The following is a 60,948-nucleotide window of genomic DNA, read 5'->3' as shown; positions in this document are numbered from 1 at the left end:
GGGACGCCATGACTTCTTCCTGTCTTTTCATTTTTGAAATTCCCATACAACATTTTCTATTTTTTTTTTCATTTTTCTATGAATAAAAATTTCGGCAGTTAATTAGGATCATCATGACAAAATCATTTAGATATGATATTCCTTTGGGTATTACATTTTCCGAAAAAAATTATTATTATTTTAGAAAATTATTATTTAATATTAAATAAAAAATAGACAAAACAATGATTTTCAAAAATTCTAAAAAAATAGTACATTTTTTTTCAAAAAAAAAATGTAAAATTTGGAGATCATGTTGGAAGGATTGGATCGATTAATTGACTTTGAAAATGAAGATATATACGCAAAATAAAACAACATTTTTATTTGCCAAAACACAGTAGCATAATTTGTTGTTAAAGATAGCATTGTTCCGAAAATAACTACTATTTTTCTGCTAATCCGTTGTTCCTTATAATGGATGGAATAACGGTTATTCTAGTGTGTCAAGAGAGAGAAAAAGTGCTTATTTGTCGGATTTCGATCAACATAGTTCAGATCTGATGAACTCGACGTTATTTATGTCATTTTCATGTCAGGACAATTCGTTTAAGATTCCATATACCCATCTTTCCTTCTCCTTAGCCCTCTGCTATCTATTCTCACTGTACAATTCAAACAATATTTTCATTAATCCGAATATCACCACATTAAACTATTTTCAAGTTAATCCGAAAAATAATTATTTTCTCTCTATATTTATCTGCTAATTCCAATTGCTCTATTCTTATACTAATCACAATTCAAATGTAAAAATATCTGCAATCCGAATTCAAAAATCATATTTTTACATGTTTATAAACGTTGTCATGAATTTCCAGTATCTAATAAAATTGTGGAGATTGTCAATTATTAGAGTTCTCCTCAAGTCTCAAAATCTCTTCTCTCTAGCTAGCTAGCTTGCTTTTCTAAATCAGCAAATATAAAGAAAAAAATAAAAACCCAGAAGAAAGGAGCAAATCAGAGTTTATAAAGCACCTATTGATGATATATGGAGTTATAGTACCTATTAATAAAATAAAATTAAAAAACCTCAAATTACTCTTGTTCTTCAGAGCCTTTGTATTTTACTTTGGTTACAAATTTGTAGTAATTTCACTTTTTTCACCTTCACAAAATTGTGAAAATACCCTACAATCCATGGTAATTAGTAATTACCCCTCTTATGCCGAATCGACAGGGTGTTTCTCAATCAAGTCGAATAGCTCGTCACCTAAACCGAACCCTAGCATTCGAGCCATGTCACAAGTCTTTAACTTAGGCTTGGGATGATTTTGTTGCTTTAGCCATGAATATACTGTAAATGCCTTCTTCAGTACAAACAATTCAAGCGCCTCCGGGTTAAAAACCACTCCTAACCTCATACTTATCTGTAAATTAAACCCGGTAATTCATAACTTCAAATTAGGAGACAAAAGGGTCTGAATTTGATGTTATCAAATTTTACCTGATGGGGTACCAGCATAGCAGCATATCGTGCCAGTTCACCAGCTCTCCAGTCAAGAACAACTGGAAGCCAGGGGTAACAAGCATCAAGTCGAACAAACCATAGCCTGATTTCTGGTATCTCTGATAATTCACGCAAGTCATGTTCATCTTCCCTTTCGTAGTTAATTGTAAATCCGACAGTTTTCTCCAACAGCTTTCTCGATTCCTCTGAAATTATTTCCGTAAACTATTTTCAATTAAAAATAATATTTCTGAAAACTAGTGTTCTATGGTACCAGTGGGTCATTATACTTTCTGGTAATTGGTACCAGTGGGTCATTCAAGAAGACACTGGTACCAGACCTAATGTGCTTGCAAGATAAAACTATCAACCAAAAAAACATCAAAGTCACCTACAACTCTCCACAAAATTAAAAAACAATATTTTCAATTAAAAAAAAATTAGTTTCCTAAACTAGCATTCTTGGGTACCAGTGGACCATTATATTTGCTGGTACCGAATTGGTACAGTACAAACAGGAATCCTGTTAATTGATTAAGACCAAGTATAGAATACATATTACTTAATTTATATACATAGTAAAAAGCTTACCTGGAGTGATAGAGCTGATATCACCAATTGCTCGAACCGGAGACAAATCAAGGCTATTTATAATACCAGTATCTATAACTACCTTGAGGCGGCCTTCAGTGGGAGGAAGAGGCGGTGCAACCTTCGGTGTGTCGTCTTCATCGTCTGACAAAGAGAGGTCGAAGTTTCCGGATGGGTTGTATGCAACTGAGAGCGAGACATCACGAGTGTCCCTAGAGGAATTCTTAGAGAAGGCAACAAGGTCATGTCTGCATGACAAGTGGGGCCGGGATGAGAAGGAGAGGAGGCTAGAGCCGAAAGTTTGTTTGAGAGGAGAAGAGATAAGGGAAGAGGATGTGAGCGCCATTCAAAGGAAGGAAATTAGGCTGTTATTAAATATTTGGAGATATGGTGCGGTTTGGTTTGGTTTAATTCGGTTTAATAATATTATCCGAATTGACAGATAGCATTTGGGTTTATTTCAGTGGACCTTAATTGGGCCCATGAATACTTTGTGAAATGCAGTTCAAATATGGGCCATAATAAATTGGGCCTTGCAAATTTTAAAATAACGAAATTATGGCCCAAAATATAATACTAGATAGATAGCTTGGTAGAATCTGAATTTAATTTGTACGAGTAATAGAGCTGTATTACATATTTTCCTCAAAAAAAATTATTAACCCCAATTAGTATGAATAATACCAGAAATTTTTACTAATGAGGATAATAATTTGATAATAATAAGAAATCAATCCCCATTTTACAATTATGCTGGTTTCGAAATTAAAGTTCATATCATGGACTAAAACCAAAACATCCCTTAGAATTTTTTTTTCTTGATTATTTTATAATACAAACAATTTTATAAAGAAACACCAGAGAGCCATCTTCGAAGCATTTCTAGACATTCCTTTGGCTTATACTCTGGAGCAGTGTGTCCACCTCCCTACAGTAAATCAAAACAGGAGCAAAAAGAAAAAAGATAAATTAACGAAGAAATTAAATATATTTCATCTACTTGCTATAAAAGTGAGGTTATTGGATCATCATACCTTCACTGTAGCAAAAGTGAGGTTATTGGAGTACATCCTTGTAAATCTACAATAAAGCAAATATTATGTATAATCTTTCTTTGAAGAGTGAGGCTATGGCAATATGCATATTACGGATCGATCCATACTATGGATCCAAACTATCCGTATAACTGTTAAACATAATTTTCATATCAAAATATACTTTTTGACCCCATTTGATATTTTATAAACAAACATTAACAATTTTTTAGATAGGTAAATAGTTGTTGCTTTTGAATGGTCCAGTTCAAATCAAGTGATTTTTCAACCTATCTAAAAAAAAGGTAAAATAATTCTAAAAAGAATAATTATATTCATCCCTCCAGTCGTCTCTCTGTCTTCGCAGCTATAGTAGAAAAATGTTGTACTATGACTCTCACTAATTATATGGTTCATTTTCAGTCCTTGCATTTGTTCCTGCGTCAACCTTCATATGTATAAATACTTGCAAAGTAAGATATTAATACTTGCAAAGTAAGATATTTATAGTGCGGGAACAATTTGGGAGATTTGTTGGGTAGACGATTATTTATGTTAAAATACTTTTGTGCATAGGTATAAATACTTCCGTATATAGTTATAAATATTTTCGTTCATAGGTATTAATACTTTACAAATTGTGCGGGGACGATACATATTATATAAGGAAATTGTGCGGGGACGGTCCCCCCAAGTTAGTTATGAAAGTTTATATGCGGGGACAGGGATGTGGGGACAATTATCATTGTCCTTCTAAAAAATATAAAATTTGGTCACTAAGTACATTTTCATACAAAGATCATGTTGAATGGTTCAGATTGAGATATAAATTTATAGTACGGGCCATTGTGTAATATGAATATTACCATAGCTGGCCTCATTCTTCTTTGAATTCATATGCATATTATCAAGCTAATTATATTGAGTAAAGATAACCACAATTCATACCCTGCTACTTGGCCACCAACATACCACGGTCTCCAATCATCCACAATTGAGAAATTGAGCGATCTTATCCAATCTTGTGTGCCAACATGAGGAATATAGAAGTCATGATCACCACTGTATTTTGATTTTCATGAACAGTTAGTCTATAATGAATACAAAACTCAAATATCAATATAAAACCATTATTTTTGATTTATATTATTTTTTCTATGCACATACAAATGATTACGAGATTTTGACTTTGTTTTAATCATCAAGAGCTTGCAAAAGTACATTATATAAATAAATTCTAGACGTTGATTTTCAACTTATTTATTTTTATATATATAAACCGAAAAGTGATAATTTATTAATGTGCATGTAGAGAAAATAATATGGATCATATCTAACTGTTTTATTTTGATATTTGGAGTTTTTGAATTTTAAGTTATTAACGTTTAAAAAATAGAATCATGATGGAGGTATAAAAACTGAATACTTTTGAAAACTCCTGAAAAAAAACAAGGAGAAGGAAGTATAGAAAGAGGTAAAGGTAGTTGCCTATAAATAAGTGCTGGATAGCCTTTATTGGTGACCTTGAGATGATATGGTAATGAACTTGGGATATCATTTGTGTAAGGTAGATCAGAAGAGTTGCATCTATGCCAATGAGCAACTGTCCCCTGCATATATAGTATAGTTTGTTATTTATTTATCAAGTCTCATCTCACAGTACTTTTATTTTGTAATCTAGATATTTAAGCCCCTGTGTAATTGCTATATATGAAGTATGAAGCAACCATCAATATACCTTACGTATACCAAGAGCATATCTGACTGTCTCATTATTTGCCCAAAATGTTGACAGTAGGTATCTTGACTCCTGCAATGACATAATTTAAGTTTATATTATCCATAATTTAATTTCGCTTTGCAAATAACTCGGTAACAGTACGACACAAGATATATATTGAGCCTTAATTAGTTTTACTAATTAAAATACAAAAAATTGAAAGTGATGAGAGTCTCAGAAGCATAACTTTACACTCCAAAGGCAGACCAGACTTAAACAAAGGCACTTCATCATAATAATTGGCTTCACCTCGCTTAGTTCGAATGTAACCTGGTCTTGGGCTATGGAATTCACATGAAGCCTCCAAGATATGATTAGTACTTATATCTTTCGTTACCTGTGCTTGTTAATTATCAGAGGAAAAATATTAAAAAGAGAAGTTGGTGCATGTTTAAGGTACCATTCTCATTTTTATATGCATTAAATTATAAGATCAACCTAGGCTTTCCCATGCACCATTATTTTTTTAAAAAAGAAGAGACCCCTAGCACATCCTAATTATCACAACTACTGGGGTAAACATTTTGACAGATCTAGAGCAGTTTTTGGTTCATGCAGCGCACGAGTCAAAAAGTGAATAGTGATTTATTCTGCAAAGACCAACTATTTCTGAGTTCAAATAAAATATGGGTATGATTTTGATGTTTACTGAGAAAAGTAATTAGTGAATCTCACTGTATCCATAGCATTGAGACAATTAGCACACTGAATATTGCTCGGATTTGTAAACTGTCCAGCACAGCTTTCCTTGATTGACTGTACATTTGTACAAAAATAGGAGTATGAGTTTTCACTTTCCACAGTAACAATGTTTTTTGATAAGCTAAAAAGTTAAAAGCCAATGGCTTATTCATTAGACTAAGATACTCTTTTGAGGTCATCAAAGAAATTAATTGAAATACAATTAGGTTATTTTAGCTCATATGCACTATGTTCACTGTTGAATGGACAATTTGAATAACACTGAGATGAATAATTTTTTTTATATTTGTCCTCCCTTTTTGTACCTCATATAGTTCATCTGATATAAGTCCTGTTCCATGAGCAAATGGCACTTTTGAATTATCATCATAGCTTGTACCAGTTACTGGATTGCCAGCTAAATAACCCTAAAAGTTACAAAATATAATCAATAGCCACTAGCTTGAGAGATGTCATAAATTGGGAACTAAAAGTAAGTTTAAGAAAACTATAGATGAAAGATATGTTTTTTTATGGTTTGAAGTTTGCAAACCTTTAGGTTAAATGGAGCTTTATTGGATTCTTTAGCTGTCATTACAAAATTAACAAAAAGTAGATCAAAAGTTGAAGAGAGGAAGTTGCATCTTAATGCCAGCAAGGTAATAGCTAGACAATATTTGAAATAATAAAATTTCTTTATATGGAGAAAGAAAGATATAAAAGTTACCAATAGCAATCTCAAGAGTTAAGATTGGTATGATCTTCCCACCATAGGAATCACCACATATGTACAAAGGATTCAACTTGAATTTTGGATGCTTATCTAGCCACTACATTCAAAATAGAGATCTCTGCTTAAAATCAAATTATTATGAAAGCATTAAATTTCAATGCATATATGTGCATACCCAGTCTAAGCAACACATTGGTGTGATTTAAAAAAAAAAGCAACACCCGAATATTCTAAGGGTGGTTTTGTATTGTTTGATCACATAATTTTTGTAGTTTTTTGTTTCTAAATCATGTAAGATGTTTATAACAATGCCATGTCAAAAAAGAAGACGATGTATTTCTCATGGTTCTGAAAATAAAAAAAGGGAAGCGGAATAGGTAAGTTGTCCGTGGAATCAGAATAAGATGAATTTGTAGGAATCAACCAAATCCGATTGAGAACTCTGGATTTTTTTTTAAATTTTTATGATTTATATCATAAGCTAAGTACGAAGGAGAGCTAAAATAACATTTATAACATAGCTACACTCCGAGAGAGGAAGACGAGAAACTTCAACCAAGTTAAATGTATCAAGGACGAAAATAATAGACTTTTGGTGAATGATGACGAGATAAAGAACATATAAAAAGAATACCTCGACAAGCTGGTCAATGGAGAGGATAGTAGCACCATGATTGAGTTGGATGACTCTTTTGATGACACCATTGGACGATTTGTTCGGAGAATCCAAGAGTTTGAGGTAAAGAAGGTTTTAGAAAGGATGAAAGTAGGAAAGGCGTTGGGGCCTGATAAAATCTCATCGAGGTGTGGAGATGCCTTGAAGACGTAATGACAGCGTGACCAACTAAGTTGTTAAATAGGAATTTGAAAATGCAAGTTACCATCATCAAGGATATGTATAATGTCGTTGTATCTAGTGTCAAAGTATGCGATAGCGAAACTAATGACTTTCCTCTTAAGATAGGATTATATCAAGGGTCAGCCTTGAGCCCATACATTTTGCCCTAGTGGTCAATGAAGTCACGAGGGACATACAAGGGGGGATTTCTTGGTGTATACTCTTTGCTGATGATGATGTGCAAATCGACGAGAGTATGATTGGAGTTCATAGGAATCAAAGTGTTTTAGATTTAGTAGGACTAAAACAAAGTATATGAGGTGCTAATTCAATGGTGTCAGGTAAGAGGAAGATGCTACGTTGGTCGGACAAGTAGTGCCTAGGAAGGACACCTTTCAATAAGTAGGGTCGATGCTACAAAGTGATGGCGAGATTGTTGAAGATGTTAGCCATAGTTCAAGAGAGGGGTGGGTAAAATGATGACGTCATACATCTGATATCCTAGCTATGTTATAGAAAAATCCCAACAAAAGTTAAAAGTCAAGTTTTGCAAGACGGTGATCAGGCCTGCAAAGTTGTATGGTGTAGAATGTTGAGCTACTAAAAGACAACAAGTCCAGAAGATAAGCGTAGCAGAGATACATATGTTGTGGTGGATCTGTGGTCATACAAGAAGGGACCAGATCAAAAAAATATTGATATACGGGATAAACTTGGGGTAGCACCGATTGAAGAGAAACTTGTCCAACAACGCTTGAGATGGTTTGGGCATCTCCAATGGAGGGCTCTCGAGGCAATGGTGTGTACTGAAATTATAAGCCATATTGAAAGCACAAGGAGAGGCTGGCAGAAGTCGACCAAGATAAATGTGGGAGGAAACAATAAAAAGAGACATGAACGAATGGAATGTCTCCAAAGAGTTGGCTCCGAGCAGGAGCGCATGAAAATTAGCGATCCATATAGTGGAATTATGATCTAGGAATCAAGGTTGAGGGGTAGTGTCTATGTTGCATGGATACCGGTATCGTATCGGATACGATATGGATACGGCGATACGATAATTTTCAAAAATCATGGATACAATATGTCTATTATTTTAATTATATTATTAATTCAACACTTGTATTATACAAATTAAATATAAAAAATCCTACTGTTATAACAATAAATCTGATTAAATGTACAGTAAATGACGAAAAATATATTAAATATAATTGTTACTTATTTCTAACATCAAATGAAAGTTGGTGTTGTGATAAGGGGGAAGTTTGCTACGCCTATGGTCCCAGTTCGATCCACGCTAGGTGCAAAATAATTGAATTTTGGCCTTTTGGTCCACGCGCGGTGCACAGATTTGAGATTTGGCACTGGTTCACGGGCGCGGTCTATGGGTGCAAAATAATTGAATTTTGGCCTTTGGTCCACGCGCGGTGCACAGATTTGAGATTTGACACTGGTTCACGAGTGCGGTCTATGGGCGTGGCGCGCGGTCCATGGTTCGATCTCCCGTATCCAGACGTATCAGTGTGTGTCAATAGAGTATCGGTGACCGTATCGGCTGAGTAAGGATACGCTGCCAGCTGGCGTATCGGATACGTATCGGTGCCGTATCAGGCGCGTAACGGTATCCGATACGTATCCGACACGGGTACGGCTTCCAATATGGAGTATCCGAGTAATATAGGCAGTCTATGGGCGCGGCGCGCGGTCCATGGTTCGATCTCCTGTATCCAGACGTATCAGTGCGTGTCAACAGAGTATCGGTGACCGTATCGGGCGTGTATCGGTATTCGATACGTATCTGACATGGATACGGCTTCTAATCTGGAGTATCCGAGTAATATAGGGTAGTGTTATAGGCTTTGATTCGGAGTAAGGACCTATGATTTATAGTGTTGACATAATATAATTAATATTATAATTAGTATTGCTACTATTGTTATTGAGATTATTACTACTATTATTATCAGGGGCGGATCCAGAATTTCAATCAGGGGTAGGCACAATATGCACACGCTTTTTGGAATTTTGATATTTGAATTTGTACATGAAAAAATAACAATTTATTCGAAACTGGTATGGAAAAATTACACACAATTATTTATATTTAGTGTAAAAAACGTAACCTGGTGTGATTATTTATGCTAAAATTTATTTGTAAAATTCAAACAATTTTCATATATATATTTTTAAAACCATGAGATATTATAGAGACTTTGTATCTTAAATGTTGAAGCTTTAACTAACAGAAATTAATTGGAAGACAAATTGGTCTTTTACCACAGCACTAATTATAAAAAAAAAATTGAGTCACTTTCGAATGAGGCACAATCTTTTTTTTACCAGCCTTAACACAATTTGGTATCATTCCTGAAGACAAATATTTTTATTAAGGTTTTCTATTCAAAGAAATGAGCAAAATCTCAGAAAATTATACATGCACAAGACTTACTAGGTAAACAAGAAAGACAAAAAAATGCTCATTATTTTAATTTACAAGTTTCCTTTTCAATTTGGTTTGTTTCTTGCATCTAAGAAAATAGCGAATGTTTCAGGCAAGACACCAATTGGAGTCTCAAATGGTCAAACCCTTGCTTTTATTTAATTTGATTAAGATACAAATTTGGAATAAAACTATAGTAGCGCCAAAAGAGTTTGGAGTTTGCGCGGTTCACAACCCAGCAACACTAGTGTATACGCGGTTCACCAGAACTCGTGCGTGAAGTGAGAGATATGGTCCACTATCGCGGCTCACAGTCACGGAGGGACAAATTAGACTTAGCGCGGATTCTATTTTCTTTCTCTAACGCAGATCTGGGCCGTGTATTCTTTTTTTCTGGGCCCAGAGGTGGGCACTAATATTATTCAGGAGTAGGCACCAACATGTAGTATTAATGGGCCTCCAAAAAAATATAATAATCTAGAGGTAGACACTTGCCTACCCCTGAGCCTATTTGGATCCGCCCCTGATTATTATTACTACTACTATCTACTTTGGTTTTGTGTCTCTGGTTGGATTTTATTTGTAACCTACCCAACTTATTTGGACTAAAAGCTTAGTTGTTATAAAAAGTTATGCCCCAAGTCTATCCAAACAGATAGTTGAAGATTCTTGCTCCCAACCAAGCTGAATTCATATAACCTAAGGTAATTCAAATTTTGAGTTTGGATCCGGACCATCTGATATGTTTTGGCACGAATATTAAAGGGTTCACCTTCATTCCACCTTGGGCTGGATTGACCCGGATTATGATTGGACGACTCGGATTGAAACTCAAAATTTGAGTACTTCAGGGGATCTGGACTCAACCTAGCGAGGGAATCTTCACCCTTTCCAATTTCTTTCGAGCACCAATATCTTTCTTCAAAGCAAATGCAAATTAAAATTTAACTTAAAATCTTACATCAAGCAATAACGATGATTTTCTTGTTTTCACTTTTCAACCTCAAGATACAAGATAAATCTATGGGTGCAACTCCAAAATATATCACTCAAATCTCAATTTATATAGAGTTTTCCCCAAGGTATAAAACAAGTCAAAGGCATAAAGCAAGCATATATGTTTTGGATTTTAGCAATGTATATCCAAATGAGAAATTACCTTATAAAGGAATGTTGCAAGCTGGTGAACTGTCTGGGAGTCAGATGTTTGATACCCATCTCCTGTGCGTGAATAAGAGAATCCAGTCCCCACAGGTGAATCGACAAATATTACATTACTGACCTGTTTGTTTGTTTGTTATCGCACCATTATAACACTCCACGAATAATGCAAATAATCTGATAATAGTAGATTATGAAAAAATCCGAAATGATCCATGTCCATATATAAAGGTGTAATCTAGCAAACTGCAAACACTAACATGTCCTATATATTCCAACACTGAAATGATAACTGTCCCAAAATTTAAAACTGTCTAATCCAGTGGCCACATGAAAGGTTTAACCATAGAAGGAAAAATCAGAATCAGAATCGGGATTGGTCTTTGGACCGTGGAATCAGAATAGGGTGAATCGGATCGAAAACTCGGGCTTTTTTGCTAGAAACTTGTTTTATTTAAAAAAAATAGGGAAAAAATGATAAAAAAATAATTTATCAACAATTTCTGTTTAAACAAATGATTACAATCAAATAATCCACTAATACAATATAATACAGGCATTTCAACACTTATTTTACATATAGTTATGTATTTTAGCAACAAAAAATAATATAGTGTGGTGGTAGTTAACTTGGTTGATAACCAAGAGGTCCTTGGTTTAAGTCATACTGGATGGAAATTTTTTTGGAGATGGTATTTGTGCGTTTCGGCTGATGGTATGACTGAAATCAAACCGTTTCGACCGAAATTTGACTAGAATCAGGCCGTTTCAGACGAAATTGGATGAAAAAATCACACACCGTGTAACCCGGCTTGAATTTGAATCGATACAGCCCAATTCCAGTCCGGAATGGCCGATTTTTCCTTCTATGGGTTTAACCATTTAAATGCAGAATGAACTGTGTCAACAGCCAAAATTGAATGGTAGGGCAATAATGCAACGGTGGTTGAGTTACCTTAGTCCAAGTGTCAGCCTTATAAAAGAGGGAAGGTAAGCCATCTCTATACCCTTGTAGATCAAAACTAAGTGGGCCTGGAAAATAATAATAAAATATGTAAATGAAAGAGACATTTCTTTAATATCTCATTATTATACTAGGACTATTACACCGACCAAGTTGTTTATTGCAAAACAAAAAGTAATAATAGTATTAAATATGGAATCTTTTGAGTTACTTTTTTTAAATTGTCCAATTTTAAATGTTTATATTTATTATATTACTGAATTTTTTTTTTTTGTTACAAGATGTTACCTACTTTTTTAGCACAAAGGACAGCGAAGTAATGTATCCAGTTCAGCATAGTTTCTGAGAGTAAAATAGTGTGTTCTGATTGCAATGATTGTGTTATATTATATTAGAGGGTTATTTGAGTGTAATAATTATATGACAATTTAATCTTTTGTCAATTTTTTTCTATATATTTTTAGTACAAAACAAGTTTCTACAATAAAATTTCAAATTTTCTATCCAATTCGACCGATTCATCCTATTCCGATTTCACAGTCAAATGACCGATTCCAATAGTGATTCCGATTTTGCAAACCATGTTCGTACTCATCCTAAATACGACATAGGGTTCTCTCGTATGGTGATCTATTGCACACTTAAAATATGGGAACAAATATGTTCTAATCTTGTGTAACTATTACCTATCTCAAAGACCAATCCAGAAAAGCCAGAACAACCAGGCCCTCCTGTCAACCAAAGCATGAGAGGATCCTCCTCTGGGTTGCTCTCGGATTCAATGAAGTAGTAAAAAAACTCCACGCCTTTTTCCTCATCCACCTCCAAGTACCTATATTATTTAAGTTTTAGCAATGTTGTCAGTAATCATATTAATGCAACAAATTCAAATTCTTCCCAGCACAAAGCTTAAAGTCACATGTGTTCATTAAGTAAATTAATTAACGTTTTTATAAGCAAAACTCAATTTGAGTTTTACTCAAATAGTATTTTTTCCGAAAATTTTGCACTAAGGAAATTGACGACGGTCCTCTCTATCAGCAGTCCTCAACGGAGCCCAGCCTATGGGCAGACGATAACCGGTCCAGGTAGCTGAGAATCATCTCAGCTTGGAGTAAAATTCGGTTGAATCAGTCGAGTAAAACCGATTCCACCGATTTTAGTGACAAATATCACCCTATCGTGTAAATCGATCAAAACTCGGAACGACACCGGAAGATTCCGTCCCAATCGCCCAAGTGAATCGGCCGATTCTCGGAACCATGAAAGTTACTATAATTGACGGTAACTTTTTTGGCTAGCTTCTTCTCTTTAAGAGGAAAAGAGGAATTAAATATTTTAGTTACAATATTGAAGAGGAAAAGGAGACATTCTTACCCAGTTTCTAAAGAGAAAGGCAGTGGGCCATCAAATCCTGGGAGAGTTCTAACTTTCTTCAGAGCTGATACTGTCTGCCATGGGGAACAGAAAAATACTAGTACCAAAAGAAGGAGAAGAGATGATCTGTTGTTGGTATCATTTGATTCTACCATTCTCTCCAACTTTATTATTTCTTTGTTCTGCTTAGTGAGATGTTCCAGTTGGAATAAAGAAAGCTGAAGATAAGCTAATTTTTTTATGGGGGAATTTCATGTATACCCCTCAAAAACTTCAAAATTACGTATTACCCCCTCTAAAATTCAAAAACTCACAAATTTATCCATTTTATTGTCTTTTATATTAAAACTCATTCTAAATTAATAAAATACCCATTTTGCCCTTTATTAAAAACATAAAAAGCTCTATCGGACTCAAATTTGAATCTAAAAGGTTTCTCTACCGTACGATCCGCATGCATCACTTTCATATATGTACATGTTCGCTTCAAGATCTGTGCTGATCTAGCACGCACGAATCTTAAAGCAATCCCGATGCATGCGCAACACATTAAATCTGTGCACGTTGCTTTAATATATGTGCGTGTTCGCTTCAAGATTCCTGCTAATCTAGCAAGTACGGATCTTAAAGCAGTTATGGACATAGTAACCCTTTAGATTCAAATTTGAGTCAAATAGGCTTTTTATGCTTTTAATAAAAGGGTAAAATGGGTATTTTATAAAGTTAGAATGTGTTTTAATATAAAAGACAATAAAATGAGTAAATTTGTGAGTTTTTGAAATTTAGAGGGGAAAATATGTAATTTCAAAATTTAGAGGGAAAAATACGTAATTTTGAAGTTTTTGAGGGGTGTACATGAAATTCCCCCTTTTTTATGGAGGCAAATACCACAATTAATTAAAATGTTTGGAGACAAGGTGATTTTTTAATTGATTTGGTTAATTTGGTTTTATCCCAATAGACAGACAGATTTTGGGTTTGTTTTAGACTTTCAGTGGGAATTAGGCCCATGAATACTTTGGGAATTATTCCAGTTGCAATTTGGGCCATGGTGATGTAGGCATAGCAACTTAAAAAGCCTTTTGTAAATTTTTGGGTTTGTTTTGGACACTTGAAGTGCACCACTCTTAGATGATTTTATGGAGATTGAATACGGTTTCTTGAGCATATCTCTATTTCACAATCTAGATGCTAAACGCCTCAAGTTTCTCAGTATGTGGACTTAATTTTCCAGAGCAGAAAATTTAAGATTTAATATGTAAAAAACATTAATTTAATTTCTAATAGACAGAAATCTATCTAATAACACAAAATATGAATTAAACATGTTTTCTAGAGTCCAACGGTCCTATTTATAGACCAAACATACATATTGACAGAAAACTGCGCATGAAGCCCCCACTCATCCACGTGCGCATGATCTAGAAAGTGACCCGTTTCACCCACAATCTGACTCGCTCAAACATGGGTGGTTATTCGGATCTAATACAACTCGAAAGGACGCTCCGAGGGGTTTCCCCTTCTGCTTCCACAATTCTTATTTTAGTCATATTTTGTCCATTTTAGGTCTGATTTTACCCGTTTTTGAACAGTATTGATCAATTCTCTATGTAGAAGATCAAGATATTAGTTGCTCAAAAATATCATTTTCACATATTTTATTTAAATAAAAAATATTCATATAAACTAAATTAAAAAAATGATAACTTTTTATATGCACACATATAACTGTTTTATTTTGATATATAAAATTTAAAGAGCAAGGCTACCATACTTTGCAAATTAATTAAAATGAGTGTTTTAATTTGTGGTCATATCTCTAGTTTCAAAGTTCAAAACATCGATCCAAACCGTTTAAGTTGATATCCATATTAAATTGTGCTTGGAGACCAAAATTTATATTTTTTGGAAATTTTTTACTATTTTTTTAGAATTTTTGAAAATCACTGTTTCTGATGGTCCAGAATTTTCTGTAAAACACTAATTTTGAAAAATTCTAAAAAAAGTAGTGAAAATTTCCAAAAAATATAAAATTTGGAGACCAAATTATATATATATTTTTTCAAATATTTCACTATTCTTTTATGATTTTTGAAAGTCAGTGTTTTTCTGATTTATTTATTTATTTTTATTTAATGAAAAACTGTTATTTTAAAAAATTTAGAAAAAATAGTAAAAAATTTAGAGATATGGTTTGGTTTAGTTTGGTTTGGTTTTATGGGAATAGATAGACAGTTTTGGGTTCTTATTAGTGCAACTTAGGCCCATGAATACTCTGTGAAATATAGTTGAAAAATGTAATTAATAATTTGACTTTTAGTCTCTTATTTGGTAGTATCTTGAACACATGTTCTATGAGTTGTGATACTTTTTGAATATCTTATAATGATTCCTGCACGTCATGTAATTCAGTTCAACTTAAAAGCTTATAGAATCCCATGATTCATAAACAACTGTTCCTTAATATTAAAATTAGCTACATTTGTGAAAATGTGTACACGTGGTGCATCTCGCTTCTCGTATATATCAGAGAAAAACATATCAAACTTTTAGTGTACTAGGCTAGAGGTGTCCTTTTTTTCTATATAAAGAAATGATATATATATATATAGCAAAGATTTTCTTGTAAAATAGGGTTGAAATTTGGAATTTCTATAAAAAGAATTTTTTTGCAAACGTTAGAACCATTGTAAAACCTCAACGAACTTTTTTTAAATCAATATAGATATAGGAGCCAGACCCCTACTTTTCATCAAAAAATATTATAAACTCGTACAATTATGATGTTACAATCTAGCTTCATAGTGTAGAAATACAAAGATAAACTAAACAACAATAATAATAATAATAATAATAATAATAATAATAATAATAATAATAATAATAATAAATAAAAAGAAACATGGAGTACATATAACAAATAGATACAGCCTTCATTTATACTGAATTATAACATCTTATTACAAAGCTGTAACTGCAGATAATACATATTACAAATTAAGGAGTTCATGATATCATTCATTAGCACGAGAGATCAAGTTTGCTCGGTTTCATCCGCAATGGTAGCAACCCACTTAGAGCAAGTATATACCGAGCAAAACGTCTGCACTCCAGTCATCAGTAGCAGAAACAAAGTAGCAAGCACAGTTAGAAATTTCCATGACTTGAAGACATACCTCCTCAGTAATTTGTTTATTTTTACCGTCAATTTTGTGTTGTTAAAGCTCCTGACATCATTGATAACTCGATCGATCTTTGGCACTCTGGTTAGCCTCACGGATCGGCACATCCCGCTCCACAGATGCACCACTTCCCTATCACTCTTCATGTGATTTAAAATTATCCCGCTTTTTCTTAGGATTTTCACATCCTCAACTGTGTCGATGATTCCGTTCATTAGTTCAGTGTACCGTGCAAAAACTAATGGCCCCTTGATGACAGAGGCTTCATAAGCCACCAAATTTCTCAATATAGTGTCAGTGTTGGCATCCAGAGTGACGACCGGCAGTTTAAAGGTTCTGCTTTTTGCGGTTTTTCCATCAAATGCTATCCCACTTATCCCATCCTCTGTCGGAATAAATTTTACTCCGAAACGAACAAGTTTAGATACAGATGGGATTGTAATTTCTTCGAGTAGTGGCGAATTGATGATGTTACTTATGCTCATATTTTGTATGTTTTTCGTAACATTGGTTTGAGAGAAGAAGTAGTCAACAATCGGAGAGAGGAGCCTGACCACAGGAAATTTGTTAGATAGTTTCTGAAGAAGATTTGATATGATATCAACAGGCTTTAATATCAACTTCTCTTTAATGAAACGGATTGGAGCTATATTTAGTCTGGATATATTATCAATCGCTCCTTTTACAGTCTCGACATCCTCGGGGTTCAGTATCTTGTCTGGGTTTTCAATGATGATTTCAGTTTGATCATGTTGTTCTTCTAAATTTGGAACTATAACATGGTAGAGCAGCTCGAGCACATGCGCATACTTATCTAGATTGCCTATACTAACAGTAACTTTAAGAGGAGTAACCTCTTCTATGAATCTTTCTAAGATGGTTTGTAACATGGTATTTGCTACTTCGTCCGAAGAGTATTTGAACTCCAGAGTCTTTCTCAAGAGAAAGACCGGGATTTGATTCTCTAACATCATGATATCCTTCACGATACCGCTTATCCAATTTGTTGGTGGAGGTACAATGCCAGTTCCTTCTCCATTGTGGTAGTTTTGAAGGAATTCAAGCAAGAAGCATGAATCAATGGCCATCATCCATGCTAAACTTTCTTCAGTGAAATCAAGATACCTAGACACACCGTTATGATTAGTTAAGATATATATATATATAAGTGCTTTGACATGTAAAATATGAGAATCCAAGCAACTCAATTACCTACTTACACCATCAAAGAAGTTTTACAATTTAAGTACTACTTGCTGGTGAAGATTATTTGTCAAACATAATATATATATGTATATATACATATATTATATATATGTATACATGAGTCTGGCTAGTATGACATCGGTGTCACATGACACTAACTTCAAAATTGATCGAATAAACTTTAAACGATTAATCCAAACCGTTCAAATCAATTTACTTTATGAGTGATGCGTTTACATGCAAACTTTTATATTTTCGAGTTATTTTAGTATCAAATCAAGCGACATTTTATCAAAAAATTAATGTATTAAAATTAATTTAAAAACTCACACATTTGACCGCTTGACTTGATACCAAATAAATTCAAAAGGTTATAAATTTTACATGTAAACTCACAACTAATGAAGTAGATCAGTTTGAACGGTTTGGATTCACCGTTTGAAATTGATTCGATAGGTTTTGGAGTTGGTGTTATATAGACTGAAATGACACTGATGTTATACTAGCCAAACTCATGTAGAGTAGACATATATACATGTATATATACATACATATATATATATATATGTATATGTATATATATATGTATATATATATATAGAGAGAGAGGGTTCAAATGCACCCAAAATTTTGTGCACCCAAATGCACCCTATCATTTTTCTCCGTTTTCAAAGTCCGAATTGTCAATCCGAACCGTTAGATGCGATCTATATATTAAGATGTGCTTGGAGACCAAATTTTACATTTTTTGAATTGTTTTTACTATTTATTAAGCTACTTTGAAAATCGCTGATCCAATGGTCCAGAAAATATAAAATCAGCGATTTTCAAAGTGGCTTAATAAATAGTAAAAAAAATTCAAAAAATGTAAAATTTGGTCTCCAAGCACATCTTAATATATAGATCGCATCTAACGGTTCGGATTGACAATTCGGACTTTGAAAACGGAGAAAAATGATAGGGTGCATTTGGGTGCACAAAATTTTGGGTGCATTTGAACCCTCCTCTATATATATATATATATATATATACATATATATATATATGTATATATACATTTATATGTATATATATATTGATTAGATATTTTTTTACATGAAGTAGGTCAAATATTTGATTTTCTTCTTTGGAGAATGCAGGTATCATATACATGGGCACACTACCAAGATATAGGGTTTTCCTCAAACATGAAACAAACTATAGAAGGATTCTTATATAGCTTACAAAAAAGAGAATTCAAATTGCCAAAAGGGATTACCTATGGTATGGTGCTCGGATCTCGCTTTCGAGCTGTATAAATTCATTGATAAGGTCATCAAACTTTATGTCCTTAAATGACCTCTCAACTCTTTTTGCAGCGGCAATCTTGTATCGCTCCATGCAACGCAGCTCCAGTCGGTGCTGGTGGTAGGGACCCACAGCAAAGAAATGAGGTACATAAGCATCTGGTTTGTCTTCATAAAGAAGCTTTGGCACGTCAAACACCGACACTTTAATGCCGAGCGTGTCTTCTAAATCCTTGGAGAAGTCATGCTGCAACTGCTCTAACCAGCGCTGCTCGTTGAAAACAGAATGGTTGATTTGGGAAGAGATCATGTTCTCCATGGATGGAAAGCGAAATTTGTATGTGTTTATTATAAATACCTTCACAGGCTTTTGAATACTCTTCCCTCTTAGAGAAAACTTTGTTGATTTAGTGAAGTTAAGATGTGTGTTTGTATTGTATATATATATATATATATATATATGGTCTTAAGGTGATGTGTGGAGAGCAGGACAACTGTCTAATTAATGCATATTTTCTTTTAGGCGTTGACTCCAAGCATGAAAATGACCTCATCCATGCAACACGTTTCAAGGTTAGTTCCTAACGACTCTTTTTCTATGTTGTTATTAATTTAGCCATGTAAAGAGGTTTTCTTTTATTTACAAAAGAATAAACAAGTTCTTTTCTTAATTTAGTCATGTTATCTTTTGTTATGATTTGTAATGCGGATTTCTTTTATTTTGTAACTATGAAAAGTTGTTATTTGAAAACTTAGATAGAGACTAGATATATTGCAAAGGATATTAACCCTTGATTGTAGAGCTTTGTCCCTTTGATACATAACTTAGATGCCAATATCTCAAGTGGCCAATTTGAGCACAAAATTGATGACAAGTTACTTGGAGTTTTTCTACACCTAAAATTTATAATTTGATTGAACCAGGTGATACAGACAGTAACATTAATGAAAAATTAACAACAGTTCAAAAGTTAATTAGATTGATCTAGATATGTGAGTGCATATAATTAAATAGAGTCTAAAAATTATATAAATTTATTAGTAATAATATTCTGAATTTGTTTTAAAAAAAAATCGTAAACGTCGAGAATGGTATATCGCCTTACATTTGGCATTATATAAATAACCTAATACCAAAGAATAAATTCAAATCCAGGTTGTTATTGTTGTTGTATTTATATCTGTTCCAAGAAAAAATATTCTAGACCTGCTAGAAATAAAATAATTAAATTCTTTATTTCCATCATATGCATCAATAATATCTATATATTGAGTTGACATATAAAAATAAATTATATACGGACCACCAATTTGTTTGACAACCGCAACAAACGATAATGGATATATCAAAATCATCATCATCAGAAGAAGAAGAATTAATTGAACTCATTGGACTTTATAGATGTCCCAATAATTATCAAGTTGAATAAAATTTGACGCACAAATTAACAAATATATATATATATATATATATATATATAGAGAGAGAGAGAGAGAGAGAGAATGGCTAAGCTCAAATCGTTTGTTCCTGGGCTCAGGAACAAACGATTGGGTTCTCCAATTTTCAAAGTTTAAACGGCCGATCCAAACCGTTAGATGTTTAATCTATATTAAAATGTGCTTGGAGACAAAATTTCATATTTTTTGAAATTTTTTTACTATTTATTAAGAGGGTTTGAAAGTTGCTGTTTTTATTAAAATTCTGCACCATAAAAAAACAGCGACTTTCAAACCCTCTTAATAAATAGTAAAAAAATTCCAAAAAATATAAAATTTTGTCTCCAAGCACATTTTAATATAGATTAAACATCTAATGGTTTGGATCGGCCGTTTGAACTTCGGAAATTGGAGAACCCAATCGTTTGTTCCTGAGCCCAGGAACAAACGATTTGAGCTTAGCCACTCTCTCTTTCTCTCTCTCTATATATATATATATATAGAGAGAGAGAGAGAGAGAGAGTGACTAATGTGCATTCGAATGTATATGGGCCGAAATACATATGGTTCAAATTTGACTTTTCAAAATTCAAACGGTCGATCCGAACCGTTCTTCTTGTTCTCCATATTAATATGTGCTTGGAGACCAAATTTTACATTTTTCTGAATTTGTTTACTATATATTAAGTATTTTACAAAATTGTTGATCCAACAGTGGCTTAAGAAAACAGTAAAATCAGTAGCCACGAAATAAAACACGTTTGTACTCCACGTCATTTTTTCATTTTGAAAGTCCAAATGACCGATCCGAACCATTAGATGTGATCTCCATATTGAAATGTGCTTGGAGACCAAATTTTATATTTTTTGGAACTTTTTTACTATTTATTAAGCAATTTTGAAAATTGCTGTTTTGCTGTGAACAGTAAAAAGAGTAAAAATTTCTGGACCATCGGATCAGCGATTTTCAAAATTGCTTAATAAATAGTAAAAAAGTTCCAAAAAATATAAAATTTGGTCTCCAAGCACATTTCAATATGGAGATCATGTTGAGCGGTTCGGATCGATCGTTTGGATTTTCAAAATAAAAATATAATGCCATGGAGCACCAACTCATTTTACTTCATGGCTCACCGTAGCCCATCTCTCTCTCTCTCTCTCTATATATATATATATATATATATATATATATGAGATGGGCTACGGTGAGTTGCGAAGTAAAGCGACTATTTTACTTCACGCTCATATTTTGCGATTTTAAAGTTTAAAACGTCGATCCGAACCGTTCATCTTGTTCTCCACATTGAAATGTGCTTGGAGACCAAATTTTACATTTTTTAGAATTTTTTTACTATTTATTAAGCAATTTTGAAAGTCGCTGATCTGATGGTCCAGAAAATTTTACTGTTTACAGCAAAACAACAATTTTCAAAAATGCTTAATAAATAGTAAAAAAATTTCAAAAAATGTAAAATTTAGTCTCCAAGCACATTTCAATATAGATTAAACATCTAACGGTTCGGATTGGTCGTTTGGACTTTCAAAATAAAAATACGGCTTGAAGTAGAAACGCATTTTACTTCGCAACTCACCGTAGCCCATCTATATATATATATAGGTTTTGGCTAATATGCTACGGGTAGCTAAGAGGCCTCCGTGCTACGGCTCGGATTTCGAGTTTTCAAAATCCTAACGGTCGATCCGAACCGTTCATCTTGTTTTTCATATTAATATGTGTTTGGAGACCAAATTTTACATTTTTCTGAATTTTTTTACTATTTATTAAGCCACTTTGAAAACCGCTGATCCAACGGTAGTTTCTGGTTTTACTGTTGGGTTAAGCCACCGTTGGATCAGGGGTTTTCAAAGTGGCTTAATAAATAGTAAAAAAATTCAGAAAAATGTAAAATTTGGTCTCCAAGCACATATTAATATGGAGAACAAGATGAACGGTTCGGATCAACCGTTAGGATTTTGAAATTTCAAATTTCCACCGGAAGCATTTCGGCCCATATGCTAGAGGAAGCGCGTTAGCCATACTCTATATATATATATATATATATATATATATGGTTGGATAAGATCAAAGTGGTAGTTCCCGAGCTTTGGTGCTACCAATTCGTTTTCAATTTACAAAGTTCAAAATGTCGATCCAAACCATTCAAGTCAATCTCTAAATTAAAATATACTTGGAGACCAAATTTTATATTTTTCTGAATTTTTTTACTATTTATTAAGCCACTTTGAAAATCGCTGATCCAACGGTGGCTTCTGATTTTACTATTTTGTTAAGCCACCGTTGGATCAGCGATTTTCAAAGTGGCTTAATAAATAGTAAAAAAATTCAGAAAAATGTAAAATTTGGTCTCCAAGCATATTTTAATATAGAGATTGACTTGAACGGTTCAGATCGACATTTTGAACTTTGAAAATTGAAAAACAAATTGGTAGCACCAAAGCTTAGGAACTACCACTTTGATCTTAGCCAACCTCTCTCTCTCTCTCTCTCTCTCTATATATATATATATATATATATATAGTAGAACTAGGGTGTTCTTAAGTTCCACCAAGCCCTTTGATGAATTCAAGTCTAAAACCTGTCAAATCGACTTTAAATGACAAATCTGAACCGTTGAAACCCGCATACCTTACGAGTGATGCATCTACATGTAAAATTTTTAAACAATTAAATTAATTTAGTATAAAGTCAAGTGGTCAAAAAACATTCAAAAATTGAATGTATTAAAATTAATTTATTAACCTTCTAATTTTGACCAATTGACTTTATACTAAATTAATTCGAATGTTTAATAATTTCACATGTAGATGCATCACTCGTAAGGTATGCATTTTTCAATAGTTCGGATTCGTCATCTAAAACTGATTTGACGGGTTTTGGACTTGAGTTCATCAATTTTTGTGCCTCTATTTTTAAAAACTTTAATAATTCAAAATTTGAAACTTAAAAGTCAAAATAAAACCGTTGAATATGATCTACATCATTCTATCTATGCACTTGTAAAAAAATATGACATTTCAACTTTGTTTTGATTGTCATCGAGAGCTTGTAAAAACGTACTAATGTGGATAATTTCTAGACGTTAATTTTTCAACTAATTAATTCACATAAAAAGAAAACTAAAATGTGATAAATTTTTTTGAGCACATAGATAAAATAGCATAGGTCACATCTAACGGTTTTATTTTGAGGTTTATAATTTAAATTTTGAGTTATTAACGTTTTGAAAATGAAAGTATGGTGGAGGCACAAAAAATGGAGACATTTGAACCCTCCTCATATATATTCATATATATACACTATTTATTAGATATATTGCTTCATTCATCTGAATTTAAATTCGGATAAGAAATCATAGTATCTGAGCAGTGTTATCAGAACCGGACCGGACCGGTCGGTCGGACCGGAAAAAACCGGAACCGCCCACCTGTCCGGTTTGGTTCGTTTAAAAAAATCGTTTATGCTATTGGACCGGAAAAAATCGGTTTAACCGGCCGGTTATATCCAAAAAATCGCTGAACCATTTGAGAAAAAAATCCGGTTCAAAGCATACTCAAATTTGAAGTGAAATCGATTGAAGAAAACAGATCAAATCAGCGAAAGAAAAAAAAGTGAAGAGAGGAAGAAGATTATGACAGTGGGACCCATTACAAGAGTGTAATTAATGTTATACAGGAGAACTCACTTTTCTTTAGCCCAATAGTCTTTTTATTTAATATTTTTTGAATTGGCATCGGGAATAGCTCAAGACAAAAGAACTCTGAAGACATATACACTGTAGCAATATATTGCTGAATGCTTATGCAAAAATAAATAAATTATGAGCAAGTGGTTAACTTTTGTATATTACAAAAAAATTATTAATTCTTATTTTTTATTGCAAAAAAAATGATGCTACTATTTTCTCAGACACTGTTATTTTTTTTCATGTATGTAACATTATTTATTGGCAAAGTGTAAAGATGAAATTTACAATTCATCTCTCTCAAAATTTCTATTTGTATGTAAAAATAATTTTCTATTTGTTTCTAATTTTTAAGAAAATTGTCACTTTCATGTTTTATGTAATAAATTGTAAAAAGCTAGCATACACCAATTAGAAAATATATAAATATTCTCGTTTTAATTATTTAGTTAATTTATTTGCTCAAATTAAGTTATATACACAAAATATTACTTCAACTAACACTTTATTAAAATAAGAAATAATATCTCAATATCAAATATTATAATTATAAAAAACTAACAATTGAACCCGTTGACCCACCGGTCTGACCAATAAACCAGTGAACCGGAGCTTTACCGGGTCAATGTCCGGTCCGGTTCTGATAACATTGTATCTGAGCCATTTACATGCAAACCGTTTCCCTTACGAAATAAAGAAGAAAATATCCTAATTTATATGGAAATATGTAGCTAGCTAATTCATTATGACAAGCAGCATATCATATATTCTTCCCTTAATTAGTTCCTCCAAAGAAAAACAAGATATTTCATGTCCCTTTCGCCTCGTTTCTCTCCTCAATACCACAACTTTTCTCTGAATGCATGTCTCGTTTCGTCAGGACTCTTCTCTTCACAGTTTGGCACTCAAAAAGTCAAAACGTGTTATATATATATATATATATATATCAAAAAGTCAAAACGTGTTATACTAGCAAAACTAATATTTTAATTAACACAATATCAATTAAATTTTTAAATCAGTAAACGATTTTATTCTATAATAATTACCAACATTAAATGTTAACTTTTTTTTATCTCCATTCTTACATTAAGCACATAGATGTTCTAATCCGCTAACGATTTTGATTAAAAAGTTTAAACTTCATATTGAATATCAGTGCTCCAATTAAATAGTTTGCATTTTTTTTTCTTATTCTATGCATGTTTTTTTATTTTTGTTACGTGTACAGTCTAAATTTATCTAGACATGTACTTGTCACATGTAATCACCACACGTGCTTGCCATTTTTTTAAACTTTCCTAAACACCCTTATTTGATTGTCAGATACTCAAATTTGTCCTGATTTCCTTATTTTAAATGTCATTCAAGGATACAAATTCATTTCAACTCTTGATTTGCACAAATAAGAAGGCCACAAAATATTTTTAAGCGAAAAAAAAATATAAAGCAAGTGTTTCATGCATGTCTGACAAAATATCTTAGTACCTTAATGTATCAAATCGGATGCAATTGCAATTGCAATTGAATCAAATCGTCTACATTTAATGTATAAAAAAAATACCATAACATCAATTGATTTCGTACTGGAATTATTGGTTTACAATCTGGGAGAGTTAAGATTTACTTAATTTGGTGTCAACAATAAACAAGTAGAGATATTTTGTTGATATATATAGTCTCCATTATTATGTAATAAATAAAAGTATAAATGCATGCAATGGCTTGACTGATAAAATAAAAGAAGCAAAATAGGTTATGAATTGTCATTATTATTATTTTCATTATATTCGTCTTTTGGTAAATAGGTGTAGCATTGTCAATATTCTACTAGTGTTGGTGGTTTACTGTGAAATAGGTTAAATGAATGTTTAGATATTGCAACATATGTTGGTTAGCCCCATATTTTCTCAAAAAGGCTATAAAATGGACTTTGAATTGGCAAAATATGAACTGTGTTTCATCGATCCAAGTTAGGATTGAATTTTTTGGGCTCATCATTGAGCCTCTATGGCCCATGTTTTTTGAGACACGTTGTTCCCTGTAGAGATAGATCTGGGAACAAAATGTTGAGAGCATATAAAAGTTCACTAGAAACTTAACAGCAATTGAAATGAATTTGTAAATAATTGTCAATCATTTTTTACATAATTTCTAAATCTTCACGTCCTTGAAATTAATTTTAGATTTTTTAAATAGACCATGTGAGTCACAGAAACGGGGAAGAATGAATTTGAGCGAATCGTTTCGCCAATGTGGTGATTAGAAAGTGTTTCTTAATAACAAATTTTGCGGAATAATTTCTAAATATGAAACTAGCGTACATATCTAAAATTGGAATAGAAATCACCACGTCAGATTAGAAATCTCAATAATTTATAGAATGGAGTAGCTCTGCTCCAAATACTTTGTACATTAGAGATGAATGGTGAAAATAATTTGGTTGAGGGAAGAAGTATGCAAGGAAAAAAACAATATGCCTGTGTAATTATTGAAAACACATGATAGCTGCTTTGTCTAACCTCATATTTAGAATCCAAAAACAATTATTTCAATATTTAACACTGCATTGTCTCTATATATAGTCGTTCGGGCAGTGGCAGACAAAAGGCTATGTTTTTTTTATTTTTTTATTTCAAATACTTTTATGGTTTATGATAATCATAGTTTTATGGAGGACGAACTATAAAAAAAAAAAATTGAATATTTAATGCTTTTTCTGTTTTATAATGTGTAAAAAGATATATAATTGAGCATGTGATGAGAACGTGAAAGTGTTCAGAAATCACATGGGGTAACATGTGAGAACATGGGAAATGTTAAATCCTTCTTATGTTTTCAAGGTTGATACCTAAAGCAAGCAAGCGTTATATTTGAATCCAACATCAAGCTTCCCTTCCAAAACAAAATTTTCACCTTTAGAGGCCAAATTTTCAAAGCCATTCCGCATAGCATGATGCAACGCATTTTCTCTTCGCCTATCGAAATGTTGAGACCCTTCCGTCTTCTCCGGCACCAACATTTAACGTCAATAGGCGTCGAGAAAATGTGTTGCATCATCCTATGTGGAATGCTTTTAAAATTTGGCACTACAGTTGTTTGATTGATTGCTAGAAATTAAGATGAATTAGCTTTGCATGCAGCTGTGAGATTTCGACCACAAAGGTTCATTACTTGTAAAGTTATAAGCCCATTCTGTCCCTGTTATTTTTCATGCATACTAATTACAGATTTCTTATGCAATTGTATACTTACCATTAATTGTGGTTAGTTATATTTGTATTTTAGTAGAGAAAACTATTCTTTGGACTTCTGAACTGACTCAATTTGACTCAAAATGTTTGTTCAAATTATCTCGAGTTCACTAGTTCAGAATACTCTCTAGTATCAAATACTCTCTGTTTATTAGAAAATATAACACATTTATTTTGATTTTTTGTTTGAGTTGTTTGGGAAGAGAGCCTCCCCTTAATTCAGTTAAATTGTACACACACCATAAAAGAATCTTGCAGCAGAGTTTTTGTGGGTTGGGTTTCAACTAAGAAAATTTGGAGAGATGGGACCGCTTTTATATAATATTTAATGAGACATTTAGGGCTGCTACCTGCCTCCAGTTTTTCTTTATCACCAGTTAGGTCTTCATTGGATCATCGATCTACCCAGGTTTTTTTTTTTTTTGCATTTTTACATTTGCTTTTGAATCGTTTTTCCCTATTTTCTACCTCTTTTTTGTTTCATTTTCTTCTTTTATTTTTCTTATATATATATTTATTTTTTATAGGAATCAAAATCATTCTATTTACTAATTTCTTCTAATTTTTTATAGGAACCAAAAAAATTGAGTTTTCGATCCAATTCTAACTGATTCATCCGATTCTAATTTCACTACAACAAAGTAGACAATTTTTGCGAGGGAAAAAACGCTTTTATGACGGTCGTCCGTCGCAAAAAAAAAAAGCTGAACAATGAGAGTAGTTCGTCGCAAAAAGTCATTTTTTTATCCTTGAGAAAAGTGACTCATTCTTTATGGTCAAATAACCGATTCTGATTTCAATTTTACGAATCTTAATTACGTGGAACTCGATACTTGAGGCAGTTATCGGCCGGTGTGCCGATGCTGACATAGCCAATAGTGTTTGAATAATTCATAAATATGAGAGTGGTTGTTGAAGTAAAGGGGCAAAGAAAGTATGGGAAGGGGCTAAACCAAGCACGAGAGAGGATGAGAAACATGTGGTGTCTATTGGGAAGTCATTTCACATGCGCATTGAAAATTAGAGGGTTAAATTTAAGATTAAAATTAGAATACTTTTTTTTAAAAATTTGATTGGTAATTAGAATTAGAAGTCAGTTGCATTGAAAATTAAATAGAAAAATATTAGAAATTAAATTTCAGAGTATTATTTTTAAACCTGAATAGCTATTTTGACTCAATTCGTTGTTCTAAAGTAAAAAAATAAAAAATTGCAAAAGATCACCATAGAAACAACTGAAAGTCTGCAACAGTCAAAAACAATGATCCAGGTTGGAAGAAGGTCCATTATTCGATTCATAATAATTAATTTTCCAATTTATTTTTCTCAATAATTTAAAAAAAAAAATTCTTCCTGATCAAATAAATACTTATTTGAACTACTGATTATGCATAAATGAATAACAGAGTTATATTTTTATTTGTTGTTAGTACTCTTTCAATAGACCATTCGTATAATGCCATGGTGAATTTGTATATATGTCAGGCCAGTTTACTCAAATCGGATTCAACAGAATATACATGAAAATATTAAAGATAATTAAAGCATTGCTTCAAAACGATATTTAAACTGTGAAGGCAGACAAAAAAAATGAGCTCTAATGCAAATTAATTTAATATAACAATATATCATTAATATCCGAGCTCTCGTGTACAGACATAAAATTAACATAAAACTACATGAATCTCATCTAACATGATGAGAAATAAATAGGCAAAGAAAAAATAAAGAAAACATTCCATGGCCAATACCAGTACCGGTGTCAGTATGTGCTTTTGCCACTCAAAAGCTGAAACCAGAACCATGTAATTTTTCGTTTGTAATTTCATCCAACTTATTAGCCATCTCAGTCGTCATGTAGTTTTGCCAATCCCCCACTGTTGCTTTTCTAAATAAGACATCATTTTGTACATTACCTGTTCCATTTTTGTTTACATCAAGGTTTCTGAGTTTATTAAAGCTACAAAACTCGACTATCTCTTCCACTAGACCATCTCTCATCTCCTCCTCAGAGAATGGGTATCCGGTGAAGTTTGCTATCCTGATTACACCAGCGATTGGGTCCTTCATCAGATCGTCATATTTTAGGAACAAAAATTTCTCGGTATTGCTCAAGCTCTTCATGTAATATTCAAGAATGTGATCACAAAATAACTCGAAGGCTTGAGTGAAAGGAAATGATTTTTCGAACCAATCAACTTTTTTAACCATGTGCCAATAGGAGACTATGACATCTTTCGGCTCTCTACAAATATAAATTATTGGACAATTTGATGTCTTCATGCTCTCTGAGAGTGCTGAGTAAGACAAATGGGTCCCAAGAACCCTTGGAGAAGGAAGAGTTTCAAGGTATTGTTCATCTCCCTTAGAATAGAAATACTCAATGTTTGGTACACAATCATGGGAATTGAGTTTAAGCAAAGGGTTACTAGAAAAAGTATACTTATTTCGGTGCACTATAGTGAAAGTGAGGGCTCTGAGCCAAGTGGTACCTGACTTGGGAAAACTTGCTACGATTAAATCTGTGGAGCGAGGCTTGAAAATCTCTTGCATTGACAATACACCTGGAAGACGCCGTTCTGAGTACCAAAAACCTTGGTATTTTCGCATCGTAAAAGGCGGCAATCTTTCTTCTTTTGGAAGTGTAGAAATTAGTTCTTTATATATACTCTCCACTTCTTCATTTTGTGGAACAGAATTATAATGTGGACGACATCTTAGTTTTGAGGCTTCTACTTCCATTACTACCCCTACTTTTTTCTTGAGAGGATTTAAGTGGAAGATCACAATATGTATTGCTTTCCCTTCATTTTTGAGAGGACTTAAGGTGAAGATGGAAATACATACATATATAGAGATCTACGAATAAATGTCCGGACTTCATGAATCATGACGAACAATGACTATAACTATGATATTTTGCCTTTTTAGTGCAACAAATCACCATAGAAACAACTGCAACAGTAAAAAAGGAAGATCAGGTTAGCATTTCAATTTGATTGATTTTCGGTTTTACTTTCTGCTAATAAGTCATTAGTTTGCAAACCGATAGACAAATGATTTCCTTATTTAGACCCGAGACGTGCTTGTTTGCACTGAAATGTTAACAGAAGAACCTTATGTGATACTGTTTAATTGTCAAAATCACATCACTGAATATCTGGCCCCGGTTATGTTGACATGAAACCAACATCAAATAAATCCATATAACATAATAAATAATTAGGTCTGGTAGCTGAGAAATTAATGTCACCTACTTTAACAATCCCCACGGTCATCAAATCCATACCACACAATAAATAATTAGATCTGATTGCTCAGACATGTCATCTACTTTATTCAGGGGTGGACCCACAGTAGAACAGGGGGCAGCCGCCCCTTGGATTTCGAGTTTTAGTGGTAATTTATCGGTACCGATCGACTTTGCCCCTCTCTAGAAATATTTTGGCCCCCATCTGGATGTTTGATTTATAATTCGGGTAAAATTTAGTGTTCAAATCAAAATAAATTTCTTGAAATATTATGATTGGTAATTAGAATTATAAGTTAAAGCATCATAAATTATAAGTCAGAGCATTGAAAAATACAAGTCAAAGCATTGTTTTCTTATCGAGTACCCAATTAGTTAATGGGTTTAAATCCAATAAGTTATTTAAATCCGATTCTATATTTTTTTGCCTCACCCCCCGCCCCCAACGAAAATACTAGATCCGCCCCTAATTTTATTATATGTCAGCATTATCCCTTTGCTGACCTGTTGTCGATATCCATATTAAACTATAGTAAATGGAAAATTTAATAAAATATATATTATCCTTTCAAAAACCATCAAATAAAATACTTCTCCTAAATTTTTTAACAAAATGTCCTCGTGCTCCTATAACTTAACTTCAGATGCACTTTGTCGTTCTCTTTATATATATTGAATCATTTCATATATCATAGGCTCTCTAATTTTGATACACTAAGCTCCAAACATTTTTGTACATCAGAGAGGAATGGTGATATTATTTTGGTTAAGGAAGCTGTATGCAAGGAAAAAAAACAATCTGTCTGTGTAGTTAATGAAGAGATAAGTAATTATCACTAGTAATTAATGATTTAAATAATATAGGTAATGTATTCCAGCAATTGAGAATTTTGGATAGTTTTCTATCAATATTAAAAGCTAGCTAATTAACTACAAAATGGGCACCAGCATCTATACAAATTGTTCAATATATATTCATATATATAGTACATACATAACAAAAGCCAACCATTCAAACCCAAATTCATATATTCTCAAACATTAAATTACAAAAACAGAATGCCGGCTATGTACACAAAAATGTTCGATCTTCATGAAAATGTCAATTCCATAAGATAAAATAAAGGAATAAATAATCAATAGAATCTGTAACATCCCGAAAATTTGAGTTATTATTATTATTGCTAAGAAGATTTTTTTTATAATAAAATAAAGTTTCTATGGCGTAAATAAAACTTAAAATTTGAATATATATATAATTTCATTTTACCCATCTGATTATTTTGTTTAAAAATTTGTTTGGCTTCTTAAAATATTGTTTAGTTATTTATTATTATTCTTTTTAATCTTATTACGGTTTAAGAAACACATTAACTGTTTATTCTTATCCTTTAATATTAATTTACATTCTTTCGCTAATGACACTTATATACTCTTTCTCTGACCACCTTTCGATCATTAAGTAATATATACAAAGTTAAAATTATAATTTACAATTAGATATACATTAACTGACATCCTTTCGTTATAATTAGTTGTGCATTAATCGATCATAACCGCCCCTTTTTAATAAATTCCTTGCCGTAAACCCTGTTTTGTCCCAAACCAAATATCTCTTTAAATTATCTCCATTCATTACCACGCCTCTCTCTCTCGCACCTCAAAAGAAAAAGAAAAAGAAAACCGAAAATAAAAGAAAGAAAGAAATAAACAGAACTTATCATCACAATTATTTTGATATTCGATTTCAATATCCGATTCGAATTCTAACTACGTTGCCGTGATTCTAATATGTCGTTGTGATTCGATTTGGAATTCTGAGTATCTCGTTATCAGTTAACCGGACTTCTCTATAATCTGTGTTTTCGTTTTGTATGGTTGATTTGAATATTGGTATTGCATATTGGATTATGATGGCATATTTAACGGATAGCGGGTCTGAGGTTAGAATTTGATATGTGATTGTAGCCCCTCATTGTTGGATGGATTTCCCAGTGGGTTGGCGGCCTTCCAATGTTGAATGGATTTCCCATTGGATTGGCAGATTAAAGGAATTGTGTTATGAGAATGTGGGAATCGCCTGTGACAGGGATTACACATGTGTGAATGTGATATGACTGGTTTTATGGATAACCTAGACCGACGTGCTATTGCTAGTTAAATATGCGTGCATAATTTGATGTGAATTTGTGTGGATTAATCCGGTCTATTTGAATGGTTGTTAAATTAAGTCAATTATAGAGAAACGCGTCGTTAAATAACCGGTTACTGAGCTTTGTAGCTGACTCCGTTTTGTTGTTTTGTTTTCATTTCTGTTGGCGACGTAGGTTGACGGGCCAAAGAAAGATGTGCAGATGCTTATATAATCATGCTCTGGATGGTAAAAATCTGGGGTGTGACAGAACCATACAATAAAATCCACATAATTTACCAATATGTAAACTCAAAATAAGGACTGTAAATCATGTACTAATGCACAGAAGTCCTTGGAACCCGATACGAAGATCCACCTCCATACATCATCTGGTACACTGGTTTGATTCTCACACTCAGGATTACACTTAGAAATGTACCCAGTGCACAAAAACCTCCCAGGATGAAAAATGTAAGCTGAAAACAATTAGGCCCCACACAAATCGTTCCACTCGAACCCTTGGCCGCCTCCTTATCATATAAGTACCCAGCCAAAAGGCTGGAAAATAAAAATGCACCAAGTGGATTTCCCAATGACATGAAATTGTAGAAGAGGCCAAAGTTTTTGAGACCAAAAAGTTCGGATGCGGTTGGTATCATTATAGAGTACTGAACACCGTAGCAAATGCCGAGACATGCAATTGCCGGATAGAGGGATACTTCAAGGGCTAGTGCTAGGAGGAGGAATATGATGAGCATTATTGTCTGTGTGCACGTCATTAGAACTGGCCGGGGCAGCAACAACCTTGACCTGAAATAAATCAAATGTCAGCTATGTTAAATTGCATGCAGCTCTGTATACTCGGTCTAGGTCAATTTATTATATATATAGAGTTGCTTCTTAGGTTTCTAGTCACTTAAAACTGAGGCTGAAACTCTAGCTGTAATGAAGGTTCCACTCTCAGAATCTAGTCTTTCTAACATCTAGTAATACAGTGAAAACACATCAACTAAGATGTTAAAAGAAAAAAACAAGAGTAGGGTTAAAATTCACCATTAGTTTTGTGCTCCAACCATACTCTACACCTCTATTTTTGTTTCCGAAGTACAAACAGTCGATTCGAACTGCTCAACATGATATTTCCAAAAAAATATAAAACTTTGTCACTAGTCACATTTAATGTGGAGATCACATTGAACGGTTTGAATTGACTGTTTGAACTTTGAGAACAGAGACAATGATTGGGGCACAAAACCAATGATGCATTGCTCAAAAAACAATATGCTAATTTGTGGGTGCTAAGATTGTAGATCACAAAAAATTAATGCATAATAAAACAAGAAAGAATGAAAAGTGAGATGGAATTAATTACTTGACAAGTTGCTCTGAAACTGCCCCACCACCAAGCCGCCCGAAAAAGTTCCCCAAGCTAAAAAGACACACTAAAATTGTTGTACCATCAATCTTTGCTGCTCTTGCTATTTGAGCGAGATTATTCGACACGGTGACACCGGAACCAACCCCAATAAAAAATACAACAAACAAAAGCCAAAAATCAGCTTTCACCACTGCCTCATGAAATTCGAAATCCTCACCCCGTCTTGGTCTTCTCTTCCTACTCACTGCCCCCTCTCCCACCGCTAGTAGTACATTTACATCATCATCCTCATTGTCAAAAGGATCAACACTATCATCACTACTGGAAGAGTTAGTAGTAGTAATGTCAAGATATGTCTGTGATAAAGAAGGAGGCAGTAACGGCGCCTTTGACTCCCGTAGTGTAACCAATTGGTCTTCCTGAATTTTAGGAGCACTTCTGTATATTGTCATCTTTATTGGAATCGCGAGAGGGGAGAGAAGCAAGAGTACCGTGACACCAAACATCACATAGTTAGCCATTGAGCTTTTAGGTAAAATCTCATCAAAAATTGTCATACCAAGGATGTATAATGCGAGGATAATACACGCAATTTGTGTGAAGAGGAAATGGCCATGTTGCGACTCATCATCTTCAGTTGCAGGTGTGCAAGGCCTCACAAAGTACATCATCAAGAGGCACATTAAAGGAAGGCCTAGGGTTAGCAAGATGAGTAGGTTGGCAGGAGACTTATTAAGAATGCCGCTATATAGTTGCGTTAACACTGCTGCACATAAGCCAACATAACCTTTGAGTAAGCCTGAGACGGTACCCCGGCTGTGCGGGAAGTTCTTCATGTTGGTCACAAGCACTGTTGTGATTAACCATGCACAGCTGTTAGCGCCAAGCAGTAATGCAGTCCACAGCTGAAACAATGTCAAATAAAAAATTAGAGAGATTTTTGCTCAGCTGCATGTATGGTGACCATGGACATGAAGTAAATAAACAAGGAAGAGTACTAATTTAAGAAAAGAAGAGAAGAGAAGAGAGGAACCAATATTTATGGGCTTATGGTTAGTAAAGATCATCATATCAGGGTGGATCTGAGCTTAGTTGGGCTCATCTAGGCTCATTTATTAGTTGTTTAATGAAATTAGAAATAGCCTGTAGCAGGAAATGAGGGCACAAGAAAATCAGAATTTTTTATTTATAGAAATATTATTAAAATAATATAGGAATTTAGATGGATTGGGATTTGATTTTTATTTTCTGGAAATAACTGAAAATGATTGAATTAATTTGGTGCCTTTTTAGAGACCGGATTTTAAATTCAGACCCTTTGAGGAAATTCCAGCGCACATGCCACATGAATTGCTACACAGGATTGAGATAGAAGGATAAGAGTGGGGCAGTGGTCGGTGGAGAAGAAAGATTGTGCCCGGTTGACGCTGATTTGATATTGGGTTGGGGAATGGATTTTCTATGGCAAAAGGAGAATTGTAAGTGTGTGATGGGTGAACTCCAGAGAATCCTAATTGAATATATAGTCTCCTAAGAAGTCTCTGAATTCATCTTTGGGTTCTTTCCACAAAATCGAAATCCACATCTAATATCCATCTAAAATAAAATATTAATTTACGAATATTATATTTCTATAAATAAAATATTCTACTCCAAAATCATATGGAATATAAATATAAATAGCGTCACTATAGAAAATAATATCATATCATAAGAAATGCCCACAAAAATGCCCACGTCATATCATGAATGTATACATTAATGCAATATGGAAAGACTATATGGCGCGCCAATTGAAAGGAAAAATACCAAACAAATTAATGTTGGGAGAGAAAGGTATTGAGCTTACCAACCAAAATGGCAGCCCGACCACTGTCTTAGTAACGGCGAGGCAAATCACACCGTAACCGACAAAGCACAACATAGCGCCAGCTGCAAGAACGAGCCAAGGCGGAAGCCAGTTGCAAATAATGCCAGGAATTATGCCGAAGTTCTCTCCTATGTCGACGGCTACACCGAGCAAGGTTAGTTGTTGTTGATCATAACCTAGCATGGATTTCAATGTGCCCGAGTAAAGTGGGAAGGTATACGTATTTGCTGCCGCCAGTTGCACCCAGACAGCAGCCGCTAGACCAACCCACGGTGGCCGAGTTCCCGCCTTTTCTTGCACCATTTTGTAATTTTTTTTTTCTTCTTATCTATGTTAATTGTGTATGTTTTGAAAAGTTGGACAAGGTTTTTTGGTCTCTTTTCTCCCTTAATGGAATTTATAGTTTATGGAAAGGGGGAGGGGATTAGCAGAACATAGTTGACAATATATAAAAAACTATTTAATGTTTCGTTTTTTGTTGACTAGTACATAGTTGAAAATTTATAAAAATAAAAACTAAATATTTAGTTTTGTTGATGTGTACATAGTTGAAAAGGAAAGGGCCATTTTGATCCTCAGAAATTTGCGCTTGAAAGCTGTTCCGTAACTGGAGTTCAGGGATATTATTTTTTTTCAACGTTAGTTGGCATAATAGCCACTAACAATTGTATTAAAATGAAAAAGAGAAATGTTTATTTACAAAGACCTAGCTCTAATCACCTCTTCAATGAACCGAACCATACTTTTATTTTATACATTGAATAGGTCATGAAGGTATATGCGCCACCATGATTGTCTCTAATTTTCCTACGTCATCGTGAGGCTGCTCTTTCATGCAAACCGCGCCCAATTCTATATTTCCATGGCTTTAGAAGTATTTGCAAATATCCTTATGTTTCTCTCTCGCCAGAGTGCCCATGCACCTGTCGTTCCACCATAGTGCGCTCTCAGCATAAGTCCCAGACCTAATATGTGGTTCCACCATACCTTTTCTATTGCCACTTCCCCGACGGCTGCTGAATGTTGAAATGCGTCAGCAAACCTTTCCAAACTATCTCTGTATAGGAGCAGTCTCACATCATGTGGTCTCTTGTTTAAAATGTCTATTATTGCATAGGACAAATCGGCATTGAACCTCGCACCCTCTAGCAGTGTTATTAAAATCGGACCGGATCGGACGGTTCAGCCAAAAAAAACCGGAACCGGACTTTAGTCCGGTTTGGTTCTTTAAAGGGATCGTTTATGAAACTGAACCGGTTCAAACCCGGTTTTTTCTTGATTTAATTTCAAAACTGGCAACCGTTTAGAAAAAGTAAAACTGATTTTAATGAATAATATTTGGTTCCTTGTTTCCTTCCTCTTCTCCTATCTCCCATCTGAAATGTTGCTTGTGAATATTTGATGGCCCATGCTTCATCAAAAGGAGCAATCCTTCTCTCACACTAAGCAAGATCTTGATTTCATGCTCGAGTTTTAACTGTTTAGTGGATTTCAAATAGTGTCTCAAAGAGATAACGTTCTAGTAAACAAGTATATTGGAAACTAGCTAAGCAATTAAGCATGAATTGGAAGAAAATGAAAGTGGGGAGTGATGATTTGGCTTAGAACGAATATTGGAAGAACCCATTTTTTCTATTTTCTTTTCTTTTAGCTACACATTGGATATTTTATGGTTGTTATTATGTAACATTTCATGTTTCTATATAAAAAAAAATGTAGTGGCCTCCTCTCTAACAGAAAATAATTTAATACAATCTCCGCATTTTAAAGGTTAAGTTGCAAGTTGGAATACACAGTATGTAACATTATGGTAATTTTCATCAAAGAGATGTAAAATTATGATTATTTTTATATACATCTGAAATATAATATGTATATGATCATTTAAAAAATCAGCGGTTGAATCGATTGACCCGCCGGTCCGACTAGTAAAACATTGAACCAAAACTTTACCGGATCAACGTCCGGTCTGGTTCTGATAACATTGCCCTCTAGTAATCAAGACCTCATGTTTCATGTTTTGTTTTTTTTTTTTTTTTTTTAACGAGTAGCCAAATTATTATTTTTTTTTTTACATGTGTTAGTACCTTCAGTTTCTATGTTGCCGGTTGGTATTTGCAAATCACCCCTCCGTCATGCATGAATCTGTATGCTGAGTAAAAAGGTTATGAGTTAAGGTCATATTCATAGATTTTATGTCTACCTGGGTCAATACATGAAACTAGGGCCATACAAAATCGCTCATAACTCGCTCGCTAACTGTTCGTTTTAACTTGCTTATTTAGAATTCGAGTCAGTTTCAACTCGAGTTGACTGACTCGTATAATAAATGAGCTGAGCTTGAGCATATCATAACTCACTCATTAATAACTCAAGTTACACAAAATTCGTTACAATAAATCACATGCCCTTGTAAATAACTCCTAAGTTATTGTTTGGATTTTTTTTATTTTGTTAGTTGTCTTGTTAATTATGTTTGAATTATTTGTGTTTTAATAAACTCTTACTAAATCATTTGACTTATTTATGTTTAGATAAACTGTTACTAATATGTAACTATAACTAAGAAAATTGGCTAGTCAAACGAATTATAAACGAGTTGGCTTTACAATTCATTGTTGATATCCCAACTCGAGCTGACTCGCTTATTTACGTTTGTAAATAACATTATAACTTATGTGTTAGCTGATAATAACGACATATTTATTAACCTATTAAATCTATAAAAGAATAAGAAATAGATATTAGTGTATATACCTAACTTTAGTGGAGTATCCTTCATACAGAGCCCATGAAGGCTAACCTGTAAACACATATGTTGAAATAGCAGCACCGTAGTAAAGGCCAAAGTCCAAAATTCACTTTCTAGATTATTCACGAAATTAGCCAACCAACTTATACTGATGGCAATAAAGAAAATAGTAGAATATTCCATGTAAACTCTAGATGAAGCATTAGCAAAGTCGGTAGAATAATATGAAGAATCTAGATAATTCACCCCACCGACATTACACTTGTATGTATAGGATAGCAGTTGTGTGAATGAAAGTGTGTGAGGAATTAGAATGTGTGTCCGTGCGAAAGTTGTGTAGTACTCTTAATAAAAATCAAGTTAATATTTAACACCATATATATCCCACTAGTACAGAAAATGTAACTATACACAGTCTGAAAAACTAATCACGTGGATCAGTTAGCGTCGTTTATTGAATGTATGGTATATATGTTGTATACGGTTTTCGAACCATATTTGTATAATCTAACATACATGGTTCATACAAGTGACCGTGTCAGCTCTTAAAAAAAAAAAAAAAAAACACTGAAAAATGGTGATATCTACACGGTCAAAGTAACCGTGTATATATCATAAAAACAGTTATATACATGATCCCTAAAATAATAACCGTGTATATATCATAAAAACAGTTATATACATGATCCCTAAAATAATAACCGTGTATGAGTTTTTGGAAAACTATAGATGGTCAATTAATAACTGTGTATGTTATTCTATGTACACGGTTTCTTTAAAAAAAAACCATGTATAAATAGAAATGCATTTTTTTTTAAAGTCGATTATAATTGGTTAATTAGCATCCATATTTGCTAGCCAATAAACATACAATATTAAACATTCATAATTCAAGTAATATTACAACATACAACAAACAACATTTCAACATTAATGTAAACAACAAGCAAATCAAAACATGGCATTCGTATATATCTAATATAAAGTTAGATTCAAATAACAACTATCATAACCAACACAGAGACTTATATACATTAAAACTAGTAAAACTATAAAATCTTAACATAGAAATAATTTCGTATAAATGTACATTGAAAGTCTACACATAGTAAATCATCCCAACTCATATCCCCTTTTGTGATAGAGGAACCAGTTGTTCAACATGAATGTAAATAATTTCGTATAAATGTACCTTCGTTGTTCAACATGAACAAACAAATCATTCTAAAGTTTTGCAATTCTCCAGTACCAAGTATCAAAGAAAGTACCATTTGTTGCACCATTGGATCATACCTCTAGAACTTGATCTCAACTATCTCGAGCTTTCTTTTTCGGAGTAGAACTAGGGTGTTCTTAATTCACCAAACTCCTTGGTGAATACAAGTCTAAAACCCGTCAAATTGGCTTTAAATTATGAATCCGAACCATTGAGACCCGCCTATCTTATGAGTTATGCATCTACATGTGAAAATTTTAAACATTCGAATTTATTTAGTATAAAGTCAAGAGGTCAAAATTAGAAGCTTAATAAATTAATTTTGATGCATTCATTTTTTGAACGTTTTTTGACCGCTTGACTTTATTCTAAATTAATTCAAATGTTTAAAATTTTTATATTGTAGACACATCACTCGTAAGATAGGCGGGTCTCAATGGTTCGGATTCATAATTTATTGCCAACGAAAGGCTGCCAAGGAAGCTTAAACAATTTATCTGGCTTAGTAATTGTCTATGTACATTCTTTTAAAAGATCTAGAAGTTTAATTTTAATATTAGATATGTTAATAGAGAAAAGGTAACGTCACCCGGGCTACAGTCCCCCGAAAATCTTGTTAGATGAGATTATATATACACAAACTATTATTTTAATAGAATACATGTAATACAAAAGTGTTCAAGCATATGACAAAGAATGCCGACTATGTACACAAAAATGTTCTCCCTTCAAAAGGAAAATTGTAAATTAAGTTCCACAAGATGAAATAAAAGATAAAATAAACAAAGGAATCCGTTATACAGTAGACTCAAAATCAGGACACTGGTTTTGATTTGTACTAATGCAAAGAGGTCCTTGGAACCCTAGAAGTTCCACCTCCATACAGCATCTGGTACACTGGTTTGATTCGTACACTCAGGATTACACTTAAAAATGTACCCAGTGCACAAGAACTCGCCAGGATGATAAATGTAAGCTGAAAACAATAGGGCCCCACACAAGTCGTACCACTCGAGCCCTTGGCCGCCTCCTTATCGTATAAGTACCCAGCCAGAAGGCTGGAAAACAAATATCCACCAATTGGGTTTCCCAATGCCATGAAATTGTAGAAGAGGCCGAAGTTTTTGAGACCGAAAAGTTCGGATGTGGTTGGTATCATTACAGTGAACTGAACACCGTAGCAAATGCCGAGACATGCAGTTGCTGGATAGAGGGATTCTTCAAGGGCTAGTGCTAGGAAAAGGTATGTGATCACCATTATCGTTTGTGTGCACGTCATTAACACCGGCCGGGGTAGTATCCTTGACCTGAAATAAATCAAATGTCAGCTATGTTAATTTGCAGCTTTGCATACTTAGTCAAGGTCATTTTTTTATTATATAGTTGTTTCTTAGGTTTTCTGATCAATTTTAAACATAGGCTGAATCTCTAGCTAGCTATGTAATGACACTTCAACTGAAAAGTTAAAAGAAAAAACAATATGCTAATTTATGGGTGCCAGGACTATAGATTGCAACAAATGCATAATGAAGCAAGAAAGAATGAAGCATGAGATGGAATTAATTACTTGACAAGATGCTCCGAAACTGCCCCACCAGCAAGCCGCCCGAAAAAGTTACCCAGGCTAAAAAGACACACTAAAATTGTCGTACCATTGTTCTTTGCTGCAGTTGCTATTTGAGCGAGATTATTCATCACGGTGACACCGGAACCAACCCCGATAAAAAATACAACAAACAAAAGCCAAAAATCGGCCTTGACCAATGCCTCGTGAAATTCAAAATCCTCTCCCCTTCTTGGTCTTCTCTTCCTAATCACTGCCCCCTCCCCCACTGCTAGAAGCATATTAACGTTATCATCGTCATTGTCAGAAGGACCATCACTACTATCACTAATGGAAACCTGTGTCTGGTATAAAGGAGGCAGTAATGGCGCCTTTGACTCCTGTGGTGAAACCAATTGGTCTTGCTGAATTTTAGGAACACTTCTATATATTGTCATCTTTATTGGAATTGCAAGAGGCGAGAGAAGCACGAGTACCGTTACACCAAACATCAGATAGTTAGCCATGCGGGTTTTAGGTAAAAGCTCATCAAAAAAAGTCATCCCGAGGATGTATAATCCGAGGATGATACATGCAAGTTGTGTGAAGAGGAAATGGCCATGTTGTGACTCGTCATCTTCAGTTGCAGGGGTGCAAGGCCTCACAAAGTACATCATCAAGAGGCAAATTAAAGGAAGGCCTAGGGTTAGCACAATGAGTAGATTGGCAGGAGATTTATTTAGGATGCCGCTATATAGTTGCGTTAACACTGCTCCACATAAGCCGACATAACCTTTGAGTAAGCCTGACACGGTACCCCGGCTGTGCGGGAAGTTCTTCATGTTAGTCACAAGCACCGTTGTGATTAACCATGCACTGCTGTTAGTGCCAAGAAGTAATGCAGTCCATAGCTAAAAAAATGTCAAAAATTAGTTAAGAGTTCGCTCAGCTGTGTGGTGATTGACATAAAGCAACTTATTGGAAGAGTACAAATTTAAGAAAAGAAAATAAAACAAGAGGAACCACAATTTTTGGGCTTAAGGTTAGGCAAGTCCATAATACCAAGGTAGACCTGAGCTTAGTTGACAACAAGGCCCATCTAGGCCCAACATCCCCGCATTATAATTGCTATTTTTTTTTTGGAAAATGCATTATAATTAGTATATTTATTTATTTGTATGCATTTACAATCATAAATGACAAAAGTAAACCGTTGATTTAATTCAAAGCGAAAGAAATAATATATATATGAGAAAAAAGCTATTATATTTACTATTTATAAACAAGATCAATGCATAGAAGATCATAATAATAACTTTAATTTTGGATCCGAACCTCAATCATATAATTCACTGAACCGGCTGCCTGACTAGATCAAGTCTACATGCCTAGGACTTTTTTTTGTATTACACGTTTACATTATTATTTTCTTAAATATAAACGATATTTCATAATATTAATGGACTATATCATAAGGTATATATTGAGCTTACCACCCAAAATGGCATTCCGACCACAGTCTTAGTCACGGCAAGCCAAACCGGGCCATAGCCGACGAAGCACAACATAGCGCCGGCTGCAAGCACAAGCCAAGGTTGTAGCCAGGAGCAAAGAATGCCCGGTATTATGCCGAAGTTCTGTCCTATGTTGCCGGCTACACCGAGCAGGGTTAATTGTTGTTGATCATAACCTAGCATCGCTTTCAGTGTGCCCGAGTAGAGCGGGAAGGTATACGGATTTGCCGCTGCCAGTTGCACCCAGACTGCGGCCGCTAGACCAACCCACGGTGGCCGTGTTCCCGCCTTTTCTTGCACCATTTTAAAATGGTTTCTTCTTCTATTCTATGCTTGTGTGTGTTAATTTCAAAAAGAGGAACAAGGAATTTGTTTCTTACTTTTCTCCCTTAATGGAATTTATAGTTTATGAAGGGGGAGAGGGGATTGGAGGAACATGGTTGAAATTAATTATAAAAAAATTTAAGTTTAATTTTTGGTGATTAGTACATAGTTGAATATATATTAAAAAAAAATTTCTAATATATGGCTTTGTTGTTTAGTACATAATTCATCAGAAAAGGGTCATTTTGACCCCATAAATTGGCGCTTGAATGCGGTCCCATAACTGGATCATATTCATAAATTTTAGGTTTTGGTCACAAAAGACAAGATCAAAAACCTTCAGATAAATTCAATTTTTTTTGTAAATTTTAATTCCAGTTGTATTTAATATCAATACTTATTACCGTACAGGAAATAAAAAAAAAAGAAATAGAAAATAAATATTAGTGTACCTAACTTTAGTGGAATATACTTTATGAGCCAAATGCTTATTGCATTATCTTGACAACCAAAAATGTTTTCCTAATTATTATGTTTTTGGCTTTCTGCTTGAATTTATGGGGAAATAGCCATATGTCAAAAAAAAAAAAAAAACGACTCAAGCCAGGAACATTAAATTATTGTAATTTTTATGAAATTATAAACGTTTAGCCTCCATTCTTTAAATTTAAGTTTTATTTTATTTTTAGTATGAAACGGAATTAAAATTTTAAAATTATTATATTAGTATATATATTGATTTTCGGAGTCTAACTTGCTTCCTCTAGAACTTCACCAATATGCTTCTGACCTTCAAAACCTGCGGAGTTGGCTACAAACGACAAATCTAAACCGTTCAACCGATCACCTTAATGAGGCTTTGCTTCCATATATAAATTTTAATTTTTTTATTTTATTTATATCATGTAGGGGTGTCAATGACGCCCGTTTACCCGTTTACCCTACCCGTATCGTATTCGATAAGACGGGTATGGGTAAGGTTTTTTTTTCGTTAGCTTATTGGATACGGGTATGGGTAAAGATTTTTTTTCGTTAGATAAACGGGTATGGGTACGGATAAAGGTTATTTCGTACTCATTGGATATCTGGTAATTATATGAAATATATTATATATAAATATACCAATATTATATCCAATTTATTTATTTTTGTTCTTTTCATATTGTTGTATGCATGTATCAACGAATTCATTTCCTTGTTTTCTTCCTTATTCATCGTTATTGCCTTTTTCTCAATTCTACAAATGGAAATATTCTATGTTTCAAAGAAAATATATCCTCACCTTATTTTCTGGCAATAATGTATTGTTTGGTCCAAATGAGTAATCCATTAATGTCAGCTTAGGTGTTAGCGTCTGAATTTTGCATCACATGTCAGCTTTCTCAACGTTATACTATGAATATATATATTTAATAATTGAATGAGATGGAATAAAATGTTAGAAGAAAGAATGTAACAAGTGACAAAATTGACTCTACGTTGTCTGAACCATTATATTAGTATTTTCGTTATTCGCCCACTACCGTTTCGTTACCCGTTAATCATAACGGGTATGGGTAGGGTAGGGTAAGACAAATTCTTAACGGGTAAGACAAATTCTTAACGGGTATGGGGAGGGTATGGGTAAGGTCAATTCTTAGTGGGTATGGGTATGAAAATGGTTCCACTCTCCCCGTATCGTACCCATTGACACCCCTAATATCATGTGAAGTAGTAAAAAAAATGAAGGTTTTGACATCTTAACTTGATAGAAAATAAATTTGAAAATGTAAAATTTTATAAGAAAATCAGTTTGAAAGGTTTGGCTTTGTCGGTTGAAGCCAGTTCTATAAGTTTTGGAAGCCAAAAACATTGTTGAAATTCTGAAAGAAGCACGTTACCCTCCTGCTTTTTGTATGCAATAACATTTAACAGAAAAAATGTACATTTTCTAGCAACTTTGTATAGTATAAAATTTTTATATGCTATATATGCAACTTTTACTTGAATCGTGCTAGCTAGTCTTATAACTATATATAATAGATTCTAATTAATACTCCATTAAACTTACAAGACTAATATGGGCTTGTCATTTTGCATTTTAATTTTTTATTTGTTTGGATAAACTTTATTAAATCTTAAAGGATGAAGACAATTTCAAATTAGATTTTATTGCCAACGAAAGGCTACCAATGAATCTTGAACAATTGATCTGGCTTAGTAATTGTCTATGTACATTTTTTGAAAAGATATAATATTAAAGGTTCAATTTTAAAATTAGATGAATTAATTTATGACAGAGCGCACTATGACCAACAAAAATATATTTATTTTTGCACTGTCATCATTTAAGGAATTAATTTAAAATTACGTACTCATGTATATACATAAAGTAAATTATATATTGTATAGGAGAGTCTGATTATGCTACTTATATAAATATAATATGACATATGTTTATAAGTTATATTTTCATTTTTAAAGTTTAAACAGTCAATTCGAACTGTTCAAATCAATCTCCTTTTTGAGAGCTTCCTTTACATATTTTTTTTTTCAAATTTTCGAATTTATTTAGTATCAAGTTAAGCGGTTAATTAAAAAATAGAAGTTTTTATACACATTAGGCTAATTTAATTAAGTTTATATATAATTTATCGTATAGAGCTTTAATATTTTATGAAGAACATAAAGTGTAATTATTATATTATCAATGGGGTTTATATTCATATTCTCTTTAGCATGAGATGATAATTATCTTATGTGTAATTAGTATTGAATTTGTAACCAACAATCTTCTACACGAAAACAATATATACATTAGTTAAATGTGCTGTAAGTGATTATATATATAAAAGCCTAGTAACATACAAAATGAAAAACAAAAAAAATGAAATAAAGAAGGATGTTCAGTTTTGATGGTAAATATGACATTTTAAATTGGGAAGTTAAAAAATTTAATTACTATGTTCTCTATGTTAAAATGTGTTTGGAGATCAAGTTTAACATTTTTTTTTAATTTACTATTTACGAAGTCAGTTTTAAAATTGCTAATTTTAATAAACAATACAAATTTCTGGATCATTGAAAATAGTGATTTTAAAACCATCTTAATAAATAGTAAAAACATTCAAAAAAATATAAAATTTGATCTCCAAGCACATTTTTAATATAGATTCAATATTGAACAGTAATTGGATCGATTGTTTGAACTTTGAAAATGTAAAAAACCGAAACGTTTGTTTCATGGCCTCGGAACAAACGTTTTGATATTAAACAATCTCTTCTCTCTCTCTCTCTATATAGACACCCACATGTAGCTGCAGCATGCATGACCACATGGATCTAGCAACAAAAGATTTCCAAAACAAAGGAAAAACGTGTAACGATGGCTCAACGGATCAAAGGATATTCGTTTCTGTTCTCCAGTACCCCTGATCGAATGGTTTCCAGTAATAGGCCTATTTTAAAGCCCAATAAAGCCCATTTATATTGGTAGGTCATTTTCATAATATGATGCGTAATAAGGCAAGAACAAACAAACCAAAGTTTGATCAAATGGCAAACAGTGTGCCAGAAAATGCCATTTGTACTTGGAGCTTTTTCGTACAATAATAGTAAGATGATGTACTGCATATGGTAAAACAACACATGGGTTTCACTGGGCCTCAGCTAGGATGGTGACCCAACAAACTCATTTATTTGCAAACAAACAAATTGGAATTTTAATTTTTCTGTGCATGGAACAGAAATGCCATATGCCTATCAAGTCACTTTCTATGGCACAAGCATGGTGACAAATGAATAGTTCGGTTCTGTTCCGCGAGGTCAAAAGTTCGTAATTCGGAAATAATTCGGGTATAATTCATAAATGATTCAGTACCACAAGGAAACAAAAAAAAATTAAATAAATAATTTTCGCATTTTTTTCACGAATAATTCGTAATTTGCATTTTATTTGCGAATAAAACGTATTATACTTTTTTGTGTTTATTCAGAGTTTGGTTCGAAAAACGTCAAAAAAAACGAATAAAACACGAATTATTCGTAAATTTATCGCATATCATGTTGCTATGGGCCAATTCTCAGCTCATGTCATAATAAGTTGAGCCATGCATAGACTACAAGTCTGAAAATAATTTTATCTTCTTCTTGCAACGAATTTTATCCTCTAATGTTAGACACAAAAAATGTACTAAAATATTAGAACGAATTGTATATTAGTTCTTCTTGCAACGAGGAAAGAAACGAGTTGAGTTGTCATCATGAGCCAATCTAAGGAAGCCATGAACTCACTAATTTCATAAAGAGTCATAATCGAGTGAATTAATTATAAAAAAATTCTGAATTAATCACGAAATGAGTCACTAACTACGAATTTTTTTGCTGATCTTGCAAGGACTCCAAACAATGAAAAAACCACTAAAAATGTCCAAAGGCAGGCCTCGAGACCATAGTAATAAGACTCGCGATTTATTCGCCTTTAATTAATTTTTTTGACGTTTCCGAACCGAATTCCAAATAAAACGCAAAAAAATATATAATACATTTTATACGTGAATAAAACACGTATATATAAAACGCGAGTCACGTATTATTCGCGAGAAAAAACGCAAAAAAAAAAAACATACTTTTTTTTTCTAGGGTTTCATTGGGGAATTTTTTTTTTTGGCTTACTTATTGTATCGAATTATATCCAAATCACAAATTTTTGAACTCGCCGAACCGAACCCAAACTTTTCGTTTGTCACTATGCTTCACATTGGAATTTAGTAACTCGCCACAATATGCACATCATTATGTCTGCAACAGAGGATCTGGAATCTGCATATGGGCCCGTTTGATGCCACATAAAAAGAGAAGTCTTTTTATGCTAAACCAAAGAAGAAATAAAGGGAACCTGCCAAGGGTCATATATTCCATTGTTAGAATTGAAGTTGCTTATACAATTGATGTAAAAAATAAAGGTGGTTCAAATATGTTCTCATTTTGTTCTTTTTTCACATGATGAGTCCACATCTTTGTGCGTCCATATTTGTAACAAAATTATTGTATTATATTATATAAATTAATAAGTTCATAAAATGTGGCCAATATATATCTTTCTCTTTTATATGATTTTAAGAAACATGACTATACGTCCCAAGTAATTGTTAAATAAAATAACTTGACAAGAAATTAGTATTGTTATTTCATTGTATATATATATATATATTGTTCATCAATTGCATTTCATTGTATATATATATATACGATAAATGCTAAAGACTGCATAGTTAGTATATACTCATTAACATTATTTACAGAGAATATCTCATGTATGCCCCTTAAAAATTCGAAATTATCGTACTTCTTCCTCTAAAATTCATAATATCATATTAACCACTCTACAATTCATTGTCTTTTCTATTAAAACATTGATGTCCTAAATGTAATTATGTTTTTTTTTTTAAATGTGTAATATTTAAAAAAATAAATAAATCACTAACAATATTAGAGGTTCATGAAGCTATAAATCAACAATTTGCAATGCTAGATATTGATGTTGAAAAGTGATGTAATTATTACCACTTGATTTATTAATGGACGAGGCGAGAATGAAAATAGGCACGCCTTTTATTATCAACCAATTTGGAAAATTACTTATAATTATTAATTTATCACTATCAAGTAATTAATGCATGGAAATGATGTTGGTTGAATAGAGCAATTGTTCTCTCCACTTAATAAATAGTGTCACTGTCGGTTTTCACTTAATAAATGCTCATATAAATTAATTGACAGCTATATATATATGGCCACACAAGTCCTGATTGATATGACAAGTGGGGACCACTTACAATTGCTACATTTTCAGGAGCTTGTGAGATAAATACCTATGTGGGTGGGATTTGAATTGAATTGAATGCCAATGTAAATTCAAATATATCTTCTTCAATAATACCATGTTCTTCTTCTTACTTCACCATGTCAAGTCATGAGGCACCTCCATCCCCCTCTAATGATCCAGAAGAGGAGAATTACAAAAAATGGATCAGATCTCCAACCAATGCCAAGTGGGCCCGGGAGTGGAGCCGTGTGTACGTTCTGGCCTGCGCCGCGGGTTTGCTCTTCGACCCGTTGTTTCTATACACACTGTCTATCAGCGGGTCCATGATGTGTTTCTTCCTCGATGGGTGGTTCGCTATTACAGTCACTGTGCTTCGGTGCATGGTGGATTGCATGCATGTGTGCAACATATGGATGCAACTAAGGATGGCAAGTGGTGGGGTTGTAGAGGAGAGAGAGAGCAGTGGGGAAGAGAAGTGTGAGAAAGGGCTCTTGAAGAGCTTGTATGTGAGATCCAAAAATGGTTTGATCTTGGATCTCTTTGTGATATTTCCAGTCATTCAGGTTAGAATTTACATGATCTGAAATTCTTTTTTTCTTTAATCATTTTATTTTAACTTTAATTCCTATAGAATATAGTTCTTCCTTTTAATATTGCAAATTTCTTATGCACTATTCATGAATGTGTTTTTTTTTTTTTTTTCTAGCAAAACAAAACTGTTATATCTCAAGAAATATATGAATTGTCACTGATTAAATTGAATCCTAGGGTAATTGAAAATTTATATATTTATAAACAAAGAAATGAATTAAGGTCCCTTTTTCAAGCTTTTTGGGTCAAAATCTCAACATATGCTTGATTGATTATTGATTTCGTTTATGTTTTGATCTATAAATAAATCATTTTACTAAATCTGGCCATGGCAATTCTTCTCAAAACTAACAATTTATTTCTTCAAAATTACATGTTATAGCATTATGGCGCTCGTTATTCAGCAATATTTGATTTAGCAACAGACCCCTGCATTAAATGGTTGCATTTCATTATTTTGTAACCCCTGAATTAATATATTTGACCGGGACTATTGTGTTAATTTGCATGTTTTTACTGTTACTAAATGGCTTTTAATAGCAAAAAAAAATTGACCCACTTCTTTAATTTCCTTGGAAACAATATATTATTAACATGAGGAGAGATCTACTTAACAATATTTTTGTAAGTTACAATATTTTACAACAATTCAGTTTTGTGATTTTCAAAGTCTAAATAGTCAATTTAAACCATTCAACATGATCTCTATATTAAAATATGCTTGGAGGTCAAATTTTACATTTTGATTTTGATTTTTTTTTCTATTTATTAAATATTTTACAAAAATATTGTTTTAAATAATTTTGGACCACTGGAAAACAGCAGCTTTATAAAATACATAATAAATACTAAAAAAATTATCAAGCACATTGTAATATATATACCATGTTGAATAGTTTGGATCGACTGTTTGGACATTAAAAATTACAAAACTGAATTGTTGTAAGATATTGTAACTTACAAATGTTATGTGTGTCTTTTCAAAAAACAAATGTTGCAAGTGAATCCTACTTTATTAACATATGATATATAATATATGATATATATTTATATCCATTCTAACAAAGAAAGAAAGAAAACAACCATGCTGATCAATATCTCTTTGGATTCCTACACAATTATAAAGTGCCCCACAAAATTGTGAATACAGCAAGCAGACAAATAATTGTACTGAGAAAATACAGATGAGATAATTAATGTATCCACCTATCTTGACTTGTTTGATTCCAATTGTGTGGGCCTTTGGACTGCACCTAGACACGTGTAGGCCTACATGGCACCCCCATGCTAGTTCTGTTGTGGTACAAACAAAATTTAATACGTAAGTATTATTAATTGTGGTCCCCTACTGAAATTGAAATGGAAATAGAGGGATCCAATTATACCATAAAATGGTGCCATATTTTTATATCATATATTTATGGAAATTTTTAAAAAAAAATTAGTATTTATTTAGAATTTTTTAAAATTAATGTTTTTCAATGATTTAAAATTGTCTCAAAACAGCAATTTTGTATACATCTTAATAAATACTATACAAATTTCAAAAAATATAAAATTTGGTCTCGAAGCACATTTTAATATGGAGATCATGTTGAACGGTTCAGATCGACTGTTTGAATTTTAAAATCACATAAAATTACTTATAAATATATGGTGTAAAGATGCATCACCATTTATGGTGTAATTTGATCCCTCCTCGTGAAAATATCGCTCCATATATATTTTTTATCTGAAAATATAGCATAAATTCATTTCAATCAGCATTGACTAATAATTTTGTGCATTTTTTTAGCATGAAATATTTGAACAATTTATTCCCAAAACAGGAATCATGTTGAGAACTTGAGATACTGTGAGTGTTGTATCTTTGAACTTTGTCAGAGAATCTATTATATTTTGAATATGCATACACAAAAATATTCTTACAGCAAAGTATGAAGATTGTGAAAATATTTGCAGATTGTTATGTGGGTGGCAGCACCAGTACTGATACGTGAAGGAGCAACAACTGCAGTCATGAGTTTGATTTTGATCACATTTATATTTGAGTACCTCCCCAAAATATACCATGCTGTTTGTTCACTGCGCCGGATGCAAATTTCTGGTACGATTTGGTGGGGTATAGTGCTCAATCTCATGGCCTACTTCGTCGCTGCTCATGTCAGTATTCAGAACCTTTATTTCTTCAACTTTTTTCTTTTTTTTGCAAATTTTTGTATCAAATTATTGTACAAGCCTACGAGGCTAGAACATCTCGGTACCAACCAGTTTTGCAACAAGTCCTATTAGCTAGAGAGAAATGCTTGCCATTCTGATATTTTTCTGAAATTTAGTTATGAATTAATATTCCAAAATGCAATGTTGATAATTGGGTAGGCTGTGGGGGCATGTTGGTTCTTGCTAGGAGTTCAAAGGGCAACTAAGTGCCTCAAATTACAATGCTACCAGTCACAGACATGTGGGCCCAAGACACTAGCTTGTGTGAATCCAATATACTATGGCACATCACCAGTAAAACTAGCAGGAGGCAGATTAGATTGGGCTCATAACATACAAGCAAGAAATACATGCCTAAGTAGCAGTGACCATTTCCAATACGGCGCGTATAAGTGGACAGTTAACCTCGTTACAAACCCTAACCGAGAAGAGAAGATTTTGCTCCCTATATTTTGGGGACTCATGACATTAAGGTAATAATGAGAGTATTCTTAAAAATTATCTTAATTATATCATATATAGACACATAAAGGTAAAAAAAATGAGAGAGAATTCACAAGAAAGAGGTTATCTTTTTAGATGCTTAATTTGTATATGTTTATATGTAGATTTATTAGTTACATGATACCAACATAAATTCTGCCATTATAAAACTAAGTTTGGTTTGGTTATCTGACAGTACTTTTGGCAACATAGAGAGCACAACAGAATGGCTCGAGATTGTGTTCAACATCATCACCATCACCGGTGGCCTAGTTCTTGTTACCATGTTTATTGGTAACATCAAGGTAAATTGCCTAAAGACCTCTCTAAAAATTTATTAATTTTCTGTTTTATTAAGAAAAAGGAACTCTTTGAGGAGCAAATTGGTTTCTTTTCATCGAGATATATATCGCAAAAAGTATAACCAGATTATTTATCAAGAACTAGTTTCTTGATATAACTGAGAGAGTACACTTTTCAGGCAATCATTATATTCTTTTTTTTTTGTGAAAAATAAAGCTATATGTAGAATTACATTTCTTATCATTTTAATTTTTTTAAAGCGATGTGCTATTGTGCTCAGTATTTTGAACTTTGAAGTTTGAAGAGTTGATAGCAATTGAATTCAGAAATATATAATATTGATATATCATGAAGTATATGACATATATAATTGTTATTTACATTTAGGTGTTCTTGCATGCAACTACATCAAAGAAGCAGGCGATGCATCTGAGGATGAGAAACGTAGAATGGTGGATGAAGCGGAAGCAATTGCCTCAAGTCTACAAGCAGAGAGCTAGGCAGTACGAGCGTCAGAGGTGGGCCGCCACACGAGGAGTTGACGAATGTCAGATGGTTCAGAATTTTCCAGAAGGCTTGAGGCGAGATATCAAGTACCATCTCTGCCTCGACCTTGTGCGCCAGGTAAGACATTATGTACTATTCATGCATGTAATAAAAAACAAATATAAAGCAAAAATCTAAAATCAGATAATGGTACCGTACTTAAATGTTTGGTACCAGTATGGTGCTTCTGTGTAGTACGGTACTAAGACATTATGTACTATTAGTACCTATTCTTAACAGATCCTGCACACTTTCAATTATTTATTTTATGTTGTGGAAGTTTTGTTTCTTCATGTTTCATGTTGTATTTGTAGCTTTAAATGCGCCACAATCTTTTCGGCATTTTAAACTGCTATATGTTGATCTATTTTTTTTAGCCATTAGTATGTATGAATTTTAAATGAATTTATACAAAAAAAAAAAAAAACAAATTTTGAGATGGTTCTGACTACAGTAGCCAATTAAATGGAATATTTTTTGTTGAAGACCCAAATTTTCTCCTCTAATTTTCCAAATATATAAAATAATATATGCAGGTGCCTCTGTTCCAGCACATGGATGAACTGGTATTAGAGAACATCTGTGACAGAGTCAAGTCCCTTATCTTCCCGAAAGGAGAAGTCGTAAGCCGCTTCTCTTCACATCATTCTCTTTCAAATTTAACTAATTAATATCTTATCAGGTTATTTAATTGCAAAATCAAATTAAATATCACGCATTACATGTGTTGTTGACCTTCAGATCATACGGGAAGGAGATCCGGTGAAGCGGATGCTCTTCATAGTAAGAGGCCATATGCAAAGCAGCCAGATGCTTCGCAATGGGGTCAACAGCTGTTGCATGCTTGGTCCAGGTAATACAACTTAATTACTTCATGCTTAATTACTTATGCAAAGATCTATAATCATGATATATACATATTTATATATAATTGAGTGAGGTTATGGTAATATGCAAATTACACAGCGGCTATGGACTCGTATCTCCGTTTTTAAAGTCCAAACAGCTGATTTAAATTGTTCAACATGATTTTCATATGAAAATGTACTTGTAGACTAAATTTTACATGTTTTTTCAATTTTTTTTCTAAGTACATTTTCATACGGTGATCATGTTTAACAGTTTGGATTAACTGTTTGAACTTTAAAAATAGAGATATGAATCCATAGCACGGGTCAATATGTAATATTCATCTTACCTTAGCCTCACTCTTTATAAATTACAATTTTGTTAATATATATATATATGTATAGAGAGAGAGAGAGGGGTTGGCTACTCTACTTGCATAAACATATGTATATGCTTATAAGTTATTTTTTCATTTTCAAAATCCAAAAGTCAATCTGAACCATTAGATGTGATCTCTATATTGAAATGTGCTTGGAGATCAAATTTTACATTTTTCTGATTTTTTTTTTTTTTACTATTTATTAAGCCACTTTGAAAATCGATGATCAAACGGTGGCTTAACAAAACAGTAAAATTAGAAGCCACCGTTGGATCAGCAATTTTCAAAGTGGCTTAATAAATAATAAAAAAAATCAGAAAAATGTAAAATTTGGTCTCCTAGCATATTTCAATATAGAAATCACGTCTAACGTTTCAGATCGGCTTTTTGGATTTTGAAAACGAAAAAAATGACTTATAAGCTTATACCCTCATATGTTTATGGAAGTAGAGTAGCCAACATCTATATATATATATGTATGTGTGTATATATATATATAGTATTAGCTTGAAACCATGTATAAATTTGCAATATTGCACCATCTTTCAAAGGAAACTTCACGGGAGACGAACTATTGTCATGGTGCCTCCGTCGGCCCTTCATCGAAAGGCTGCCACCATCTTCAAGCACTCTAACAGCAGTCGAAAACACCGAGGCATTTGGCCTCAGTGCAGACGACGTGAAGTACGTGACGCAACATTTCAGGTACACATTCATGAATGAGAAAGTGAAGCGGAGCGCAAGGTACTACTCACCCGGGTGGCGCACTTGGGCGGCCGTGGCAGTTCAGCTGGCGTGGCGGCGGTACCGGCACAGGAAAACTCTAACATCTCTGTCGTTCATTCGACCGAGGCGACCCCTCTCAAGGTGTTCCTCCTTGGGCGAGGAACAACTTAGACTGTACACTGCGCTGCTCACGTCGCCTAAGCCCATCCATGACGTAGACTTGTTGTAGGAGGTGAAGGCAGCACTATATATTGTCAGAACTATGTTGTGTTGCATCCATGGAGGAGAAATGAAATGAAATGAAATATAGAATTTGTACTATTTATTAGTTTTGGTATGTTAAGTATTGTATTGAATTTAGACTTGTGTAACAGTTGAAAGTTAAGTTGTTGTAGTGCATATATTGTTATTTGGTAAATAAAATGTTAATATATACTCAGAATTTTGATGAAGTTTCTTGGAAACCTAATAAGAGTTGCAGTATTTTATAAAATGTTAATTTTGATTAGAATGAGTCTATGGTACTATGCATATCACGGGTTGTTACCGTGCTACGGCTCTATATTTGAGTTTTCAAATCCTAACAGTCGAACCGTTCATCTTGTTCTCCATATTAATATGTGTTTGGAGACCAAATTTTACATTTTTTTTAAATTTTTTTACTATTTTTTTAGATATTTAGAAAATCACTTGATCTAAAAATTCTGGACCATCCAAAAACAATGATTTTCAATAAATCTAAAAAAATAGTAAAAAAATTTCAAAAAATGTAAAATTTGGTCTCCAAATACATATTAATATGGAGAACAAGATGAACGGTTCGGATCGACCGTTAGGATTTGAAAACTCGAATATAGAGCCGTAGCACGGCAACAAATCGTAATATGCATAGTACCATAGACTCACTCTTTTGATTATATCAAGACCTTAAATCCAACACATGCTCCCACATATGAGATCAAGCTAGAGTATTAATTATACCCGAGTCGGGTATACCCTACCCTGCCCGTCCGTGCCCGCTGCCCAGGGGTACCCGTGCCCGAGCCCGGGTATGGGTCGGGTAAACGGGTATGCGGGTAGGGACAAAAACCGGACCGGACCCTGTTTTTTTGGCAAATACCCGACCCTACCCGGACCGCCCATACCCGTACCCGACCTTACCCGTACCCGACTTTACCCTACCCGGGTACCCGTCTACCCTTACCCGTACTCGTATCCTTATACCCGACCCACTTTAATTCAAAAATCAAACCCAAATTTCAAATTTCCCCCCACCCTTATACCTCATGCAACTACACACAAAAAAAAAATACAAAAAACACAAAAAAAAAAAAAAATCGGACCAGACCAGACCGCCCTGCCCCTCAAGGGTATTGCGGGCACGGGTATAGGACGGGCAGGGCACGGTTTTTGAAAAAAATACCCGAGATATCCGGCTCGAGATACCCGTATAGCCGCCGTACCCGTGCCCCTGCCCGGGTATACCCGGCCCGCCCGTGCCCTGCCCGAGATTAATCCACTAGACCAAGCTTAACTTAATCATTGATAACTTATTTGACTCAAATAATAATGAAATCCCAATTGCAAGTTCCATAAATATAAACTGTTTCAGTGGGCTTTATTGGGCTGTAAATCCAAACTCTCAAGGCCTATTATAATAAAAAAAAAAAACCCCAATATTTCATAGAGAGCCCATGAAAATATGCATGTGACTATCTTCTTTGAGAAATCTATGAATAAATTTTCAAGAGGGTTAAACTTTGACCTTTAATTTAGAGACAGAGACAAAAACAATAATAAATCTCTCATTGCCTTAAATTTATTTTGATGAAAGCTTCACAAAGATTATAATATAAGAGAGGAGGTCATACTTTTCATGATATCATAAACTTCAAAAAAATATTTCTCAAATTTAACTAATATCAAAATATTTTGTTCTCTACAACTCATATTGAATTTAATGTGTAAGGACGCTTAATATTTTTTTTATTATTTTATTTTACATCCCTCGAATCAATCTTGCAAACATATTAATTATTGATGTAGTAATTTTAGTAAGATTGTTTAATAGGTAAGCTTGTTAAGTTAGTAATTTATTATAATATTATCCCAGCAATATATTTTACAATTAGTTATGCAATTATATATAATCCATGTGTGCTCTTATTCTTTGTTTGTCAATCATGACATATATTTAAGAAAAAAAAATTGCCTGTTCTATTCATTTACTAACAAAGAAAACAAACTTTACATGTTTATATAATAATAAATTAACATTATATTGTCATTACATGTTTATATAATAAAAAATATATTTTTTTTTAAAAATGAAAAATATCATCAAGGAACAATATTCATTACACCATGAAGTGTTCTTTACACGCCACACCTCTGAAAACTCCAAATGGTTGTCAGATATATATCTCCATCAATTAGAAATCGAAATGATAAGATCAGGAGACCTAATTCTTTGTGATATATATATTTTTTTTTTTGAAAGCTTGGTAGCGACTACCAAGAATCTTTTTGATATTTTTTGAAGATCCTAAATTTTCTCTAATGATTCATAGTTTATAGCTTGTTAATTAATTAGTGATCGATTTATATCTATCTAGCTTGATCGATATAAACAAGTCACAATTATGTAGCAAGTAAAAACAAAAAAAAAAATATGATGATGAAAAATAATCAAAAGGATCACTCTCTCTAAACAGCCTTAAAAATATATGATTTTGATAGGATTTACAATACCGAATTTTTTTTATTATTAGCATTTTAAGAAAACGAAATTCGGAGTTGACATTTATTTTTTTTTGAAAAATTCAGAATTTAGATCTGTGTGTCGCTTTTTTATTTACCTTTTAGTTATTTAGTTTTAATTAAATAAAGTATTTGTACCATTTAGATATTGATGGTAGACCAATAGTTAAAACCAAATTATACCTATTTTTAGCCAAAATTGGAGTAAAATTTTTATTAAAATAAAAGCCAAACTATCCCAAAATGTAGACCAAACTTGTACCAAAATGCTGTCAAAATTCTTCCAAAATTAAGCAAATTTCTGTCAAATTTATACCAACATTCAGACAAAATTTTGTCATAATTGAAAAATTATAATTTTTTTCAGCATGGAGGCCTGTAGTTCTTTAATGCTACAAGTGGGGTAATTGAAGTCAGTATATTATGATAAGAGCTAATATTCTTTGAAAAGTCAAATTTATGAATACATAATATTTTCTTGTCTTAGTCAACTAAAACTTCATTTAAATTAATTTGAGTTAACAGTTTGAATTCGGCATTTGAAGTCGATCTAATATACTTTTGAAGTTGTGCTCACCAAACTTTTTTGGTGAGCACATCACACCCTAGCTTTACTCTATATATATATCAGTGCGCATACTGGTGTGCACCAAAAAAATAAAAATTATATTTGATATGCATACTAAGTCTGTGCATTAAAAAATTTGGTGCACGAAAGAAGTATGCGTGAATGGTAAAAACTAAAGGTTAAATAGTAGTTGTTTAATTCTAATTTGTTAATTTGTTAGGGTGGTAACTAAAAACATGTCGACCGTTGTAGTAATTTTTTTTAGTTTTCATTATAGCAATTTGGATAGGTGAGGCTACAAACGGCTCCATTCTTATCCAAACTCCAAAGAGACAAAAATACAGTTTGATCCAGACCTTGCCGGATAATCACAGATATACCCATGTGAGCTGTCTCTATGGAGCCCTCACGGGGAATTAGATCTTTTGTGGCGCATGAATTGGGTATTTTCATGTGTGATCCTTCTGCTTCTAGAAGGAAATGTCACCAAACGATGTTACCAAAATTTTGTTATGATTTTTTATTTTTGGCAATACTAATGTTAATATTTTATATATCAGTCTAAATGTTTGTAGTTTAAATCATGTATTTTTTATGTCTAAATATGTTTTATAATTTTTAAGGAAACCAAGTTTTTTACTTATTTTATATTTTATTGATTTGTTAAACTTTAAAATTTTCTCAGTTAATAAATAACTGGTAACTGTTAGTTATTCAAAATTTATTAACTGGTAACCGTTATGGATACAAATTTGTTAAAATTCTCAATCGTGAACAGTAACTCTGAAATCTTTATTTTTCTAAATTCAGCCGTCCAATTATTTTGAGATTCGTACAAAAAAAACCATCTGCTTTGAGATTCATGCATGAAAAAAAGTTGAATGGCTGGATTAAAAAAAACAGAAATTTCAGCAGATCCTGATCCATTTGTTATTCATCATAAAACACTCTAAATCCATTATCTAGTTTAATTAATTAATATACTATTAAGACGTCTCAGCAATATTTTATAATTTTTAATGTAAACACCATAAAAGAATTTATATTATTTAAATCCAGATATACCATTTGATTCTAGTATGAACAAACATTAGATATTAACACAAAACATCAAAAAAATGTCTTTTCATTCTACTTTTTGTATTCTTATGAAATCTATGTGATTGATGATGCCAAGTGTCAAGCATTAATGGTCTATTTGGATTATCTTATTCTAATGAATAAAATATGTTCATAGACATAATTGAAAAAAAAAAATAACAAACTAATTTTTCTATGGAATGATTATTGACCACAATGTCTGCATGAAAACAAATAACAATTAAGAGCACCAATCCAATTAGAATTTTAATTACTTTTTTCCTTTTCGGTCAGTCAGAGACATCAATCCGATTCTAAGAAAATTTCCTCTTTTTTGAAATATCATTTCTTTCTACAGAGAGAATGATAAAAACTGATTTTGCAGGAAAAAAATATTAACAAAAATTATATAAATGGCGTAGATGAAAAGAAACATCGTAAAATAAATCATGGTTAGAAAATATTTTATTTGTTTTTCAAACATATAACTAGTAGGGGTGGCAACCATAGTGACATGATACGCGAATAATTTGCGTATAAAACGGTTTTTTGATGTTCCCGAACCGAACTCCGTTCAAAACGGAGAAAAACGTATAATACATTTTATTCGCGAATAAAACGCGAATCACGTTTTATTCGCGATAAAAACGCGAAAAAAACGGCTAAAAAAATTTGGAATTTTTTTTTTTTTTTGCTAGTGTTTTCTGTTGAATTTTTTTTTTTTTCTTCCGTAGTGTACCGAATCATTCCCGAATTATACCCGAATCACGAATTTTTGAACTCGCCGAACCGAACCCGAACTTTTGATTTGTCACTATGGTGGCAACTGGCTCGAACCGAGTTAGATTCAGTTTGTAATCGGTTTGTAGTAGGAACCGAACGAGTTGGAATTAAGGGCCGAGCTAAAACTTTAGCTTGTAATTGGTTTGAGCCAGAGACGAGCTGACTAATAGTAGCTTACTGTGATATTAGTCCAAAAAAATTATATAATGAAGTCTTAAAATACAGTATAAAATTCACACAAATTTATACAAATTTACTCAAATTTAAATGAGCAAGCTGATCCGAGTAAAACTAGGCTCAACTCAAAATCGCTAATACTGAATTGAATTAGTGATGAGCTGACTCGTTAACAGCTTGGACCAGTAACAATCAAGTTGTTACCGATGGATCCATGGTTGATCCACATACAATTGTGTAAAACATTTAATAATTTAATTTAATAAAATTTTCAGCTAGTAGTTGTCACTTGCCAGCTAAGCTTCAGATAATTAATTATGCCAAAATTGGTTTTAATTAATATTGGTAGTTGTCACTTGGATGGGTGCAATGTTAAATTGGTTTTAATTAATATTGATTTCTCATTAGCTTACAAACCGCAAGATGACAAATTATAGGTAGAACTAATTATTCTCCAAATTGACACACACTACTTTTTCCTCGTAAGATTTGACAATGAAATGATATAAAAATAATATACCAAGTTTTTACGTTTC

General features: G+C 33.0%; 5 protein-coding genes and 2 pseudogenes across 7 annotated transcripts; 1 reads left to right on the top strand and 6 right to left on the bottom strand.

The window, feature by feature from the left end:
- Positions 1-989: 989 nt before the first annotated feature.
- Positions 990-2,475, bottom strand: CRR6 (chlororespiratory reduction 6). Its single transcript, XM_078295061.1, has 3 exons — positions 2,081-2,475; positions 1,487-1,695; positions 990-1,409 (listed from the first exon to the last, which is right to left on the bottom strand). Exons 1-3 carry the CDS (start codon positions 2,424-2,426, stop codon positions 1,203-1,205), a joined length of 762 nt encoding a protein of 253 aa, XP_078151187.1. The 5' UTR covers positions 2,427-2,475; the 3' UTR covers positions 990-1,202.
- A 184-nt stretch (positions 2,476-2,659) lies between these two features.
- Positions 2,660-13,300, bottom strand: LOC144546211 (serine carboxypeptidase-like 2). 2 transcript variants are annotated; one of them, XM_078294744.1, is made up of 14 exons: positions 13,092-13,300; positions 12,401-12,546; positions 11,706-11,782; positions 10,749-10,871; positions 6,303-6,405; positions 6,129-6,163; positions 5,902-6,003; positions 5,570-5,650; positions 5,082-5,231; positions 4,853-4,924; positions 4,603-4,724; positions 4,063-4,176; positions 3,115-3,160; positions 2,660-3,008 (listed from the first exon to the last, which is right to left on the bottom strand). In XM_078294744.1, exons 1-14 carry the CDS (start codon positions 13,244-13,246, stop codon positions 2,925-2,927), a joined length of 1,410 nt encoding a protein of 469 aa, XP_078150870.1. In that variant the 5' UTR covers positions 13,247-13,300; the 3' UTR covers positions 2,660-2,924. The 2 variants fall into 2 exon arrangements, with proteins under 2 accessions (XP_078150870.1, XP_078150871.1); XM_078294745.1 differs by lacking the exon at positions 5,570-5,650.
- A 2,825-nt stretch (positions 13,301-16,125) lies between these two features.
- On the bottom strand, positions 16,126-19,084 carry LOC144546130 (putative UPF0481 protein At3g02645 pseudogene; annotated as a pseudogene).
- A 9,687-nt stretch (positions 19,085-28,771) lies between these two features.
- LOC144546335 (flavonol 3-sulfotransferase pseudogene) lies at positions 28,772-29,997 on the bottom strand (annotated as a pseudogene). Its single transcript, XR_013508742.1, has one exon. The product of XR_013508742.1 is annotated as a flavonol 3-sulfotransferase pseudogene (transcript).
- Positions 29,998-32,815: 2,818 nt separating this feature from the next.
- Positions 32,816-36,211, bottom strand: LOC144546381 (protein NUCLEAR FUSION DEFECTIVE 4-like). The gene is made up of 3 exons (XM_078294922.1): positions 35,772-36,211; positions 33,917-34,827; positions 32,816-33,354 (listed from the first exon to the last, which is right to left on the bottom strand). The coding sequence occupies exons 1-3, from the start codon at positions 36,093-36,095 to the stop codon at positions 32,880-32,882; spliced, it is 1,710 nt and encodes a 569-aa protein (XP_078151048.1). The 5' UTR covers positions 36,096-36,211; the 3' UTR covers positions 32,816-32,879.
- A 4,304-nt stretch (positions 36,212-40,515) lies between these two features.
- Positions 40,516-43,120, bottom strand: LOC144546129 (protein NUCLEAR FUSION DEFECTIVE 4-like). Its single transcript, XM_078294656.1, has 3 exons — positions 42,797-43,120; positions 41,328-42,214; positions 40,516-41,067 (listed from the first exon to the last, which is right to left on the bottom strand). Exons 1-3 carry the CDS (start codon positions 43,118-43,120, stop codon positions 40,599-40,601), a joined length of 1,680 nt encoding a protein of 559 aa, XP_078150782.1. The 3' UTR covers positions 40,516-40,598.
- A 5,876-nt stretch (positions 43,121-48,996) lies between these two features.
- On the top strand, positions 48,997-55,486 carry CNGC4 (cyclic nucleotide-gated cation channel 4). The gene is made up of 8 exons (XM_078295062.1): positions 48,997-49,510; positions 51,501-51,701; positions 51,918-52,231; positions 52,438-52,546; positions 52,932-53,168; positions 53,627-53,713; positions 53,832-53,943; positions 54,870-55,486. Exons 1-8 carry the CDS (start codon positions 49,085-49,087, stop codon positions 55,271-55,273), a joined length of 1,890 nt encoding a protein of 629 aa, XP_078151188.1. The 5' UTR covers positions 48,997-49,084; the 3' UTR covers positions 55,274-55,486.
- Positions 55,487-60,948: the final 5,462 nt, after the last annotated feature.

Source organism: Carex rostrata, chromosome 29 (assembly GCF_964058835.1).
Source record: "Carex rostrata chromosome 29, lpCarRost1.2, whole genome shotgun sequence".
NCBI lineage: Eukaryota > Viridiplantae > Streptophyta > Magnoliopsida > Poales > Cyperaceae > Carex > Carex rostrata.
This window is presented reverse-complemented; position numbering and strand designations above follow the sequence as displayed.

Bases quoted from the DNA above. Each gene is read 5' to 3' on its own strand.
- CRR6 (XM_078295061.1), bottom strand. From the start codon at position 2,426: ATGGCGCTCACATCCTCTTCCCTTATCTCTTCTCCTCTCAAACAAACT. The intron at 1,696-2,080 runs GTAAGCTTTTTA...AAATAATTTCAG, and splicing joins TATCAGCTCTATCACTCCAG to AGGAATCGAGAAAGCTGTTG. The intron at 1,410-1,486 runs GTAAAATTTGAT...TTTAATTTACAG, and splicing joins CTATGCTGGTACCCCATCAG to ATAAGTATGAGGTTAGGAGT.
- LOC144546211 (XM_078294744.1), bottom strand. From the start codon at position 13,246: ATGGTAGAATCAAATGATACCAACAACAGATCATCTCTTCTCCTTCTT. The intron at 10,872-11,705 runs GTAACTCAACCA...ACAAACAAACAG, and splicing joins AGGCTGACACTTGGACTAAG to GTCAGTAATGTAATATTTGT. The intron at 6,164-6,302 runs GTAACTTTTATA...TTGTAATGACAG, and splicing joins AACTCTTGAGATTGCTATTG to CTAAAGAATCCAATAAAGCT.
- LOC144546381 (XM_078294922.1), bottom strand. From the start codon at position 36,095: ATGGTGCAAGAAAAGGCGGGAACTCGGCCACCGTGGGTTGGTCTAGCG. The intron at 34,828-35,771 runs GTAAGCTCAATA...ACATTGTTTCAG, and splicing joins TCGGGCTGCCATTTTGGTTG to CTGTGGACTGCATTACTGCT. The intron at 33,355-33,916 runs GTAATTAATTCC...GATTTATTTCAG, and splicing joins GTTTCAGAGCAACTTGTCAA to GTCAAGGTTGTTGCTGCCCC.
- LOC144546129 (XM_078294656.1), bottom strand. From the start codon at position 43,120: ATGGTGCAAGAAAAGGCGGGAACACGGCCACCGTGGGTTGGTCTAGCG. The intron at 42,215-42,796 runs GTAAGCTCAATA...ACATTTTTTTAG, and splicing joins TCGGAATGCCATTTTGGGTG to CTATGGACTGCATTACTTCT. The intron at 41,068-41,327 runs GTAATTAATTCC...GATTTATTTCAG, and splicing joins GTTTCGGAGCATCTTGTCAA to GTCAAGGATACTACCCCGGC.
- CNGC4 (XM_078295062.1), top strand. From the start codon at position 49,085: ATGTCAAGTCATGAGGCACCTCCATCCCCCTCTAATGATCCAGAAGAG. The intron at 53,714-53,831 runs GTAAGCCGCTTC...GTTGACCTTCAG, and splicing joins TCTTCCCGAAAGGAGAAGTC to ATCATACGGGAAGGAGATCC. The intron at 53,944-54,869 runs GTAATACAACTT...CATCTTTCAAAG, and splicing joins CTGTTGCATGCTTGGTCCAG to GAAACTTCACGGGAGACGAA.